This window comes from Vicia villosa, unplaced genomic scaffold, assembly GCF_029867415.1.
Source record: "Vicia villosa cultivar HV-30 ecotype Madison, WI unplaced genomic scaffold, Vvil1.0 ctg.000282F_1_1, whole genome shotgun sequence".
Taxonomy (NCBI): Eukaryota; Viridiplantae; Streptophyta; class Magnoliopsida; order Fabales; family Fabaceae; genus Vicia; species Vicia villosa.
Window position 1 is genome coordinate 455,176 of NW_026705120.1, and position 72,089 is coordinate 527,264.

At 34.7% G+C, this 72,089-nt stretch overlaps 4 protein-coding genes across 5 annotated transcripts; 1 reads left to right on the forward strand and 3 right to left on the reverse strand.

Moving 5' to 3' along the window:
* Nucleotides 1-1,684: 1,684 nt before the first annotated feature.
* Nucleotides 1,685-3,424, reverse strand: LOC131626301 (protein NETWORKED 4B-like). The gene has a single exon (XM_058897132.1). The coding sequence runs from the start codon at nucleotides 3,422-3,424 to the stop codon at nucleotides 1,739-1,741; it is 1,686 nt and encodes a 561-aa protein (XP_058753115.1). The 3' UTR covers nucleotides 1,685-1,738.
* Nucleotides 3,425-5,343: 1,919 nt separating this feature from the next.
* LOC131626323 (uncharacterized) lies at nucleotides 5,344-12,832 on the forward strand. Of its 2 annotated transcripts, XM_058897158.1 has the most exons (4): nucleotides 5,344-5,402; nucleotides 11,794-11,900; nucleotides 11,978-12,079; nucleotides 12,320-12,832. In XM_058897158.1, exons 2-4 carry the CDS (start codon nucleotides 11,826-11,828, stop codon nucleotides 12,830-12,832), a joined length of 690 nt encoding a protein of 229 aa, XP_058753141.1. In that variant the 5' UTR covers nucleotides 5,344-5,402; nucleotides 11,794-11,825. The 2 variants fall into 2 exon arrangements, with proteins under 2 accessions (XP_058753141.1, XP_058753140.1); XM_058897157.1 differs by lacking the exon at nucleotides 5,344-5,402 and having other exon boundaries at nucleotides 11,466-11,900.
* A 551-nt stretch (nucleotides 12,833-13,383) lies between these two features.
* On the reverse strand, nucleotides 13,384-14,691 carry LOC131626302 (uncharacterized). The gene is made up of 2 exons (XM_058897133.1): nucleotides 14,071-14,691; nucleotides 13,384-13,962 (listed from the first exon to the last, which is right to left on the reverse strand). The coding sequence occupies exons 1-2, from the start codon at nucleotides 14,689-14,691 to the stop codon at nucleotides 13,384-13,386; spliced, it is 1,200 nt and encodes a 399-aa protein (XP_058753116.1).
* Nucleotides 14,692-58,083: 43,392 nt separating this feature from the next.
* Nucleotides 58,084-60,517, reverse strand: LOC131626324 (uncharacterized). Its single transcript, XM_058897159.1, has 2 exons — nucleotides 60,392-60,517; nucleotides 58,084-59,829 (listed from the first exon to the last, which is right to left on the reverse strand). The coding sequence occupies exon 2, from the start codon at nucleotides 59,819-59,821 to the stop codon at nucleotides 58,172-58,174; it is 1,650 nt and encodes a 549-aa protein (XP_058753142.1). The 5' UTR covers nucleotides 59,822-59,829; nucleotides 60,392-60,517; the 3' UTR covers nucleotides 58,084-58,171.
* Nucleotides 60,518-72,089: the final 11,572 nt, after the last annotated feature.

Genomic DNA, 72,089 nt, shown 5'->3' on the forward strand with positions numbered 1-72,089 from the left:
AATATCGTACAATATACATAAATGCTAAAATGCCCTAATTTTCACATCATACAAAACATCTATAATAGAAAAGCGCACTCACAAAGACCTTTACCCACAAACTATTTTTTCCACTTGAATTATCCACTTCTATTTTCGTAGTAATGCTAAGTTAAATGTCTTTAAATTATTTATTCCCGATCTTCCTTATCTCTATATATATCTTATCCCATTTCATCCAACTATTTTTTCTACTTTCCACTCCCCCACCCCATTAAAATATTTTGAAGAGAAATTCTAGTTTAGAGGTTTGATGATCACCACCGACAAGCATGCCAAAATAATTGAATGGTAATTCACCAAACTTACAATTTAAGACCCTAGCCACCTCTTCCAACCACGAGTTATGGATGTAGATTCCTACTAAAAGACTTTTGTAAAAAGTTTTCCTTCAATCCAGAAACAATTTCGAACAACTATATTATTACTTTAATGGCCCAAATATTTTTCCAGCATTTCTCACCTACAATTTAAGTGTTGTCTGCATATTGCAAATGAGAAATCTTAACTCCACGTTCTCCAACTTGATATCCTTCAAATAACTTCAGCTGCATTGTTTTTGACATCATGACATTGAAACCTTCTGCTACCAATAAGAATAAGAAAGGCGACAACTGGTCACGTTGTCTCAGTCCCTTCCCACATTCACAAGTACTAACATTCCTGATGATCTTATACATTCCGATATCCATCCTTTCCACTTGTCATTGAATCCCATTCTCCTCATCACAAACTCTACGTATCTCCGACCCACTAAATCGCAAGCTTTCTCGAAATCTACTTTAATCTTTCAATCACGCCCTTTAGCCTATTTGCAAAAAAAATTTATAACACTTTGCACATGCTTGATGCATCCAATCAAAGTAAATGGTTGGAATTCATTTAACTTCACCGGATTTTATAAAATTATTTGCACTACATGTTATCCAGCCATTACCATGGAATTCTACAAAATTATTTTCTTTCATAAATCCAAAGTTGAATTTGTGCGGTCCGGACACTTCGAACTTTCACATTCCCAAACTGTTTTTTTTAATAATTTTTTCTTCTAAATCTAAAAACTCAACGGTGAGATTAGTATTTTCTATCTCCCTGATAGAGAGTTAAACCTCATGTTTTCCATAAGAGGCCTGCTTACTGGATGTTCCTTAAAAACAACACTAAAATGCTCATAAATCTCTTGTTTTATCTCATTATTTCTTCTCCATTTGTCCGGTGCACGATCATCCATTTTGGGCCTATTCTTCTCAAATTCAAAGTATTTTTCTTCTAACTGTCCAATTAAGCAAACAAGAAAACCAAAAACTGAACGCTAGAGCCGCAGCTTTGGTGCAACCTCAAAAAACTAGAAAAAAGCAAACTGCATGATACAATTACAATAAGACAATTTGATCAAGTTCAAAGCTGCCTCCAAAACAAAGCAAACTAGTAAACCAGCAATAGAAAAGTGATCAACTTCAGATGAAAAATAAACCTAAAAATACCACAAAGATTGGACAAACATGCCAAACCAATATTGATCTCATATAAATCAAATTTCATTATAAGTAACAAGAGGAAACGCATTATTATCCAATGTTTAGGTGCATAGCAGGAATTAATAAGAGAAATATGAAAAAACTAAAAACAACCAAAATCTACCAAACAAAAACCTAAATGTTAAAATAGAAAGCCATAACAGTGTGGGCGCCCGCAATACTTATAAACCATTCAATGCTCGGATACGTTCATTGTATCCACTCCTATAGTGCTCAAGTGAATTACACAGTTGTCTAATTGCCTCCTTCTTCTCCTTAGCCAGATCCAAAATCACCCCATTCTGTTTAGTCACCTCTTTTTCAAGTTCCTCCACTTTCAATTTCAACTTATTTTTTTCTTTCAATTTAGCACTATAGTCCGCCACCAGCTCCATTTGTGACGTGTTTATCTTGTTAGTATATTTCTTCATATATGATATTTCATCGTCGCGGGAAGATATCTTAGCCTTAAGCTTATCAATCTTGACATTGGCTTCATCTATTTCAATCATTACTTTTGCTGATTTCTTATTAGCAGCTTCTACATCATTCATTCTCTGACCAAGTTTTGTCCTCAAATTACTAATTTCTTGCAAATGTTTCAAATTTTCAGCTTCATTTCGCATAACTTTTTGTTCTAATTCCTTGTTTCTAGACTCACAATCCTCTAGTTTAGAGGTCAATTGTTTTTTCTGTTTTGACAAACTTGCAATATCAGAATTCATCTTTTCTTTCTCGCAAAAATATGTGGCCTGCAAATCAAACAGAGTCGAATGTATCTTTTTCTTTTCCTCTTTAATCTCACATTGCAACTTCTGAGTCATAGATGACTTATTACCAAGTTCTTTCCGTAAAGTTGCAATTTCGTCGGTTGAAATCTCGAGTTTCTTATGAGCCGCTTCAAGTTGTTCCATCAAATTTGTAATCTTGTAGACAGATTCTGGAATGTAAGTATCCAATTCAACCGTTTGTTTTTGCAACTCCTCCGTTTTCAGATTCAATTCATCCCACACATTATCAAGCCGATTCTCACTTTCTTTAACTTGCTTCTTCAATTTGAAAATCTCTTCTTCTGAAAGCTCCTTTTGCTCATTCAACTCCTCTTCTTTCAACTCTAATTCTGTGCGCACATTATCAAGCTGGTTCTCACTTTCTTTAATTTGATTCTTCAACTTGAAAATCTCTTCTTCTGAAAGCTTCTTTTGTTCATTCAACTCCTTCTCTTTCAACTCTAATTCTTTGCGCACATTAACAAGCTCGCGTTTTTTCAAATTCAATTCTCCGTGCGCATCAGCAAATTGATCCACACTGTTTAAATTTTGAATCTTCAACTTGGAAATCTGTTTTCCCAAAAGCTTCTTTTGTTCACACAACTCATCCTCTTTCAGCTCCAATTTTTCACACGCATCATCAATCTGAATCTCACGATTCTCAACTTGAATAGCCAACCTCATAATCTCTTGTTCGGAATGTTGAAGCTTTAAATTGGAAACTCTTAGAACTTCCTCCTTTTCAATGAACTTTTTGAGCAACTCGTCATAACTTCTATTGTCCATCTCCCACGAAAAACCATCATCATTGTTTTCCACCCTGACGAACTGGTTTTCATAGTTTCCTTCAAGGTCAACATCCTGAAGGGACTCCTCAGGCATTACATGACAACTGGTCACAGATGAGATATCAGTTTCGGGATCGGAAGCCCATGATGACATAGGCGATTCACAATCCTCCTTCATAGAAACCACAGAGCTAGCACCAACATCGGAGGTGGAAGGCAAGTGAATATTGAGAGTCTTCTGGTTTGGGATCATCGCTACACTGGCTCCATCACAATCACAACCTATATCACAATAGCTAGAATCATCCATATGTGATTCTAGAAATAAATTAAATGATTAGAACTCTATAATTATAAGAACCATGCAGACTTCTAATTCCAAAATACAACAATTTGTTCAAACAATTTGTTGAAAATATAATAATTTCTCATAACTAAAGAGATACAATATCAGCAAATAATAAGCATGTTAGAAAAATATATTTGCAAAGAATAATTTATGGTACATATATATCATATGTCTTGTATATAAAAGAATCAAAACATGCCAACCTTCTATTCCAATCATCAACCATTCAAAAGTAAACTAATGTTCAAACTTCAAACCATAATAATATATCATCGTATAAATACAATAACATAAACAATAATCTAGATTACAGTTTAACAACCAGCTATATTTCCAGATAAGTATTATATACCAGATAACTAATGCTAAACAAAGTGTTCATCGTCTTACAATAAATATGCAAAATTTCATACCAATCTTCTTCTTGTCGAAAGATCTAGAGATGGAAATAAGTAGTAGGCCGTTTAGAGAGAAGAACTCAGTTTAGTGATAGACAAGGGTTTAGGGTTTAGTAACTCTATATGTCAGTCAATATGTATGTAGATATTACCGGGCCTTTTATTGTTACAAACTTATTCTTTACGATATACACTTTTCCTCTCTCTCCTAACAGATTTTAAAAAATTACATCCTTCTCCCTTATAATAAAATCTACACTACCCTATTTTTTTTAATACTATACTCTTTAATTTTTCGTTAAACATTTTAGTCCATTTTTAGAGAAAATAAATATTGACACATTGGTAAAGAAAATAAAAATACATTTCAAATTTATATTATATTATAAAATGGTAATTATAACCATTTTTATTATTAATTATTGTTAACATTCAAATTTATAATAAAAAATTAATTTCTTAAATGTAGGCTTGTTTATCTTGTATTATTGATTTAAAATTAATTTTTTATAATACAATTTTATTTTTAATAATAGTTGATAATGTAATACAATTAATTGCTAAGAGTATTGCTAGAGGGCCATATAATATTATTGGGTCCGTAATGGGACAGTCCATGGCAAAATAGACTAAATGAAGTGCTGGAATGCAAGGCGGACGTGTACAGCGTCACTTCCGATGGGCTTGGTCATATTCTGGGTCGTCCAATTCGAACTAGGTTCCAAGTTTACTTGTTTGTGGAACATGACATAAGAGTCACTACAAGAAATGTTGTGCCCAGCGACATATATTAGCGACGTGGAACACACGTGGCTAAATATTGCCTTTTGCGACGTGACATTCACATCGCTACATATTTTTAAATTTTAAATAACATTATTGACATAAAGTAGTGAGGTGTCAGACATTGGGGTTTGTAAAAAAACTTGCGACGTGAGTTAAACGTCACTATATTAAGTTTTAAAATTAAAATAGATAAAGTTATAACATTCACGTAGGGGGGAAATTCAAATTTTTTTAAAATTGGTTGTGACGTTACATACACGTCGCTACTTTTATAGAAAAATTACAACGTTACTTTGACCTGACATGGTTTCAGCTTTGCAGACAGGAACATTAAATAATGTAACCGTTGTCATGTTGCGACGTGAGACACACGTGGCAAGGTTGCGACGTGATTCTCACGTCGCTGCTAAGCTTATTAAATCACGCATTTTGCTTCTTCCCCTTCCATTACTCATTATCAGATCTTGTTCATCTTTCATTTTCCTCTGCAAACGAAAATACCCAAACCTTCCACCAAAATCCCTAAATTTTCCATTCTCATTTCAATCCCTATTAAGGTATAATTAGGTATTTTTTATAATATTGTTTTATGTTCATACTGTTTTTTTGTTATTAATGGTTTAATTTTTTTTTTGTATAAGAAGGAGAAGAAGAAGCTGGTGAAGGAGGAGAAGAAAGTGAAGGAGAAGAAGAAGGTGAAGGAGAAGAAGAAGGTGAAGGAGAAGAAGAAGGTGAAGGAGTAGATTGAAGAAGAGGTAAGTCTTTTTATCTGTTTTCATTTTTTTTTTTTATATATGTTGTTGAAATTATGTTTAGAATATGTTGTTGTTAAAATTATGTTGTTGTTGAAATTTAATTAGGTTATTAAAAATGTTTAGAATAATGTATAAATTAATAATTTTTAGAAAGATGTTTAGAAAAACTATATATATATATATATATATATATATATATATATATATATATATATATATATATATATATATATATATATATATATATATATATGTTATGTATTTTTAAAAATTAATAGAAATACTATTATATATGTATTTTAGAATTTTAAAAATTATTAGAAAAAGAATATATGTTATGTTATTGTTATTATATTAAAAATACATATTTTTAAAAATTAAAATATATATTAAAAGTAGAATATATATTATTATATATGTATTTTTAAAATGAAATAAAATATAATATGATTATATGTTATATTTTTAAAATTGAAATATATGTTATTGTTATTAATTAGGTTATTTTTTAAAATTAATTATTATAAAACGAAAAATGTTTAGAATATGTTGTTGTTTAAATTATGTTGTTGTTGAAATTTAATTAGGTTATTAAAAAATGTTTGGAAAAATGTTTAGAATAATGTATAAATTAAAAATGTTTAGCAAAAATGTTTAGAAATATATATATTAAAAGTAGAATATATATTATATATGTATTTTTAAAATAAAATAAAATATAATATGATTATATGTTATATTTCTAAAATTGAGATATATGTTATTGTTATTAATTAGGTTATTTTTTTAAATTAATTATTATAAAACGAAAAATGTTTAGAATATGTTGTTGTTTAAATTATGTTGTTGTTGAAATTTAATTAGGTTATTAAAAAATGTTTGGAAAAATGTTTAGAATAATGTATAAATTAAAAATGTTTAGCAAAAATGTTTAGAAAAATATATATTAAAAGTAGAATATATATTATATATGTATTTTTAAAATAAAATAAAATATAATATGATTATATGTTATATTTCTAAAATTGAAATATATGTTATTGTTATTAAATTGAAAATACATTTTTTTAAATTAAAATATATATTAAAAGTACAATATATATTATATATGTATATTTAAAATAAAAATATATATATTAATACTAGTATTTTTATTAAATAATATTTTTAATATGTGTAGTTAAAAAAATAAAAACTTTATGGTTAACAAATGTTTAATATAACACGTGTATTGTTACTAAATAATATTTTTAAATAATATTGTTAAAAATATTAGTAGTATTGTTATTAAATAATATTTTTAAGAATAGTAAATATTAACTAGTATATGTCTAAGAATAATATGAAGTATTAGTAAATATTTAAATAGTAGTATTTTTATTAAATAACTCCAAATGACAATGATTGTATAAATGTGCAGTATGGAATATTATCGGTATTATCGTAGTTGGATGTACGATAGAACATTTCCAGGAAGAATGAGACTTAAACCCAATTTTATAGTAGGAGTTGAAGGGTTTATAAGTTGGGCCTTTGCTCAGGAATTATGTCGAAGCGAAGGAGGAGTTAGGTGTCCCTGTCTTAAATGTGAATGTAGACCAATAATTAGTGACCCACAGGAAATAACAGCTCATTTGCATAGAAGGGGTTTCATTGCAAATTATTGGGTTTGGACGTTTAACGGTGAAGAACTGCCTAGTAACGTACAAGAGACTAGCAACTCTCATGCTTCAAGTAGTCGGCCGCCTGTGGAATATGAGGAAAACTTTAATCTGATTGGTGACATGGTTGAGGATGCTTTTGGTGTGAACGTGACCTATGATGAGCCTGAAGATTTTGGTGGGGAAGAGTTGCCGAATGAGGAAGCGCAGAAATTTTATCAGTTGTTGAATGAGATGAATACGCCGTTGTTTGATGGATCGTCTGAGTCAAAGTTATCAATTTGTGTGAGATTGTTGGCCGCCAAGGCAAATTGGAATGTTCCTGATCAGTGTTTGGAATTCTTCGTAAAGATGATGTTGGACTCAACTGCAATGAAAGACAACTTGCCTACAACATTTTATGAAGCAAAGAAGTTGGTGTCGAAGTTGGGCTTAAGAGTAAGAAAGATTGATTGTTGCATTAATGGTTGTATGTTGTTCTACGACAATGAGTTTGGTACTCAAGATGGGTTGTTGGAGGAATGTAAGTTTTGTGAGAGTCCAAGATATAAAGTTCCCAGTAGAGCCGTTAACACTAATCAAGACCGTGTAGCAGTAAAGTCCATGTTTTATCTTCCAATAATACCAAGGTTAAAAAGAATGTTTGCTTCAATGCACAGTGCAAGTCAAATGACATGGCATCACACAAATAACACAAGTCCAGGCACTATGAGGCATCCATCTGATGGCGAGGCATGGAAGCATTTTGATCGAATGCATCCTGATTTTGCCGCAGAACCTAGAAATGTCAGGCTTGGATTATGCTCGGATGGATTTACTCCCTATGTCCAAGGGTCGGGAACCGCATATTCTTGTTGGCCAGTTATTGTAACCCCTTACAACCTCCCTCCTGAGATGTGCATGACAAAACCATACATGTTTTTGACGTGCGTCATTCCAGGACCTTCGAGTCCAAAAGCAGGAATTGATGTGTATTTACAACCTTTAATTGATGATTTGAAGAGATTGTGGATTGGAGAATGGACTTATGATATATCACGTAAAGAAAACTTTATAATGCGAGCTTCTTTGATGTGGACCATCAACGACTTTCCAGCATATGGCATGTTGTCTGGTTGGGGTACGCATGGCAAAATGGGTTGTCCGCATTGCATGGGAAACAACAAAGGGTTCACGTTGGATAAAGGTGGGAAAAGCTCGTGGTTTGACTGTCACCGAAGATTCCTACCACGAAATCACTCCTATAGAAGAAACATGACAAACTTTAAAAAAGATGTACGAGTGAAAGATTCGCCTCCGCCTCGATTGTCACCATGGGCTATATGGGAACAAGTTAGTGAGCTACCAAAATTTACAGATACTGGCAAAGAATGCCGAATTGAAGGATACGGAGTCACGCACAATTGGACAAAAAGAAGTATATTTTGGGACCTCCCGTATTGGAAGGATAACTTGTTGCGCCATAATCTAGATGTTATGCATATTGAGAAGAATTTTTTTGATAATGTATTTAACACAGTGATGGATGTGAAAGGCAAAACAAAAGATAATGAAAAGGCCAGACAAGACATGGAAAAATGGTGTAACAGAAGAGAGTTGGAGTTGAAGCCTCTACCGAATGGAAAGTTATTAAAACCCAAGGCTTGTTTCACTTTGACTTCCCAAGAAGCTAAAGCTGTTTGTCGATGGCTAAAAGATTTGAGAATGCCCGATGGGTATTCATCAAATTTATCAAGGTGTGCTGACCCTAACACTGGGAAGTTGCATGGAATGAAAAGTCACGATTGTCACATTTTCATGGAACAATTGTTACCAATTGCATTTGGCTCGCTACCCAAACATGTTCTTGATCCACTGACTGAAATTAGTCAGTTTTTTAGAGATATTTGTGCGTCAGCTTTAAAAGTGGAAGACATCATGAAGTTGGACCAAAACATTGCAATCATTCTTTGTAAGTTGGAACAAGTATTTCCGCCTGGTTTCTTCGACTCAATGGAACATTTACCTGTGCATCTTGCATATGAAGCCTTTCTTGGTGGACCAGTTCAATATAGGTGGATGTATCCGTTTGAAAGGTTCATGGGTGATTCAAAGCGATCAGTGAAGAATAAAGCAAGAGTTGAAGGTTCTATATGTGCACATTACCTGCATCGAGAAACATCACATTTTTGCAGTCATTATTTCAATCACTTGATGTTAACTCCTAGAACCATACGGAATCCGGTAAATGTCAACCAGAGGAGTCAATTCACCTTATCAGTATTCGGTCTTCCAGGTCGACCTTCTGGAAAAAAGAGTGTGCATTGGTTGACCCAGAAAGAAATGCAATCCGCACATGTCCATGTCTTGATCAACTGCGTCGAAGTTAAACAATACCTTGAGTAAGTTTACCCAATAGTTTTTTTACCTTTGTTGACAATGTCTGTATACCAAACTTATTTAACTTATGGTGTATATTTTGTAGGGAATTTAACAATGCCTATTTTCATAGTACCGGTGTACAATCAACATCCGGCGTCATTCATGCTGAATTTCCCTTATGGTTCAAGCAAAGATTGTCTACCGTGTTTCCACCAACTCCAGAAATACTCCATTTGAGAAACTTGGCAGAAGGCCCTATCCAAAGCGCAAATGAATGGCACACATACTTCGTGAACGGATATAAGTTTCACACTGAGGCATGGACCGAAGGGAAAAAAACCATAAACAGTGGTGTATTTGTAAAAGGAGTTACAGATGGTGGTGAAGATGACTTTTATGGAGTTATTAAACATATCTACGAGTTGGTATACCATTACATGGATTCAGAAAATAAAGTTGTCTTGTTTTATTGTGAATGGTATGATCCAAGTAGAGGCACAAAAATAGACAGGTCATACGGTACTGTTGAGATTCAAATGAACCGGAAATACAAAGAGTATGATCCTTTCATAATGTCAAATATTGTTAGGCAAGTTTATTATGTACCTTATCCTTCATTTGTGACACGTAAAAGAGGATGGTGTGTTGCAATAAAAACAAAACCGCAAGGTCATATTGAAAATGGCGATCAAGTAGAAGATGTTGCCTATCAAGTTGATGATGTTGATCAAATTAATGAAGTGGTTGCAGCTGAAGACATTACAAGTTTGTCTGATACAATTGTTGAGGGACATCAAGTTGATGCATCTATATTGTTGGTTGAAAATAATGTGGATGAAGAGAATGATGAAGAGTTTGAATCCGATGACAACAATGAAGAGAATGACGAAGAGAACGACGAAGATAATGATGAAGAGAATGATGAAGAGAATGATGAAGAGAATGATGTGGATAGCGAAGATGAAGAATAACTAAACATTGAATGTATATTTATATGTTAATGAATATTTATTTATGTGTTAATGAATATCTATTTATGTGTTAATGAATATCTATTTATGTGTTAGTGGATATCTATTAAATATCTATTTATGTGTTAATGAATATTTATGTGTTAATGAATATTTATGTGTTGATGAATATTTATGTGTTGATGAATAATAAAATAGGTAAAATGCCACCTAAGAGTAAAGATAGTGGTAAGAAGTCCCAACGTCCGAGGATAGTAGTATGTGAGGCGCCTCCCATGGCCGTGTCTTCCCGCCCTCAGAGTGTTGATCATATGTCTTTAGCCAGTACTCAGGCTTTTACCCCATTACTCTCCTCCCACACATTTCCGTCTGGGGTACCGCCATCCTTCCAGTACTCAGCGGTACCGCCATCCTTCCAGCATCCTGGTGTGCCCCCGTCCTTCCAGCAGGCGGGAGGACCTAGCTTTCCATTCACACATACTGGTGTGCCCCCGCCCAGCTTTCCATTCGCCCATACTGGCATGCCTTCATCCTTCCAGCATACTGGAGGATCTGGTTTCTCATATCCCATGCAGATGACTTCCTCCTTTCAGCATACGGGAGGATCCAGTAGTACACCTCCGACACAGGCTGGACGATCTCCTAGTCCACGCCCCACACAGGCTGGACGATCTCCCCGTCCACGTCCGACACAGGCTGGACGATCTCCTAGTCCACGCCCCACACAGGTTGGAGGCTCACGCACCCCACATCCCACACATGTACCAGCCCGTGAGGTTGATGAGGCAGTTGATGAGATAGACGGAGCTGATCTTCGTGGGAGGGATGATCCCGATGAGATTCATGTCGTTGACGGTAGATTTTGGATTCATCCCGAAGGAAGCAAGTAAGTTTCCTATTTAAAAACTTTAATATATGTATACATTTTCATTTTTTATATAAATTTATATCTAACATTTTCATTTTTTGTTTCAGTTTTACGCCGAGTCGGACTGCTGCTAGGATTGTTAGCTATATAATTCAGCAGATGTATAAATCAGCTTTTAAGAGCTATGGGGACGTCAAAAATAAAGATGAATGGTTTAGAATGTTTAAGGTATTGTTATTTATGTAGGTTATGCATTTAATTTATTGTTTTAGTTATAGTTATTTAAATAAAATTCTCATTATAATTACTTAACATTTTATTTTAATGTCATACAACATTATTGCAGGAGAAATGTGTGTGGGATCCTTTGAGTGAAAAAAGTGTTCAGAAAGTTTTCAATACCAGATGCTCTAAAAGAATGTCTGATATGCTGCGGCGAGTAAGGGAGAATTATGAGCTTCACGGCATCCGTCCTAGCTGGATAGGCGAGGAGGTTTTTCAGGAGCTTGTAATATATTGGAGGACTCCAGAATTCCGGGCTAAATCAGAAACCTTTAAGAAGATGAGGGCATCTGAAAAGGGCGGTTGTGTCAACACAGTTGGAAGTATTAGCACCGCCGAGCATGCCCGACGATTGGTAAAAGTTTTAAAATTTTTAAGTTACTTCTTTATTCATAATATAATTTACTAATTATTTTTAATTATATTATTTAGGCTAAGCAGTTGGGTAGAAGACCATTGATGCCTGAGCTGATTTCGAGGACCCGGACAAGGAGATCGGGAGGTGTTGTCGACGAGCGCACTAGGATGTATCTTGTAAGTGAAATTTACGTTGTTTATTTTTTTTATATTGATACAAAGTTTGTGATGTGAATTTCATGTGGCAATTGATAATTTGCCACGTGAAAATCATGTGGCAAATCATAAGTTGTGGCGTGAAAATAACGTGGCAACGTTTTAATATATTTTAATTTATAATATGTATACATTTATTTAGTATCATTAAATATGCATTTAAATATTTAACTTAATTTTTTTTATTGAATATTTGTGCAGGAAGAATATGATAGACGACTTGCCATTTTTCTGGAAAATAATCCTCAATTCATGCCAGCAGAGGGGGAGCCGCTTAACGCGGATGTTGATCACTACATTTGGTGTGACGTTATTAAAGATAAAGGGCCTAATGGTTGCTTCTTTGGGGCTGGAAATTTGGCGTCCAGCTATAGATCTGGTGACCGTAATCTGTTCCAAAGAGTTCAGGATGGAGAGGGTGGATCGCGTCAACCAAATCTGACACAGGAACAAACTGAATTAGTAAGGCAATTGGCGAGACGCGAAAGTGAGGCCCAGATCGAGATGATGCGGAAGAAGCAGTCTGATATGGAGGAGCAGCACGCGCGACAGATGGAGGGCATTATGAAGAAGCAAGCTGAGATGGAGGAGCAGATGAGACGGTTTATGCAAGGAGGAGGAAATTACAGTAATGCTCCTCCTCAAGAGCCGGAGGATGACGGGGTGGCTGATGATTTTAATCCGGATAACTATTTTCCGGATGATGCCTCTTAAAAACATTTTGTATTTTATTTGTTTTAAATTTTTTTTAATGTAAAATATTCTACATTTTAATTCATTAAAATATTAGTTTTAAATTTTTAATTTTATTTAATTGAATTTATTATATAATGTTTATTATATTAATTTATTTTATATAAATTTATTATATAAATTAGTTTTTATAGATTTTATTATATAAATTTTATTTTATAGATTTTATTATATAAATTTTATTATATATAAATTTTATTATATATATTTTATTATATATTATATTTTATTATATATTAATTAATTATATAAAATATATAAAATATATAAAATAAAACAAATCTAGCGTGAATAATTTTTTTTTAAAAAAAAAGCATTTAATGTAGCGATGTGGGAAACACGTCGCTATATTGGTCAACAAACACACTTCCCCACACCTGCCACACCTGCTGTGTGTGCAGTGGGATGTTTTCTATGTAATCCTGTTGCGACGTGGGAGTCACGTCGCTACTTTCTGACGTGGTCTCCACGTCGCTACAATGTTGCCACGCGTGCTCCTGCGACATAAATGCTCACGTCGCTACTTTTTGTTTGCCACGTGATTTTGCATGTTTCGAATTTTCAGCTTCATTTCGCATAACTTTTTGTTCTAATTCCTTGTTTCTAGACTCACAATCCTCTAGTTTAGAGGTCAATTGTTTTTTCTGTTTTGACAAACTTGCAATATCAGAATTCATCTTTTCTTTCTCGCAAAAATACGTGGCCTGCAAATCAAACAGAGTCGAATGTATCTTTTTCTTTTCCTCTTTAATCTCACATTTCAACTTCTGAGTCATAGATGACTTATTACCAAGTTCCTTCCGTAAAGTTGCAATTTCGTCGGTTGAAATCTCGAGTTTCTTATGAGCCGCTTCAAGTTGTTCCATCAAATTTGTAATCTTGTAGACAGATTCTGGAATATAAGTATCCAATTCAACCGTTTGTTTTTGCAACTCCTCCGTTTTCAGATTCAATTCATCCCACACATTATCAAGCCGATTCTCACTTTCTTTAACTTGCTTCTTCAATTTGAAAATCTCTTCTTCTGAAAGCTCCTTTTGCTCATTCAACTCCTCTTCTTTCAACTCTAATTCTGTGCGCACATTATCAAGCTGGTTCTCACTTTCTTAAATTTGATTCTTCAACTTGAAAATCTCTTCTTCTGAAAGCTTCTTTTGTTCATTCAACTCCTTCTCTTTCAACTCTAATTCTTTGCGCACATTAACAAGCTCGCGTTTTTTCAAATTCAATTCTCCGTGCGCATCAGCAAATTGATCCACACTGTTTAAATTTTGAATCTTCAACTTGGAAATCTGTTTTCCCAAAAGCTTCTTTTGTTCACACAACTCATCCTCTTTCAGCTCCAATTTTTCACACGCATCATCAATCTGAATCTCACGATTCTCAACTTGAATAGCCAACCTCATAATCTCTTGTTCGGAATGTTGAAGCTTTAAATTGGAAACTCTTAGAACTTCCTCCTTTTCAATGAACTTTTTGAGCAACTCGTCATAACTTCTATTGTCCATCTCCCACGAAAAACCATCATCATTGTTTTCCACCCTGACGAACTGGTTTTCATAGTTTCCTTCAAGGTCAACATCCTGAAGGGACTCCTCAGGCATTACATGACAACTGGTCACAGATGAGATATCAGTTTCGGGATCGGAAGCCCATGATGACATAGGCGATTCACAATCCTCCTTCATAGAAACCACAGAGCTAGCACCAACATCGGAGGTGGAAGGCAAGTGAATATTGAGAGTCTTCTGGTTTGGGATCATCGCTACACTGGCTCCATCACAATCACAACCTATATCACAATAGCTAGAATCATCCATATGTGATTCTAGAAATAAATTAAATGATTAGAACTCTATAATTATAAGAACCATGCAGACTTCTAATTCCAAAATACAACAATTTGTTCAAACAATTTGTTGAAAATATAATAATTTCTCATAACTAAAGAGATACAATATCAGCAAATAATAAGCATGTTAGAAAAATATATTTGCAAAGAATAATTTATGGTACATATATATCATATGTCTTGTATATAAAAGAATCAAAACATGCCAACCTTCTATTCCAATCATCAACCATTCAAAAGTAAACTAATGTTCAAACTTCAAACCATAATAATATATCATCGTATAAATACAATAACATAAACAATAATCTAGATTACAGTTTAACAACCAGCTATATTTCCAGATAAGTATTATATACCAGATAACTAATGCTAAACAAAGTGTTCATCGTCTTACAATAAATATGCAAAATTTCATACCAATCTTCTTCTTGTCGAAAGATCTAGAGATGGAAATAAGTAGTAGGCCGTTTAGAGAGAAGAACTCAGTTTAGTGATAGACAAGGGTTTAGGGTTTAGTAACTCTATATGTCAGTCAATATGTATGTAGATATTACCGGGCCTTTTATTGTTACAAACTTATTCTTTACGATGCCCATATAGTATTTTTTTTTATATTAAAATATACACTTTTCCTTTCTCTCCTACGAGATTTTAAAAAATTACATCCTCCTCCTTTATAATAAAATCTACACTACCCTATTTTTTTAATACTATACTCTTTAATTTTTCGTTAAACATTTTAGTCCATTTTTAGAGAAAATAAATATTGACACATTGGTAAAGAAAATAAAAATACATTTCAAATTTAATTTATATTATAAAATGGTAATTATAACCATTTTTATTATTAATTATTAATTATTAATTATTTCCTCAAAGTCCTTAAAAACGCTCTAGAAAACATATGGATCTCAAAAAGAGTGAATATATGTTTGGTAGCAAGGTACAATTTGTTGTCAACAACAAAGCTTTGGATCTCTATGTCATTGACAAAGCTTCGGCCTTTAAGATTGCCAACACATATTTCAATTACAATAGCAGAACAAATCAAGAAGAAGCTTTTGATCTTGAGATGCGATAGAAGTAGCAAATATGACCAAACTTGTAGTAATTGAAGGCATAACCATGAAGGTTATAAGGTGTAGTTGGATGTTGAGGAGTATGGTAGCAGAGTCAATGGCTTGCATTTTGGTTTTGGACATAGGAGGAGGTATGTAATTTGTTGGATCTTAACCATTCGTCTCCTTTGTGCAATACTTGCCTTTGTTCAAATAGAATTAGTTTGCATATGATTTACTTGTTATTTATTAACTGTAATTTGTCTGATTGGTGTGCTAGATTTCCCAAGCTCTTTAGCACCTCGAACCAATAGGATTGATCTCTTGAGCAGGTAAGAGATCTATATATTGGTATTCTCACATGGAATTTAAAGTGGAAGAGACCACTATTTGAATATCAACACTAACTAAGAAGATAATGGAGTACCACCATCTTAGTACAAAAACTACATTCCCTATAAATGCTTAAAGGGAGCGCATTCTCCAAGAATGCATCAATGTGGAGTTTAAAGAAGATAAGGTCAAAGCACCAAAGCTATCTGAGGACATCCTGGAGTGAACAAGTTTCAATACTATCTTTTTCACATTTGTAACGTCCATAACACATACAAATGTGTTCAGATGAAGGACATTCTTGAAGATCTGATTAGAAATGGAAGGTTTTATATGTTCTCTCACTAGAACAAAACAATATCCAAGGAGAAGAGGTCGGGGGACGATAGTCCATCGAGAAAAAGTGAGATAACACATATAGCCAAAAAGGAGAAGCATTCCAATGAAAAAACGAGAATAAATTACTAATCGCTTACACAATATTCAAAAGGAATTCAGTTAATAGAAAACTTGCCCATCTTCATGAATATTGAGGAAGTTCCTCATTATCCTAGGGAGATAATCCCATCAACGATCATACAAACCCTAGGGAAGTGAATGATAGGTTTGGCCGAATAAACCAACCGTCCCCGGACCTAGGTACACTAAATACAACAATAGTCATGTAATATCATGTATGCCGACCTCTTGGAAAAATTGCAATTCACCCGTGAGAAACTCACCCCTTTACAAGGAAGGTGATCTTCTAGAATTTAATGTATCAACAATGAGACCATACGACTATGTTAAGTTGATGGCCTCTATTGGGAAAAAAGAGACCAGAAGAACAGTAAAGACTAAATTATCAGTAATCTATTGCAAGTTGGCATACAAATTCATTATTGGAAGAACGACACTAGCCACCTTATGAGTCGTCTCTTCGATGGTAAAGTATAACACTAAAGACGGTGTTGTGGCCACTGTGGAAGCATATTTGAAGGCTTCTTGGACATGTTTTCTAGAATATTTGAAGCTCCACCGAGGAATAACTGATTTTGCAAACAATTAATCAACATTAATTAAAGGAAAGAAAGAACTTGATAAACCACACAGCAGAGAGAAGTGTAAGGGGGAGAAAGCACTGCATGCCAATCATCAAATTGAACGAGGTATGGAAAAGAATCAAGTTTGAGATAGGAGGATGATGACACGCTATCATGTAAATTTATTAAGCATTTGCATTTGTTTTTGATGATTTTTATTATATAATTTTTAAGTTTTATGATGATATAGGAAGAGAATGAAGAAGTGAAGAAACAAAGAAAAAATGAAAAAGTGAGAAAAAAACTATGAAGAGAAGAGCATTTTCAGCACAATTTACATCATGACATCTGTCCATTAATTTGATTATATCTAGAGTTTCGAAACTCCGATTGAGGTGGGACTAAAGGAATATGAAAGCTAACAAAAAGCTCTAGCAAGTGAAAAAATTATGGGCACGATAAAAATAATCATGGGCACGATGAAAAGCATCGTGGCCGCGATGAAACCCTATTTCTAACGCGTTTTAACTTCTACACAAGGAAAAAACACAGAGGAAAAATGGGTGGACATTCTTGTGATTGAATTTTGACAGCAAAACAAATTCTGAAGCTCAAGAACAAAAGTTTTCATCATTGAAAGCCAACTTCTAACTGGATTTTCATGTAATTTTTCTTTATTACTTCATTTATTATTCCTATTAGTATGTGTAGCTAAGTATTTATATATTAGGATTTGTTAGATGAACTTGTATGAATCTGTTGGATCATATGTTTCCGTTATGTACTTTTTGCACTTTTGTTTAATTTAGTATTTTTATTTAGTTACTTTTATGTTCATTGCTTTATATGTGTTGACAAATTCTTATATTGAACTTAAAACTCATATCCATTACTAACCATAATCTTACGAATCAGATCTAAAGTAATTATTCAACTTAGTAATCGACTAGGGATACGAGATTATATGTTATATCTTAGGGTTTAAAGTTCCAATTATCTTTTGTTTTAACGAGCCAGTTGAACTAAGAATTTAGGGTGCATAGTGTAGAATAGTGAATTATACACCAAGAGATTAGGTATAACGGCTAAGTGAAATTGTTGTACTCATTGAATAATCAATATATGGAAATTAGGCACCGACAACAATAATGACATACAAGGGATTAGAAATAAGGTCCAATATTTGTTATCCAATCAGTTGCATTGATAAAATTAGTACAGTCCATGCAGATACAAAATTATAAATTTTTGGGTTAAATATACGATGCCCCTACCAATAAGGCGAGTTTTGTTCCCCCCTTAAATTTTTTTGTTGGGATTCCCCCTTAACAAATGAAGATTCTTTCACCATAGACCTTGTGTGACTATTCCACCCAAAATCTTCCTACGTTGCATTGATTTTGCTGACTGTGTAATATTTTTTCTTTATTTAAATAATGATATGTCAATATTCTTTGTAAAGATGGATAAATAATCTCAAAAAATTGTTTCCTATGGGAATCAAACACAGGTTCTTTCCCTCATTTGCACACCACATTTCTGCTACATCATGGTAACTCATTTGTTATCTTTGCGCATGAAATGTATATATTATATACAAAAATTTATTTAACATCAATATCATCATCATAAATCACTCTTGGAAGAACAATTTTTTCGTTTCTGAAATTTATTTAACAACCCAGAAAAATTCATCTTCAAATTAATAAAAAATCCACCTTAGATTCTCATCCAATTCTCAATAAGAATATTACAGTAAAAACAACAACAAAGTTTTAACAACAAGCAATAACATCATCTAACAAATTAATAAAAAATAATCATCCAAAACCTCCAAACAAAATCAAGAGTTTATTCATAAAACACCATTGATTAATATAGAAACATACTCATGACACATGTTTTCAAAAGAAACATAAATCACCCAGACCCAAATCTGCAAGTCCAAGTGTAAAAAAAAAAATTAAAAGTGAGTTCATTTGAGACCATTTCCTGGCGTAGAAATTGCAAATCCAGGCCAAGAGAAACAATCACCACCAAGTAAAAACACAAAGTAAATGTCATTGTTTCAACATCCTCTCACGTCACCATCGACCGACGTCACCTCCAGCAACCATCGTACACCTCCCAACACCGGCAACAGATCTCGGGATTTTCTAATTGATTTAGGGTTTTATTCATTCGTTACTTTTTATTTTGCAAGGAAGGTTATGGCTTTCAAAATTGGAGAAGAAGATGAAGATCTGGAGATTTTCTAAGTTATTATGTTCAATTGATTTTTATATTAATTAATTTTGAGGCAATTATGTTCAACAGAAATCAAATAGCCTTGTGGGTGGGTGTTTCTCTTCTCAACCTAATGGAGCCAGGTTCGAATCTTGGATGTTACAAAAAAAAATTGTTTGTTTTTTAAGGGGAGGAATCAACATTAATCCAACTCAGCAACTCAAGCCATGCCACATTGGAAGATTCTCATGCCCAGTCAGCCAAATAGTGAAATGGGGGCTTCTGCAAATGAAATCTTTATTTTATAAGGGTGGAATCATAAAAAATATTCTTAAGGGGGTAAAAAGACTCGCCCTATTGGTAGGGGCATCGTATATTTAACCCTAAATTTTATTACTTTGATATATTTAGTACACTTGCTAAATTATCATTAGACTTTTTCACTTTGAGCTAACTATCTAATTGTTTTATCCATTTGAGGGGTTGATGTCGGAGGACGTGACAACCTTTCCCCGTCTGCTATTGTAAGTTTTGATGAATAACAATGGTCAATTGATGAGATAATGTTGTTTTGATGTTAGGAAATGATGGATCTCATAATATTTGTGCACTTTGATGTGTGATATGTTTTGGGATTGTTAGATGTCAAATATTGAGGTTTGGGTCTGATACAAGATTGAAAAACATAAGCGATTGCACAAAATTACGAAACAAATTTTCGGGTTTTCTGGGCGCTGCTACAGGCGACCATAGCAGGCCTCTAGTTTTTGTACCAGAGGCGTGCCTAAATGGGGTTTGGCCTGGGGGGTCACTATGGGATGTAGCATTCGCTACGAGCGGCCGTAACAGTTTCTTGAATTTTTGTACTAAGTGCGGCGTTTTCGTGCATAACTTGAGTTTCGTGACTCTGTTTGAGGTGCGATTCGAAGCGTTGGATAGCTAACGCATAATACTAACTTATAATAATATTTTAGAGATTAAACATGTACATGGAAATATGAATGAAATGTTTTACTTGTGAGGATCTTATGGATGATTATGGAATAAGTATATAATTATGAATTTGAGGGTTATAGGTGTTGAGTTGCGATGCTGGGTTGTTTATAGTGGTTATATGAATGTTATAATGACGAGTTTTACTGAGAAACTGTACAATTATGATGATTGTATTGAGTTATACTGGTATTGATTTGTTTCAGTGAAAACATGTGTTGTGGCCTCATTGTTGACCATTATGTTGAGTATTAGGTTCAAGAGGAACCAGTGACGAGAAATGATGATGAAAGTAAAGATGTATATTATATGTCTTGTCTTGCATTCATACATCATATAGATTAGAGGTAGGTAGGACTTCAGTTCAGTGACAAGTGGATAGTTCAGTAACATATCTCTGACTTCCAAAAACTTTGAAATCATATGTATATTGAAGTAGAGGTAACGAGTACATTGCATTCACTACAACAAATAACGCTTTTAACCTTGGACGCGAAATATATATTACCTCGGCTAAAGTAGCAAGGTAACAAAGGGCGTCATGAAAATTTTCCACTTAACACTCAGTGATTAGAAAACCAAGGGGTATAGTTATATGTACATGGGTTCAAACTCCGAAAACTGCATTTTTATTTTTTTCAAAACTAGCGCATCTTTTATCTCGGTTTATACAAAGTAACGAGGGGTATGATTTTTTTTAAGTTGTTACATTGTTTACCCATAATATTACATTATTTATCCAATATTACATTCTTTACACATAATATTAAAATTAAAATACAAGTCAAATTCCCTATAGTTCAAGATAAAATCAAATTCCCCAGGGATCTAGATAAAAATAAAATTCCTTCAAGATTTAGACTTTAGATCTTCGAATTATTGAATCTTGAGGAAGATCTTCTGTTGGATCTTACATATAATTGTTTTTGATGAAAAAAAGAGTAAGATAATTAATATCAAAAATCAAAGGGTTAATAGCTATTTACCCCCTGCCATATGGGGCCTTTATGAAAAATCCCCCTGTAAAAAAAAGAGTCACATGGATGACCCTATAATTTTGAAAAAGTCACTATTAAAACCTTCCTCACGCCAAGTCATCCAAAATGCTGATGTGTCATTGTTTTTCTGTTTTTTTTCATTTTCTTTAAATGCCACATGTGTTTATTCATTTATGTAAGGACAATTTTACCCTCAACTCTCTCACTATTCATACCTTCTTCAATTTCTCCCTCTTCTTCAACTTCAATACAAAGCTTTGAATCATTCCTCTTTGCTCGTATCTCTTCTTGAAGATGACGATTTATTCGGGATATCTCCGGTACGTCATTTGATTCGTCTTTCCTCCATTCGAAATTGATTCGTGAATAGCTCGCCTGAAACTTTGAGTGCAGAGTTCAGAATCGTCTTTCTGAGATGCGTCTCTGAGTTTGTTGCTTCAAAGGAATCGGTAATGAAGAACTTGATGAAGTTATAGTTGAGCTAATGATATGGATTGAAAATTGTGTAGATCAGTTTTAAAGCAGGTTTTTGAAGGTGAACCGATAATGATATTTTCTAGTTAAGTTTTTGTGCTTGGAAATGGTGATGAAGATATTGTAACGCCCCAGATTTTCATCCGATGCATGATTCAGAAATAATTAAAATACTTGTTTAAATGAAATAAAAGGTTATGAAATTAATCAAGCTTTGTGAAAATTCAAGTTCATAAGCGGAAAAATCACCGCATTTCTAGTTCTTTCAAAGGAAAGTAAATAAATAAATAATTTCAAATATAGAGCGATCAAGCTATAAACTACTGGAACATATTTATTTTGAAAACCCATTCTTCCCCGCAATCACGCATCAAGCAAGCATCAATCACTTTGAAACTCCACATTTGTACCTAAAATATTGTTGTAAGGGTCAATTATCCACGCCAAAAGTAAACTAAATGGGAGTTAAAAATCAGATAAATATAACTATACATATCCTATCCAAGATAAGTAAATAAAAGTACTCACGAAAATTACAACAACTAAACCGTATACTTAAAACGGAATACACATAAGCATTAATCACAATTATCAACAATCCATCTTTGTCGCACGCTCGCGAAAAAATGAACAGAGTCGCCACCAATATATTTATCCCATAAGGGAAAGGAATATCAGAAAACCTAACAAAGGAAGGAACAAGGTCTTGCGACCAGAGAATCTAGGTACGGGAGTCGGTTACGCGAGGGGAAGGTATTAGCACCCCTCACGCCCATCGTACTCGATGGTATCCACCTATGTCTGTTTCTATCTAATGGGTGTATACTATATCTATGTCTAAATGCGAAATGAATGCAAAATGTAGGGAAAATAAAGAATTGTACTCGCACGGGCCCTACCCCGCTGCCTACGTATCCTTTTCAGGAATCAGAGTTACCGTAGCTCGGCTAAAGATTTTCTGTTTGTTTTTGTGTTTTTTAATTGGGCGGAGTCAACGTTCACGTTCTTGCATAAGGGAAGACCTACGATGCGTACGAACGGAAATGACATTGCCCTTAGGTGCCAACGAGGCAAAAGAAAAAGAAATGCTTGGTTTGTGTCTTTTAGGATAGATGAGTGATGAACAGTTCCTAATACCGGGCCACTCACCACTTTCTCTACTTTGCTTTAGTCTGAACCATTGTTATGTGTTTTATGCGTTTTTTGGTTGGTGTTTTTTAGAGGAATTTACTTCACGATTCGAATCACATAAAATGTATAATGATCGAGAAGCAGATTAGGGAATGAATCCCACTCACTTCCATCCCATTATGTAATGTTTGAGAAACAGATTAGAGAATGAATCTCACTCATTTCTCTCCCATTAATTAATGTTTGAGAAACAGATTAGGGAATGAATCCCACTCGTTTCTCTCCCATTAAGTAGTGACCGAGAGACATATTAGGGAATGAATCCCACTCGCTTCTATGTCACTAAGTGATTGAGGAATAGATTAGGGAATAAATCCCACTCATTTCTCTATCACTTGCTTAATGTGATTCGCATCTTCCTTTTATTAATGTTTTAAAGAGTTGAAAAAGAAAAAGAATGCAATAGGGAACTATATCTAAATTCTAGTCTAAGTTGTCTATACAAGTCTAAATCCTAATGTTAACATGGGGTAGATTCTATAAGAAGCATACAAGTGGTATTAACAACATAGGCCTAAAATAAGGCCAAAAATACAAACAACAAAGTCACACAACAATTATACAGAAAAGTAGCATGGAAATGGTACAAAAACAATACAAGTACTAATGCAAAATTACACTAAAATACTACTATTTTTTATAAGCTTTTTATGGGGTTAAGGGAATTCTAATTCAAGTCTAAATTACACTTAAAGAACCTAAATTCTAATAAGCCTAAACTAGTATTTTCATGTCATTTTATTAACAAAATGCTACCAAAATAAACTATACGATTCATTTCTAAAATCTAACAAAATAGTATCACGATTAACTCCTAAAACCTAACAAGTTTTATTATGATTTTGTCATTTTATTACGAAAAGAAAAAAGCTAATCTAACAACAATGATTAATTTTATATGCTAAATATAAAAGAAAATAAACTAGTAACAAAACTAATTCTAATGTGAACTCAAGGGGGGTTTAAGTGTGAAAAACCATGGTGCAGGCAGAGGTAAGGGCGCAGGCCCATTGCTGATAGTCCAATATGATGTTTCCGTCACAGTTTTTAATAAAAAAATGAAACCCAGGCCAATGGGGGGTGTAGACAGCAGATAATATGGCCCAAAGAAGTGTATCGATCCAACTACACACATCATCCCATTATTCACCTCTTTGATTCAATTAACAAATAATGTCAGATTAACAGGCTCAATTAACTCAATTAAACACTCATTATCTTCAATTAATCAAACAAAATTGGAAAGGGATTAGGGTATAGAATTGTGACCATTGAGATGAACGAAGCTCTCTCTTCTCTTTGCTCTCACGACGTGTTCGGCGACGCCACCCCCTGCTCACAGCCTTCGATCAGTCTCCTCCAATCAGTCCCTTCTGTCTCCGTTCGATTCATCAATATTCCTCTGTGAAGCCAATCCCTCTCTCACTCGCCTCTCAACCGCTCTCGATGCTAAACGCGGTGGTCGGAAGACTAACGCCAGTTCTCCCCCTCCGGCGAACTCTCATCCTCTCCGCCACTCCTCTCAACTCGTATCTCTCGCAGTGACAGCCGGAGAATTCTCCTTTCATCTCGACCTCTCCGTCCCAAGCTTTCCGCTCTGATTCAATCAAAGCAACATAACAACCTCTCTCGATTATCTCTCACTGTGCTCGTTCTATTGTAGTTGATGTGAAGGTGTCATTATTGTTGCGTGGTTGCGATGATAATGATGATTGAAGCAATGGTGGTGAAGATCGATGATGATAGATTGTTGAAGGTTAATTTGCGGTGAGGATTGCCGATGATTGATGACGAAGGCGTGATGTTGTGCATTCTTGATGCAGCTTCGGTAGAGGAACAAAGAATTCAGAGATTGCAATCTCAGAGAAGGTGAAGACGATGAATCGGTAATGACTTTTCTGTAACTTTTCCGTTAGACCTTCTCTTGCGATGATCTTGTTCTTTACATTTAATTTGCAGAAATTTGAGAGCGATGATGATTGGCGATGAAGATTGTAGAAGTGGTGAAGAAGATGAATCGATGATGATGAAGAGGTTCTTGAATCTGAAGTTTGGTTACAAATTTGGTAGAGGTGAGTTTCAATTCTTGTTTTCAGTTACGATTCTTCTTCTCTTTTTCCCTTCCCTTTTCTGATTCTTTTTCGGTTGGTATATGAATGATGATGAAGAGGAAGTTCTGAGATTGAAAATGGTTGACGAGTGAAGAAGTTTGAAGAGGAGGGAGAACTGAATTTGTAGAAGTGGTGAAGATGATGAAAAATGGTGGAGAGTGGAAGCTTGAGGAAAGTGATGATGGAAGGTGTGAATCTGGAAAAATGGTGGAGAAGGTGGAAGAAGAACATTGAGGTGGTGCAGGTGTTGTTATATAGAGGTTTCTCCATGTTAGTTACTCCTCTCATCTCCCTGATTTTTCTGTTGGATTTCAGTTACGATTCAGTTAGGTCAGTTACATGAAGAAGCAAAACGGAGAGAGAGGTCCTTGGATTGAGTCCCCAGTTCTGTTATGGTGAGTCCCATTTTTGTCACCGATTCTGTTAATTGACATTATGAGGTTATGCTGAGCTAGAATTCGAGTTTTATCTTTATTCTATTTTCCTTCCCTTCCCGGTTTTTTGTCAGATGATTCTTTCCCTGTTAGCGAATTCTCTTATCCTGTTTTGTTGAATTTTGTTGGTCTAATTTAAAACTGGTTCAGCTTCGGTTTTATTCGGTTTGTCGAACCGGTTTATTTGTGTAAGATTTTTGTTGGCTCAACTGAGATTTTTGAATTGTGCAGGCTGTGCAAATTGTTTTCTATTGGAGCTGCAAGTCGATGTCGGGTATGCTGCTTTGGATTTTGAACATGATATGCAAGTTTGGAGTGGCTTCCTGAAGATGAATCGAGGCTTGGGATTTTTGAATGGTGGAATCCTTTTGTACGCTTTTTTGTAATGGACTGGACTTTTTGTAATGTTTGTAATGGACTTTTTTTTTTATTGAATAAAGACACGGGCTTTTGTATAATTTGATAATGGACTTTGATCCTTTTTTGCAAACCAATGACTCATGAAATGAATAGAACTTGAATTAAAGGTAGATATTTGCAATAACATTATGATGAACTTGAGTGTTGTAACTTTCATCAATAATCCCATGCAACTACTTAAGAACCTCACTTATTTTTGAACGCAAATCCACCTTAAATCTTAATGAATAATTCCAATCAACTTGATCTTCAATAAACCCTTTAACTCAATGTAATTTGCCAATTCAAACCAACTTGCGTATCAAGCAACAAGCGTTAGCACGAATGATACCCTGAGTACAATGCGATATTTAAGTTCATCCTCTTGCACCATGGTTCATCAATGGTCTCAGAACAAAAATTACAATGCCATGAGAAAACCGCGGATGAGAGAACCTAATTCGACAATCCTCAGTTGGAAGCTTCCTCCAGCCCAAACGCAGCAGGTGAAAACCTTACCTTTGGTCAACCATAGGGAGATAAACCCTGATCCCCCACTTTACCGCTTGAAACATGAGAAGAATCAGACTTCAGTTGCCATGAACGCCTCAAATTTAATATGAAGCTCTAGGGTTTCAAAGTCCTTGATCCCAATGCCATGTTATTTGATTAATGATGCATGATATGTAAGATAACCTAATGGAAGTATGCATATGAATGTAAAGCCTAAGCCAGTTAAAAACAAAAGGGTAGGACAAATTTGGGGTATGACAGCTGCCCCTATTTAATCGTCTTATACTCGAAGGTGAGATTGGCGCCAGCCTTTCGAACATTCGAAGTAGAAGAAGATTAAATACCGAAGACCTGAAATTTGTCCTGAGGAGATGGAGTGGTTTTTGTTCCTTTATTTGTGTCTTGATATCTGCTGGGGAAAGAGAATTTTTGTTTTTCTGATGGAAATGTTTTATGGTAAGCAATGGTTGAATGGTGATAGCTTGTAACGTAGCCAAAGTGCCAATACAAGGTTCTCAAAGGAAATGATTGTTGTCTGAAACTGTGGTTGGAAAATACGGGTTTGATGGAAAGGTAGGACCTACGATCCGTGACTCGAAACTAGGGTAAGGTTAACGGACCTACGACCCACAAGAATTGAAAAAGATGAGGATAAGGTCAACGGACCTACGATCCCCAAGAAATGAAAAAGATGAGGATAAGGTCAACGGACCTACGATCCACAAGAAACGAAAAAGATGAGGATAAGGTCAACGGACCTACGATCCACAAGAAATGAAAAAGATGAGGATAAGGTCAACGGACCTACGATCCACAAGAAATGGAAAAGATGAGGATAAGGTCAACGGACCTACGATCCACAAGAAATGAAAAAGATGAGGATAAGGTCAACGGACCTACGATCCACAAGAAATGAAAAAGATGAGGATAAGGTCAACGGACCTACGATCCACATGAAATGAGAAAGATGAGGATAAGGTCAACAGACCTACGATCCACAAGAATGAAAAAGATGAGGATAAGGTCAACGGACCTACGATCCACAAGAAATGAAAAAGATGAGGATAAGGTCAACGGACCTACGATCCACAAGAATGAAAAAGATGAGGATAAGGTCAACGGACCTACGATCCACAAGAAATGAAAAAGATGAGGATAAGGTCAACGGACCTACGATCCACAAGAATGAAAAAGATGAGGATAAGGTCAACGGACCTACGATCCACAAGAAATGAAAAAGATGAGGATAAGGTCAACGGACCTACGATCCACAAGAATTGGAAAAGATGAGGATAAGGTCAACGGACTTACGATCCACAAGAAATGAAAGAGATGAGGATAAGGTCAACGGACCTACGATCCACAAGAATTGGAAAAGGTGAGGATAAGGTCAACGGACCTACGATCCACAAGAATGAAAAAGATGAGGATAAGGTCAACAGACCTACGATCCACAAGAAATAAAAAAGATGAGGATAAGGTCAACGGACCTACGATCCACAGGAAAAAAGATGAGGATCAACAATGAGACCGGAGCAAGAGAAGATTATTAACAACACTGAGGCCAGGGATTGGGAATTGGTTTTGAAATGGTTTTCCAGGACGGGAGGCAAACGATACACAACACGGGGGTTGGACCTGAAAAGTTTTCCCATACGGGGGAAGGGAACACGGAGACTAGTGACGACTAGACTCGATCAAAAGACATAATCACGAAGATGTTGATGCTTGCGAAGCATAAGAATTACATTAGTCCCTCAGGCCAAAAGCGGGGTCTTCAAGAGTGGCAATCGTTCGAATTGCCACACACCAAGTATGGTTATTCAAACGATTGAAAAATGAGATGGGTTGAATGCCCACCCTCATTCGCACTCTAATTTGCACGCAGCACACGGGAAATAACCTCGGAGACAACGATTCTGACGAAGAAAGACATTGTGTCTGATCCATACTGGAGAGAAAAAACGAGACTTCTTCTGGGGATTGAGGACACCAGGTATTGGCACCGTGGCATAAGGAGATTTGTAATGTGGTAGCAGATATCAATCGGAGTTTGTAAGGACAACTTTTTATGTGGGGAAGTATCGTTGTCTTGAATGAATGCTGATTTGTACTATCTGGCTTATGCTTCGTATGCATGTTTGAATTTTTCTATGGCGTAATGCTCCATTTTGATGGATATGCTACGCTTTTGAGGATGCAATGTTATATGCGATGAATACTATATGCAGAGTGCCAAATAAAGGCATTAGTGATGTAAACACCAGGGAGAATCCCCTTAGTGTTAAGGACCATGTAGAGGTGCCAAAAGATATTGGACTTTGACTTGTAAGAGCACACTCTTGTTGTTGTCTTCCAGAACATAGAATGACTTTGGACTTCTCACCACGTGCCACTGCTTGGAAGATTTTCAACTTGAGGAGATTCCCTCAATTCACCATGTTGGGGATGAGAAATCCAGGTAATGAGCCTTGGTTAGGGAAGTAGGACAACTCCTAGGAGAAATAAAACTCCTATGCTTGAGGAATGGAACAAACTCTCGGGAGAAATAAACTCCATGCTTGGGGAGAGACCAAGGTTCCAGGAGAAATAAACTCCTATGATTAGGGAGAGGACAATAAAACTCAGAAGATCGTGCCCCAAGTTTCATGACCCATGAAGGAAATTGCCCCAGTGGATCCTTGGAGAGATTTGTCAAATCTCGACGTAACTGCCCCAGATTGGTTGAATTTGAGAGAGATTCCTCGACTTGAATGCCCTAGATATGCCAAATTAGAGAGGTCAAACCTCGATTCAATTGCCCCTGATTAGGCACGTCTTACTAGAATCCTCAAGCTTTCTTTGTTTTGAAGTCAAACAAATATGGAAACAATTTTACCACGCTCAACGGAGTCTTCAAACTCTTCCCCACAGAGTAATCAAAGAATGCATCAACTGTTCATGCCCAACGGATTTCTTTAGGGAACATGCCCCTTGATGGTCAACATTTGAGATGATTAGCTTTTACTCCTTGGAATTCTCAAGTCTCCTGCACTCTTACATGACCAAGTTACTCACTAATTCTCATCCTTGAAAATTTCCTTGATGTTAAGCACATATTTTGCATGCAAGAGAATGTTAATTCTAAGAATGATGATTCTAATGCAAAGTGTATGTTAGTCTTGAAGTTTTAAAACTTTTTATGAAATGAGGTTGCAACCTCTTGTGACCGAATCACTAGTTGACACAACCTCGATTTTTGCATATGGAAGAAAAAAGAAAGCATACGATACCAACATAGACATGTGTCTCGCTTCATTGAGAGTCAGTTAAACGCTATCTCATCGGATTTCTTTCAAAATAAACCCTACTTCAATTAGGACATTTAAGGGTTATAACTTGGCCGGGTTCACGGTTTTTAGAAAACAAAGGATTTTTAGGCTCAAAATTATTTGGTGCCCACCCCCTTCGTGATGTTCTCCGCTCCTAAGTTCAATTAACTCGACAGGAGTGTTCATTCCTCACAGGGAATTTGGAATGATTGAGGAATCAATGAGGTTTTTTTGGACATGGCAGTCACTCAGTTTCTTTTTTGGTGTCTGATCACACAACTTTGTTCTTTTGATGAGGATCTTTATTTTGTAATCCTTATTTTTCGCTTCTGCTTTCCCTAACTTTTGCCTGGACAAATTCTCTTGAATTTTATTTTGGAGTCCAGCGGGATGCCCTAACTTTTTGCTTAAGTCACTTGTTTTCAAGTTGTTGACTTAGCGGGCTCTTTTTTTTTATTCTATTTTTTTTTTGAACAAGTCGTGTGATATCGCGTTGCTCTCGATTTGTTTGAAAGATTGTGACTGCCTCATTCTTTGATTGATGAGGGATAACCATTGCGGTATTATCATCTCTTGATCTCTTGATGGAATAAGGATAATCATTGCGGTTTTGACATTCCTCAACCTTTTGAAGGATAACCACCGTTGTATCCTTAGATGCATACCCTTTTGGTGAGTTTTGAACACTCAATCAAGTTAAATGAACACTACCCTGCCCCAAGGTTAAAATAAGGGTTTTTATGATTAGAAAAGAAACTCCTTCTCCAAGGCTCAAAGGGGTTAACGAGGGTCTATCTCCCTTATATCTCCGGTGTTTGGGGATTTGAAATAATGCCTGTACATCCTCAGTAGGGTTTTTATTCGAAAACCCATGATTAGAGATTTTTCATTTTTATCTTTCATCATTCTCCCTCAGCTTTTTGCATAAGCAAGCAATTAGTAAAGTTGGTATCGTAATGCCAAAAACATTTTATGAGTGATAACGAAAGGATTACTTCAAGACAAACATAGACAATGTATTATGATTTTCATTCAGAAATTAACAAGTTTTTACATGCTATAAATGCTTAAACAAACAATGAAATGTTACGAATGAGAATGCAATGAAGAACTGAATGACTGCCATTGTTGAGGAGACTTGACTCCGTCTGGACTTATTGAGCTTGAATACTTTCTGCAGTTCCTTCCAAACACTTCAGATTACTTAAAAAGAGAACTCCAACAAAGTCACCCAAGAGTTGTAAACTTTTGCCTTGCTTTAGGGATTCGAGCAATGCGAATGATGCAATGCTCAAGATAAGAGTACGTCTTGCTTATCCCTCGTGCGGGAGCCCCAAGCATAGTTGCTAGAGTAGTAATCGCCATCCTAAATGGAAAGAATCTTGTATGATCATCAACTCAAGAGAGCTACTTGTGGTGAAGAAGACCCAATACTAGAAGCTTAACCAATTGTGATTCCAACAAATAAGGAAACGAATGAGTACAAGGCAATAGAATCACATCAATTTGTTTCTCATGTTCTTCTTGTCTCTGTTAACTAGCAAGGCCACTGAGGAGGAGATCCTGAGAAAAGGCAACTGATATATGAAGTAGAACCTTGAGAATGAGAAGCATTATGAAGAACACCCTTGATTACCCCACGGAAGAAGATTCTGACGAAGTCACATAGGAATTTGTAATGCTTTTAGGGATTCGAGCAATGCGAATGGCGCAATGCTCAAGATAAGAGTATGTCTTGCTTATCCCTCGTGCGGGAGCCCCAAGCAACTTCCACACATGTACAGGAGATGATTATCAATTTAGCTTCAATATCCATCATTAGGAGTGAGAGTGGATGATCCTTGCATTTCTTGATATCAGGCATTAGGCACAAACCAACAACATATGAATCAGTAGAGTCACGACTTTTATGGTTTTCAATCTTCTTTCAAAAAGGTGGAACCTTTTGTCAACTTCAATAATCGGAAACTTGAAGACTTCAATGATATGAATGCTCCTTACCAAGAATAGGAATCTCAATATTATTTCAGACATTCTGATTCATAGGACCTTCTTTTGAGGTGAGATTAACATTGCCTTTGGCCTTTGAAGAACTTGTCTCAACTCTTCTTGTCAGAGAGAAAAGGCTTGAATAACCTCCACACACTAATTCATGTTAGCTCCCATTTTTGTTCTTATCTCAGTAAAAAGCCCACAGAGTTGTTCCAATGTTAACTTTTGAGCACATAGCGGTAAGAAGCCAATTGTCTTGTTGATGTCAAAGTCTGAGTAGAAAAGGCCCCCACAAGCTTCTGATAGAACCATGAAATGCATGATAGTATGAATGCATGTTTCATTTATGAGAGATCCTAAAGTCTTTTCACACACTTTCATTTTTCTTTTTTTGGAATCAAAGCTTCTCTTTTTTTTTTGTATAGAATATCTTTTCTTTTCTTTTTTGCTTTTTCTTTTTTTTTTTTTCGGAATCAAGACTTTGTTTTATATGGAGTATCTTTTCTTTTCTTTTTCCTTTTTTCCTCCCCTTTTTTTTTGGAAATAGACTTTAGGATCTTTCATAAATGAAGTGGACAAAGCAATGATGTTATGCAATGCAAGAGCATGGGATCAACGGTCCATATAATCTTAGTAACCACTGTACAATCCTCTTAATAACTGATACAGGTCAAATGTCACAGGATCAAAGGTCCGACACCTTTTTGAATACCAGGAAAACCAATAGTCACCAACAGAACAGAATAGTCACCAACAGAACAGAATAGTCACCAACGGTACCTGTCATGTATATCCCACCCCACTCACAGGTGTAGTCTAGGTCAAGGTAGGTCAACGGCTTCCAGCGTTATCAGTTCTCCTGAAACACCATCATTATCGCAAATACATGCCAACAACGGTATCTCATTTGAACCTCGACTGGTCGTGGGTCTCATGATCGCAATCAACAGAACCTGACATTCTGTTGGCGTCATGACTATCCACTCTATCCTAGGTATCCTATGTGTCACTCTGGCCTGGGTATTGGGCCTTTTACCTCATAGAACATCCCACCCAACCTGCAAACAGTGAGAATATATGGTCCCGAAGGGGATCCCAATCCAGTCCAGATGCATGCGGAAAATAAACATGATATGCAAGCGGGAAAGTAAGCACGACATGCGAAACATAAAACAAATACATAAAATAAAAAAATGCACGTATAGACAAAACATAGCACTCCCAGTAAATAAACAAACAAACGGATAGGCTAGGATCGACTCACTAAGGATGGACCCGCAATAGGTCTAGCAACATCCCCAGCAGAGTCGCCAGCTGTCGCACGCTCGCGAAAAAATGAACAGAGTCGCCACCAATATATTTATCCCATAAGGGAAAGGAATATCAGAAAACCTAACAAAGGAAGGAACAAGGTCTTGCGACCAGAGAATCTAGGTACGGGAGTTGGTTACGCGAGGGGAAGGTATTAGCACCCCTCACGCCCATCGTACTCGATGGTATCCACCTATGTCTGTTTCTATCTAATGGGTGTATACTATGTCTATGTCTAAATGCGAAATGAATGCAAAATGTAGGGAAAATAAAGAATTGTACTCGCACGGGCCCTACCCCGCTGCCTACGTATCCTTTTCAGGAATCAGAGTTACCGTAGCTCGGCTAAAGATTTTCTGTTTGTTTTTGTGTTTTTTAATTGGGCGGAGTCAACGTTCACGTTCTTGCATAAGGGAAGACCTACGATGCGTACGAACGGAAATGACATTGCCCTTAGGTGCCAACGAGGCAAAAGAAAAAGAAATGCTTGGTTTGTGTCTTTTAGGATAGATGAGTGATGAACAGTTCCCAATACCGGGCCACTCACCACTTTCTCTACTTTGCTTTAGTCTGAACCATTGTTATGTGTTTTATGCGTTTTTTGGTTGGTGTTTTTTAGAGGAATTTACTTCACGATTCGAATCACATAAAATGTATAATGATCGAGAAGCAGATTAGGGAATGAATCCCACTCACTTCCATCCCATTATGTAATGTTTGAGAAACAGATTAGAGAATGAATCTCACTCATTTCTCTCCCATTAATTAATGTTTGAGAAACAGATTAGGGAATGAATCCCACTCGTTTCTCTCCCATTAAGTAGTGACCGAGAGACAGATTAGGGAATGAATCCCACTCGCTTCTATGTCACTAAGTGATTGAGGAATAGATTAGGGAATGAATCCCACTCATTTCTCTATCACTTGCTTAATGTGATTCGCATCTTCCTTTTATTAATGTTTTAAAGAGTTGAAAAAGAAAAAGAATGCAATAGGGAACTATATCTAAATTCTAGTCTAAGTTGTCTATACAAGTCTAAATCCTAATGTTAACATGGGGTAGATTCTATAAGAAGCATACAAGTGGTATTAACAACATAGGCCTAAAATAAGGCCAAAAATACAAACAACAAAGTCACACAACAATTATACAGAAAAGTAGCATGGAAATGGTACAAAAACAATACAAGTACTAATGCAAAATTACACTAAAATACTACTATTTTTTATAAGCTTTTTATGGCGTTAAGGGAATTCTAATTCAAGTCTAAATTACACTTAAAGAACCTAAATTCTAATAAGCCTAAACTAGTATTTTCATGTCATTTTATTAACAAAATGCTACCAAAATAAACTATACGATTCATTTCTAAAATCTAACAAAATAGTATCACGATTAACTCCTAAAACCTAACAAGTTTTATTATGATTTTGTCATTTTATTACGAAAAGAAAAAAGCTAATCTAACAACAATGATTAATTTTATATGCTAAAGATAAAAGAAAATAAACTAGTAACAAAACTAATTCTAATGTGAACTCAAGGGGGGTTTAAGTGTGAAAAACCATGGTGCAGGCAGAGGTAAGGGCGCAGGCCCATTGCTGATAGTCCAATATGATGTTTCCGTCACAGTTTTTAATAAAAAAATGAAACCCAGGCCAATGGGGGGTGTAGACAGCAGATAATATGGCCCAAAGAAGTGTATCGATCCAACTACACACATCATCCCATTATTCACCTCTTTGATTCAATTAACAAATAATGTCAGATTAACAGGCTCAATTAACTCAATTAAACACTCATTATCTTCAATTAATCAAACAAAATTGGAAAGGGATTAGGGTATAGAATTGTGACCATTGAGATGAACGAAGCTCTCTCTTCTCTTTGCTCTCACGACGTGTTCGGCGGCGCCACCCCCTGCTCACAACCTTCGATCAGTCTCCTCCAATCAGTCCCTTCTGTCTCCGTTCGATTCATCAATATTCCTCTGTGAAGCCAATCCCTCTCTCACTCGCCTCTCAACCGCTCTCGATGCTAAACGCGGTGGTCGGAAGACTAACGCCAGTTCTCCCCCTCCGGCGAACTCTCATCCTCTCCGCCACTCCTCTCGACTCGTATCTCTCGCAGTGACGGCCGGAGAATTCTCCTTTCATCTCGACCTCTCCGTCCCAAGCTTTCCGCTCTGATTCAATCAAAGCAACATAACAACCTCTCTCGATTAGCTCTCACTGTGTTCGTTCTGTTGAAGTTGATGTGAAGGTGTCATTATTGTTGCGTGGTTGCGATGATAATGATGATTGAAGCAATGGTGGTGAAGATCGATGATGATAGATTGTTGAAGGTTAATTTGCGGTGAGGATTGCCGATGATTGATGACGAAGGCGTGATGTTGTGCATTCTTGATGCAGCTTCGGTAGAGGAACAAAGAATTCAGAGATTGCAATCTCAGAGAAGGTGAAGACGATGAATCGGTAATGACTTTTCTGTAACTTTTCCGTTAGACCTTCTCTTGCGATGATCTTGTTCTTTACATTTAATTTGCAGAAATTTGAGAGCGATGATGATTGGCGATGAAGATTGTAGAAGTGGTGAAGAAGATGAATCGATGATGATGAAGAGGTTCTTGAATCTGAAGTTTGGTTACAAATTTGGTAGAGGTGAGTTTCAATTCTTGTTTTCAGTTACGATTCTTCTTCTCTTTTTCCCTTCCCTTTTCTGATTCTTTTTCGGTTGGTATATGAATGATGATGAAGAGGAAGTTCTGAGATTGAAAATGGTTGACGAGTGAAGAAGTTTGAAGAGGAGGGAGAACTGAATTTGTAGAAGTGGTGAAGATGATGAAAAATGGTGGAGAGTGGAAGCTTGAGGAAAGTGATGATGGAAGGTGTGAATCTGGAAAAATGGTGGAGAAGGTGGAAGAAGAACATTGAGGTGGTGCAGGTGTTGTTATATAGAGGTTTCTCCATGTTAGTTACTCCTCTCATCTCCCTGATTTTTCTGTTGGATTTCAGTTACGATTCAGTTAGGTCAGTTACATGAAGAAGCAAAACGGAGAGAGAGGTCCTTGGATTGAATCCCCAGTTCTGTTATGGTGAGTCCCATTTTTGTCACCGATTCTGTTAATTGACATTATGAGGTTATGCTGAGCTAGAATTCGAGTTTTATCTTTATTTTATTTTCCTTCCCTTCCCGGTTTTTTGTCAGATGATTCTTTCCCTGTTAGCGAATTCTCTTATCCTGTTTTGTTGAATTTTGTTGGTCTAATTTAGAACTGGTTCAGCTTCGGTTTTATTCGGTTTGTCGAACCGGTTTGTTTGTGTAAGATTTTTGTTGGCTCAACTGAGATTTTTGAATTGTGCAGGCTGTGCAAATTGTTTTCTATTGGAGCTGCAAGTCGGTGTCGGGTATGCTGCTTTGGATTTTGAACATGATATGCAAGTTTGGAGTGGCTTCCTGAAGATGAATCGAGGCTTGGGATTTTTGAATGGTGGAATCCTTTTGTACGCTTTTTTGTAATGGACTGGACTTTTTGTAATGTTTGTAATGGACTTTTTTTTTATTGAATAAAGACACGGGCTTTTGTATAATTTGATAATGGACTTTGATCCTTTTTTGCAAACCAATGACTCATGAAATGAATAGAACTTGAATTAAAGGTAGATATTTGCAATAACATTATGATGAACTTGAGTGTTGTAACTTTCATCAATAATCCCATGCAACTACTTAAGAACCTCACTTATTTTTGAACGCAAATCCACCTTAAATCTTAATGAATAATTCCAATCAACTTGATCTTCAATAAACCCTTTAACTCAATGTAATTTGCCAATTCAAACCAACTTGCGTATCAAGCAACAAGCGTTAGCACGAATGATACCCTGAGTACAATGCGATCTTTAAGTTCATCCTCTTGCACCATGGTTCAACAATGGTCTCAGAACAAAAATTACAATGCCATGAGAAAACCGCGGATGAGAGAACCTAATTCGACAATCCTCAGTTGGAAGCTTCCTCCAGCCCAAACGCAGCAGGTGAAAACCTTACCTTTGGTCAACCATAGGGAGATAAACCCTGATCCCCCACTTTACCGCTTGAAACATGAGAAGAATCAGATTTCAGTTGCCATGAACGCCTCAAATTTAATATGAAGCTCTAGGGTTTCAAAGTCCTTGATCCCAATGCCATGTTATTTGATTAATGATGCATGATATGTAAGATGACCTAATGGAAGTATGCATATGAATGTAAAGCCTAAGCCAGTTAAAAACAAAAGGGTAGGACAAATTTGGGGTATGACAATCTTATGTTTTTCATATGCCGAATATGCATGTCCCTAAACTATATGATCTGGATATTTCAGCCCACCACTAAGGCACCACAAAGAATTCATCTCATATGAATGAGAAAAATAACCCGCCACTAAGGCACCACACAGAAATGCATATGTCATGCCATATATGATGAAAAATATAATTATCCGCCACTAAGGCATCCACACATAAATCTCTACCCACCACTAAGGCAACGCTCTACAATAATTTAAATAAATTATCATTTTATTTATTTATTTTAAAACAAATATCATCGTGAATATGTACCTCATGTTAAAACTAATTCTCTTAGACTACATATTAATGAGCTTTAATAATTTTGTATGCTACATCTATTCTTCTGTTTAGGCCGAAGAAAATTCTAGTCATACCACAACACTATACATATACACCATTACATAGTCCATGTTTACATGGCACCTAAAATAAACAAACCATGCATTTACACTTTACACAACATAAATAGGTTTTGACATAGTAGTAAATTTTATAACTAAACTCACATATATTTGATAACACACAAGGTATAAAAACCCACATATATTAGATAAAACAAATTGTATCAGTTTTATAACTTAATAGTTACGAGATCCACATACCTACACACATTTAATTAAGATACTAATTTATTATTACATCATTTTATTTTCAATTATTTAAACCTCTAGAACATTAAAACATGCATACCACATTTAACTAATTCCTAACTCAAACTTAGTTTAAATTGCAGGCGAAAAAGCCCTTATTTTGATGTGTTTCTCTTTGAATTGAAATATTCTTAAGGCTCTCTCATTTGATTACACGAATCATACTTTCAAGAGTACTCCCAGAAATAGAACCAGAAGAAAATAGAATGGTTACTGAGTTGAAAAATGAACAGTGAGGAAAATTATTTTATGAGAAAATTTTATTTTAGTTCGTAAAGAGTTTCTACCCATCTAAAGTTCAAAATAGAAGTTAAGAAAAAAAGTGAAGGAGCGTGTAGTTCTAAAAACTAGGAGCATATTGAATTAGTCTAAGAGTTATAAGTGAAGAGAGAGAGAGAGAGAGTTGGACTAATTCTAATTTCATAATTTAATTTTTATTTTTAATTATTTGTAACTATTACCATTATTATTATTATTATTATTATTATTATTATTATTATTATTATTATTATTATTATTATTATTAAAGATTAATATCTAAAAACTACTAACAATAAGCAATTTTTCCAACCTCACATATCATCCTCTCTACTCCATTTTTTATTCGTTTTAATTATTTTTTTCTTTTTAAAACTCCACCTCACCATTTTTATTATTATTATTTAAAATATTCACATTAAAATTCTTTAATCATAAAAATAATAGAATAATAAGCATAACAATATTTATTATAAATATAATTGATATATTTATAAATATGGTATGATTTATGCTTATAGAGATTGGAATCTATGAAGGATCTTTATGCAAATGAAGATTGGATCTATGGTGACATATTTTGGAGGAAGCTCGTTTTAATTTCTGTAGAATGAAGTTGGAGTAATATGCATCACATATGAAGATTGGATATATGGTGAAGATCTATGGTGACATATGAAAATTGGGATCTATGGTTGAGGGTAAAATTGTCCTTACATAAATGAATAAACACATGTGACATTTAAAGAAAATGGAAAAAACATCAAAACAATGACACATCAGCATTTTGAATGACTTGGTGATCGTGACAAAGTGGGTATGTCTAATAATTCTGATTGCAAGTGCGCAGTCCTATCGCATAGCTTTAAAGATTATCGAATCCCAAGGGACTAAGGGTCTGTTTGGTTCAACGGAGGGGAGGGGAGGGGAGGGAATTTATTAGAGGGGAGGGGAATGGAGGGGAAGGGAGGGGAGGGAATTTAACTAAATATATGTTTGGTTCAAAGAAGGGGAGGGGACGGGAGGGGAGGGGTTTTTAACAACATGTTTGTTTGGTTCACAAGGTGAGGGGAGGGATTTTAAAATTAAATTACCTTTTTATCCTTTGTTATTTGTACTTCGTAAAAATAATTCTAAATAAAAATAGTATTGAGTAAATTTCCCCAAATAAAAACTTGTTCGTTTATAAATTATACTATAACAATAAACAACAGCACACCTTAGTTGAACTATAGATCTTCAACGCAAATCAAACATTATCTAATCTTGATGATTCATCTAACCCAATAAAATAATTTTTATAATTTAAAATACATAAAATAATATTAGAATGTTAAAAAAATTGGACGAATAATATTAAACTTAAAATCTTTATTTATAACATAAATATAATATATTTGCATATTGTTATTATTACTAATAGTATAACAAAAAAATCTTATTACTATTGTATATTATAAATAAGAACTCATATAAGGAGGTTGTTATTATTAAAAAACAACATAATATCAAAAAAGAAAATTCAACAAAATAAAAAGGAAAAAATTCACCTGAGAGCAACAAGTCACAAATAGCAACCGCACAGTAGAAAAAAATGAAACGTGAAATAACACAGAAAAATCTAGTCTTTAATGATTCAATAAGGGCAATCTTGGAATTAAAAAAATAATTAAGGATAAAATAGGGAAAATAATAAAATTTTGATTAATGAATCTTCCCTCCCCTCCAAATCCCCCCAATTTGGAGGGGAGCAAAAAGTGAGTTTAGGAGGGAATTTGCTCCCCTCCCCTCCCCTCCCCTCATAAAAAATGAACCAAACACATTTGTTTATAAATATCCCCTCCCCTCCCCTCCCCTCCATCTACTTCCAACCAAACGGACCCTAAGAGTCAAACTACGGTATTTAATCGTTACTAAGTAAATCTAAGGCTAGTGATCTGACTAATTAGGATCAGGCAGGAAAATAGGAGAATTAAACTTAGTTTGAATTATAAGGAAATACACTGGTATGTAATAGTCGGACGTCGGGAATCTAGTAAACTATCAACGAAAATCGTAATTTTAAAATATCTTTCCTTAGAAATCATTAGTTTAAAACATTCCTCTTACACTCTCGTGTTTATTGATTCCGATCTTATTATTAAACTTAAGTGAGCGCTCTCGCAGTATCAATTTAAGTCTAAAATAATTTTTGGAATCAAATGAAGGCTAATTAACCTTGAAGTACTCTCGCTATATTTAAGGTTAATGCTCAATCTCTACTGTCCAGTTAAGACCTCAAACTCTCGCTTTTATTGATTTTAACTTCCATCGCTTTTTACTCTCGTAACAAAACGGTTTAATTTAGTATTAGAAATTGTGGCCAGATAAATAATTTTTCATTAATAAATCGAGTTGTCAGCACTACTAGACTCCCTCAATTATGTGACCTTACATACCGGTATACTATATTTAGCCGGACATAACTTTAAATAGCAAACCAGAATAAGAATTGCAGGCAAATAGTATTATTCCAGGCATATTCAATAAATCAGAATAAATAATAATTGCAACTAAAAATAAAACCTGAATTAAATACTGAATTGAAACTGGAATTCTGGTAGTACCAATAGCTTGATCCGAAATAGAAATTGAATTGCAGAAATTAAATTGAATCTTAAAACTAAAACTAATTCTGAAGCTGGAAGGAAAAATCAATTACAATAGGTTCCCAATATGGAAAACTAGTGCTAACAGGGTAGGGAAATAAATCTTGAACTGGAATAAAAACAGCGTAAAATTTAATTGCAGAAAATGGCAGAAGAGAGAAGAGAGTCGTTTGGTAAAAGCCTCTGGTATTTATAGTGGTTGGCTCCAGCTAGATTTTGTAGATTTGTTGCTCTTGCTCGTTCCAGAACTGGTTTTACAGAGGAGAAATATGAGGCTTGAATGTAGGGATCTTGGAAGCACTTTGTGTGTGCGTGTAAGTGTGACTAACGTCACACTTTAGTGAAACAAACATTGACGGACGACAGTAAGGGGGGGTGACGGTCGTCACTTCCTCTTCAGAGCGTGGCTTCTTCATGGGCCTTGGTCCTTAATGGGCCTTGGTCCTTGCTATTTGTGCCCTTTTCCATTTCTTCACCTTTTTAGCTCTTATTCTCTTCATTTTGATCCTTTTTCCGATTATTTTCTTTCCAAGCCTAAAATTATCAAATACCTGAAATAAAATAAAATACCAACATAATACCGAAATAAATCAACATAATTAAATTAAAATAAGGAAATAATTCATGTAAATTAAGCCAAATATATGATACATTTGCGTGTTGTCACTTGACATTGGGAAGGTTTTAATAGTGACTTTTTCAAAATTATAGGGTCATCCATGTGACTTTTTTTTACATGGGGTTTTTTCGTAAAGGCCCCGTATGGCAGGGGGTAAATAGCTATTAACCCAAAATCAAATTATTTTCTGTTCGAATAAATATTTAAGAAAACAAACCTCAAACCCAATTTTTTTTCTACTCTTGCAATCCATCATAGATAAATATTTAAAGCGTTCTTAGGTTTCAAGCTCTTCATATGTTTCATTTAGGTATGATTTTTTATATTGAACATGCTTTTTAAAATGGATATCCCTTATATTTCACAAGGATCACTAATGACAGCATCTTGAGCGTAGATAATCATTAAATGGACGACAAAGATTTGTTAAGGTCGGTGTATATAGTATAGAAAAAAAACGCTTAATTATCACATCGGTTATGAGTCATGACAAATCACCGAGGTGAATGTGCATTTTATTTTTTAATCACATTGTTTTTAAAGAATATTAAAAATACATTGTATGCAACAAATCTTCGATGATATCAATATTTAGATGCTAGAGATCCCATGCAAGATGCTAGAGATTCCATGCAAGATACTAGAAATATGTTTCCGGAGTCAATGAGAATTTTTATTTTTTGCACTTGCAATCCATCCTAGAGATATGTTGTAGCTATGGTAAATATTTCCTCTCTTTGGGATGGCTTCATATTATTAAGAATTATGATAAAATCTGTTTGACGAGTTTTGTATAGTAAAATATGATTATTATACCCCTCGGTTTAACTATAAAACCGAGGTAAACTATCATCTCCTTTAAAACATCATCTCGGTTTTGTATCAAAACTGAGGTGGATAATTATTTTTTTTAAATATTACATTGTTTACACATAATATTAAGATAAATTGTTTATAACAAATCTTTTTAAAGTTTAAGCTCTCTTCTTTGTGTATGTTGAAACTCTCTTCTCTGTTGAAGAGAGAGGAGTACACAAGAAATGTCGTACTATTTCTTTGGTTGGAAATGTACAACAAATCTTTAAAGCAAGATTGGTTTTATGCACTTGCAATCTATCAAATGAGAAAAAATACAACAACAACAACAACATCATCAACACCATTATGTGATAAGAACATTTAAGATTTTTTCTATCTTGCAATCCATCCCAAAAAATGATGCATGCGAGTTTGGGGCAGCTTCATATTGTCATACCCCAAATTTTATCCTAAGACCCCACTTCATTTGCATTGAATTTAAAAGAGTTTGATCATCATTATCATCATTCATCTCATATAAAGATCATTCACGCATCATTACTAACCTCAAATATATAAAAAGAAATGTGTTTGCTTGTTTACTTCTTTCACAAGATAAGTGTGATTGATCAAAGAGCTCAGACAATTAGGATTTTGTGGCTCACAAACGGAATCAAGTTTCTATATGCTCAATTGATTTCTCTCATCAATATTCAAGCTTAAGTATGCTTCAATTCAAGATCATCAACTTTCAAATTCATCTAGTACACAAATTACAGTTTTGACTTAATTCATTGGAAATGTTGATTTTTGGTCAAAGCATGATCTCTTGGCTCAAAGCATGATTTAAAGACCTCAGATACTTTATTATAGCCTACTCATATCTTTTATTTGGATAGAAGAGCTTGATTAATTGGTATTTGAAAAATTGCAATTCAATTGGTAAAAAGTCAATTGTTCACGAATCACCTTTGACTTTTCAAGTTTTGGTCAACTATGGAGTTCTAAGTTCAAGGATCATGAAAATATGATTAATGAAACCATTTGATATAGTTTAATCAAGAAAATAACTCAAAATTTTCAAAAGATGAAATTATGGTTTATGAGAAATTTCTAAGTTATGGAAAAAGTCATATTCAAGTACCCAACTTTGAAGACTTATAACTTCTTCATCAAGCCACCATTTTTCATGCTCCAAAGATATGCTTGAAGATCTCATTTCATGCTGAAACTTTTCCATAGGAGATGGATTCCAAAAAATGCATGGAGTCAAAGTTATGAGGTGATCAAATTAGCATTTCAAAGTTGACAAACTTTTCCAACACTCAGAAATTTTTCTAAGTGTTAGAACTGTTAGAACAAGAAATGTTCTGATCAATATTCTTTGTTTTGATGATAACATTATGTCTGAATTTTGTATAAGACAATGTGGTACTCTAATCCTTTACATTTTCCATTTCAGGAAATATATAAAGAGTATGCACAAATCAGCGCTCAGAAGCAACTGACTCAGAAAGTTCTGGATGGCTTTCATCAGAATATGCTCTGGCAAGACATCAGAAGATGGTCATGCAGAATCAGAACATGAACTGGAAAGCATCAGAAGAATGAAAGTCAGAAGAACGAGCTCTAAAGTTCTGATGGTATCACGCTCAAGCTCTTCAAAGTCAGAAGACAGAAGATGCTCTACACCAAAGCTGATGGCACTGATATTCAAACGTTATTATCTACAAATTTGAGTCCAGAAAGAAAGTACAAGATGAAAGGATGTAACGTATAATCTCCGACTGACAAAAGGAACGTTAGAAGCTACAAAAGGCAAAGTCAGTAAAAGCAGCAAAAGCAAGGCTCGAGGTAGTTGACAAAAGTGTGAATCATTAAATGCAGCGTTGTACTATTCACGCAGAGCATTAAATGCATCCCAACGGTCATTTCCTCTCAACGCCTATAAATAGAAGTTCTGTCCAGAAGCTGAATATAACACTTGAGAAAAATATACAGAAACGCTGTCAAATTCAAAAGCTTACAAACTTCATCTTCAACCTCACAAACTCTTGTAATATTTAGTGAGTGTTAAGTTTAGAACTTAAGATAAATATCACGGTTGTGATTATAGCTTTATTAGAAGCATTCAAACTCTTGCAAACTTTATTTTACATTGATTGTAAAAGGATTCCTAGAGTGATCAAGTTGTGATCTGTATACTCTAGAAGACTTAGAGGTTATCTAAGTGGAAAACCATTGTAATCAGTTGGATTAGTGGATTAAATCCTCAGTTGAGGTAAATCACTCTAAAGGGGTGGACTGGAGTAGTTTGGTTAACAATGAACCAGGATAAAAATCATTGTGTTGATTGTTTTTATCTTTCAAGTTTTTGAGTTACACTTATTCAATCCCCCCCTTTCTAAGTGTTTTTCTATCCTTCAAGAATATGATTTTTGTCCAAGTTGGTGAGCATTTTTCACCAAGATCCCAATTGATTCAGACCAAAAACTCAACATGAACGTTAAAAAGGATGTTTTAAGCTTTCCAAAAAATCAAAGAGCATGAAATTAATACACTTGAGCAAGGAGAACCAAATTTATGAAGATGGCACCATGAAGTTGTTCATGAAGCTCATTTCCATGTTCAACCAAATTGAAAATCTCAAGTCTTTCCTTTACTAATCAATTTGCAGACCTAGATTACCCCTGAAATCTTGACATAATATGATCTTTACACCATTAATTGAGGCATTATCCAAGAGGTTAAGGTTTTGTCCATGAAAACATTTATGATCAATATTCTTTGTTTTGATGATAACATTATGTATCAACTTTGTATAAGATGATGTGGTACTCTAATCCTTTGCGTTTTCCATTTCAGGAAATATATAAAGAGTATGCACAAATCAGCACTCAGAAGCAACCGACTCAGAAAGTTCTAGATGGCTTCATCAGAACATGCTCTGGCAAGACATCAGAAGATGGTCATGCAGAATAAGAACATGAACTAGAGAGCGTCAGAAGAATGAAAGTCAGAAGAACGAGCTCTGAAGTTCTGATGGTATCACGCTCAAGCTCTTCAAAGTCAGAAGACAGGCTCTGCACCAAAGCTGATGGCTCTGATATTCAAACGTTGTTATCTACAAATCTGAGTCCAGAAAGAAAGTACAAGATGAAAGGCTGTAACGTATAATCTCTGACTGATAAAAGGAACGTTAGAAGCTACAAAAGGCATAGTCAGTCAAAGCAGCAAAATCAAGGCCCAAGGTAGTTGACAAAAGTGTGAAACATTAAATGCAGCGTTGTACTATTCACACAAAGCATTAAATGCATCCCAACAGTCATTTCCTCTCAACGCCTATAAATAGAAGTTCTGTCCAGAAGCTGAATATAACACTTGAGAAAAATATACAGAAACACTGTCAAATTCAAAAGCTTATGAACTTCATCTTCAACCTCACAAACTCTTGTAATATTTAGTGAGTGTTAAGTTTAGAACTTAAGAGAAATATCACTGTTGTGATTACAACTTTATTAGAAGCATTCAAACTCTTGTAAACTTTATTTTACATTGATTGTAAAAGGATTCCTAGAGTGATCAAGTTGTGATCTGTATACTCTAGAAGACTTAGAGGTTATATAAGTGGAAAACCATTGTAATCAATTGGATTAGTGGATTAAATCCTCAGTTGAGGTAAATCACTCTAAAGGGGTGGACTGGAGTAGTTTGGTTAAGAACGAACCAGGATAAAAATCATTGTGTTTATTGTTTTTATCTTTCAAGTTTTTGAGTTACACTTATTCAATCCCCCCTTTCTAAGTGTTTTTCTATCCTTCAAGAACATGATTTTTGTCCAAGTTGGTGAGCATTTTTCACCAAGAATCCAATTGATTCAGACCAAGAACTCAACATGAAAGTTAAAAAGGATGTTTTAAGCTTTCCAAAAAATCTAAGAGCATGAAATTAATACACTTGAGCAAGGAGAACCAAATTTATGAAGATGGCACCATGAAGTTGTTCATGAAGCTCATTTCCATGTTCAACCAAATTGCAAATCTCAAGTCCTTCCTTTACTAATCAATTTGCAGACCTAGATTACCCCTGAAATCTTGACATAATATGATATTTACACCATTAATTGAGGCATTATCCAAGAGTTTAAGGGTTTGTCTATGAAAACATTTCATTTTTGCAGTAAAGGCTTGACTTCCATTCTTTTTAAGTGACTTTAATCACCAACAACTCATGCATTGAGCTACCAAAGTGTTTTCTTTGATCACACTCCATCCTAAAGCAATAAGCAACATCCTAAAACTCAGAAGAGCCTCCCTATTTTCCATGAATCCAGCATGCTAAGTCTTGGAACCATGATTTTCAAGATAATTTCACCATTAAGCTAACTATGTCAACTAGAGCTTGGTAACTCCAAATGAACTGATTTTTTCACTCACGAGTTAGATTTTTGCTGAAGTGGTAAAGCGGCAAGCAACAAAAGATTTGGAAATATTTATCCGGGAAATTATCGTCTCCACAGGGACTAGTGCATTGAAATTCCGTTCAACAGTTTCCATAGTTATGAGTTTGGTTTTGAATGAATTTAGATATGAAAACGGAAAAGTAAATATCAACTCAAAAGAATTCATTCTTCAGAAAGAAAATACATATCAAGCATTGTATATAATCTACTTCTCACAAACTTAAACTTATCGACCATTTACACTCAACCTACAGTACTCGTCAATTTATTCCGGCATCGCTCACACCCTAAGTCATTTCTGACCCAAAGTAGAGAGGACTACTATATCATCTCGGCGACGATCTCTCAGCACACATCAATAACACAGTAGACATCCATATCAATCGTATCGATGATCTCTCAACCGACACAACTAACACGAAAGCATTAAGCTTCGACACCCATAAAGATTGTTAGCTCTAATTCTATCTCTAAAATCCAGAAACTAACAGATAATCATCCTAGATAAGGATTCAAGAAGTCTATCTCTAAAACAACCAAAATCCCTAGCACGGAGTAAAAATCTAAGATAACAATCAACAAGGATTTGTAAAGCAAGCTTTATATAACGCCACGGGCGACAAATGTACATGAGTTCAAAGTAAATATACATACAAAACCCAACTAAGAGAAATACATAGAGAGAAATAGAGATAAAACCACAAACCTTCCAATTTGTCAGCGCCGGTTGATGAGCAATCCACCTCCGAATCACCGAATGCACGACCCATAGTTGTTATCTAAGCTAATCCTAGAGAAAAATGGGTGGAATTGGCATGGGAGCACAAAAATCCCCAAAACCAACCACACTCAACCTAAAATGAACTAAAGTGAAATATATACAAAGTTCTGCTACGCGACCTTCGTCAGGAGAGCCAATTGCTCCACCTGGCGAAACCTTTATTTCTGGTCACACAGCCTCTGCCATGTCAATAAGCTAGCAAAATATCTTCTTTCACCCGGCGAACGAAATGCTTCGCCCGGCAAATCCTTATTCCTCCGCCCGGCGAACATGAGGCGGCCCAAGGCAGAAACTTGACCAAAATTTTCCACGCTCGCCCGGTGAGCCAATTGCTCCGTCGGGCGACTCACACCAGAAGCAACCTCCTTATTTATCATTTGCTTCTTTCTTTATTGATTCAAAATTGCATCTTTGAAGCCTTAATACTCAATGCTCCATACATGCTCAAATACCTACAAAATGAATGGAAAACTATTAGTCGGTACATAAATGAATAAAAAGCTCGACAGAACACAAAGTATACGTATTGTATGTAATATACACTAAAACGTGTTAAAATTGAGGAAAAAGAGAAGATAAGTGCCGCAAAACTATACACAAAATAACTACAATTTGGCACTTATCAAACTCTCCCCAACTTAAACTTGTTTGTCCCTAAACAAGAATCAACTAACTCAAGGAAACAAAAGCAAAAATCCAAAAATCACGAATCAACAAGTTTTAAAAATCGGAAACAAATGTATGACTCAAATGAAAAACGATACACACAAAGTAACATACTTACCACTAAACTACGACGATAACATTAACTTAACACAAATGCTAAATACAAAGAATATGCCAAACATTCTAAAACAACACTAGTTCAAAAATGAATCACACCTAGCACTCAATCATCGGTAGATGAAAAACACAAAAATGGGCTATTTTCACTCATCCAACAATCTTGCAAACAAAAGACTAAATTATGTCGTCATCCAAAAATAGTATTAAAGATACAAACACATGAATCACAGGGGCTTTTCAAGGTTGTAATGTGGATTGGTTTACAAGCAAGGGATAAAATCTTAAGGCTAATCGAAACAAAAACTTGCCCAAACCTAAGGGAGTGATCAACTCACAAAAGTTCAAACACAAAATTTCAATCAAACTTCTTCATAATCCCAAATTTCTCAAACCAATCACATACTTATTAACACAACATTATTTCATACTCTTTTTTTCTTTCTTTTTCAAAACTTTTTCTTTTTTTTCTTTCTTTCTTTTTCTTTTCACTTCTTTTTCAGATTTTTTTCTTTTCTCTTTTTTTTTTCACACCTCATAATCAATCAAACAAAAAGCAAGTAAACATTCTCTCCCCAACTTGAATTCAACCATATTATCAAAGTGTGAATACTCCGACTTTCTAAGGCAGGGTAAAAATTCAAACCAAAAATCATGGTTGAGGGTTCAGGAAAACAAAGAATCAATGTCCATACAAAAAGTGAACTAAACACTCATAGACAAGCATCAAATTCAAAGAATATGGACAATGACAAAAGGCTCAAAAGGGATACTAATGATCACACACTCATAAGGTGAATTGACTATTTGGTCAAGGTAGTTGTGCTCAAAATGGAACAAAAATGCCTTGATCACTTTCATGCAATTATAAAATTAACACACATAAAAGATTATGCATAATAAAATCCAGTTAAAACAAGAATTGTGGTCTCTTGCATATGTAAACAATGGAAAGCTACCTCACAAAAAGGTGGGAACTAAAGTGACTCACAAATGAACAAGTATACAAAAGAATGAATGACATAAAAATTGTAAAAAGCCTAAGTCTCATCAATATGCTAAAGTCTAGAAAGTGATAAACACATACCTTGAACGGGTACAAAACTTTAACAAAATCATTACCATACACTCGCAAGTCGAAACTATCAAACTTGGAAAATCACCTCAAACTCCTCGAGCTACTCAAAACAAGCTCAAAGGCAAACACACAACTATTAATATTAACAAACTAAATGACAAAATGAAATTGTCTAAACAAATTTAAAAGTGAAGATTTGAAATTTAAGAACTGGTCCGATCTAAATTTGTTTAGACAATTACATCATACTACCTAAACTAAACAAAAACTAAAAATAATAAACATGCTTGTTTTACGTCGTAAGCTCGACGCCTCTTATTAAAGAACGTTCCTTCAAGTTACTTCCGCCCGGCTATTCCTAACAACACACAAGCAAACATGAAAGGAAAACAAACAATAATATAACAAATTTAGAAGTATAAGTATAAATATAAAAAAAGTAAAAATATACAATATGTGCGATATATACAAAACACAAAACTAAGAGACTATTGTGATGCAAGTTCAATAAAACACCAATCCCCCGCAATGGCGCCATTTTGCTGAAGCGGTAAAGCGGCAAGAAACAAAAGATTTGGAAGTATTTATCCGGGAAATTATCGTCTTCACAGGGACTAGTGCATTGAACTGCCGTTCAATAGTTTCCATAGTTATGAGTTTGGTTTGGAATGAATTTAAATATGAAAACGGAAAAGTAAATATCAACACAAAAGAATTCATTCTTCAGAAAGAAAAGACATATCAAGCATTGTATATAATCTACTTCTCACAAACTTAAACTTATCGACCATTTACACTCAACCTACAGTACTCGTCAATGTCATCCGGCATCGCTCACACTCTAAGTCATTTCTGACCCAAAGTAGAGAGGACTACTATATCATCTTGGCGACGATCTCTCAGCACACCTCAACAACACAGTAGACATCCATATCAATCGTATCGACGATGTCTCAACCGACACAACTAACACGAAAGCATTAAGCTTCGACACCCATAAAGATTGTTAGCTCTAAATCTATCTCTAAAATCCAGAAACTAACAGATAATCATCCTAGATAAGGATTCAAGAAGTCTATCTCTAAAACAACTCAAATCCCTAGCACAGAGCAAAAATCTAAGATAACAATCAACAAGGATTTGTAAAGCAAGCTTTATATAACGCCATGGGAGACAAATATACATGAGTTCAAAGTAAATATACGTACAAAACCCAACTAAGATAAATACATAGAGAGAAATAGAGATAAAACCACAAATCTTCCGGTTTGTCAGCGCCAGTTGATGAGCAATCCACCTCCGAATCACCGAATGCTTGACCTATAGTTGTTATCTAAGCTAATCCTAGAGAAAAATTGGTGGAATTGGCATGGGAGCATAAAAATCCTCAAAACCAACCACACACAACCTAAAATGAACTAAAATGAAATATATACAAAGTTCTGCTACGCGACCTTCGCCCGGCAAGCCAATTACTCCGCCAAGAGAAACCTTTATTTCTGGCCACACAGCCTCTGCCACGTCATTAAGCTAGCAAAATATCTTCTTTCGCCCGACGAATGAAATGCTTCTCCCGGCGAATCCTTATTCTTCCGCCCGGCGAACATGAGGCGGCCCAAGGTAAAAACTTGACCAAAATTTTCCACGCTCGCCCGACGAGCCAATTTCTCCGCCAAGCAACTCACACCAGAAGCAACCTCCTTATTTCTCATTTGCTTCTTCCTTTATTGATCCAAAATTGCATCTTTGAAGCTTTATTACTCAATGCTCCATACATTCTCAAATACCTACAAAATGAATGGAAAACTATTAGTTGGTACATAAATGAATAAAAAACTCGATAGAACACAAAGTATACGTATTGTAAGTAATATACACTAAAACACGTTTAAATTGAGGAAAAAGAGAAGATAAGTGCCACAAAACTATACACAAAATAACTACAATTTGGCACTTATCAATTTTGTGCCTATAAATAGCGGTCATTGCCTCTGAAATTAAACACACACAAAATCTCCAAATCACTACCTCACTTGAAAGCTCCATTTTTCATTTTGCACAAACTTGCAAATTCTGAGTTTTTCTCAAGTTCTTTCCAAATTAATCATCCAAACACTTCATATAAACCATATAGAAGCTGTAGAAACCTTAAGTTTGCAAATGTAACTCCTCCATCATCATCCTCCATTTTCAAGTTTCATCACTTGCAACTTGAAGTGAACATAAGATATTAGGCATCCTCAAAGCCAATTGATCACTCAGCCAGCTTCAGGAGAGTCCCAGGAAGCTCTTAGGGTCATCACATTGCATCTGGAAGTAGTAGAAGAAGCATTGGACTTTCTCCAATTGGTGAGCTTCCTGAACTTTCAAATTACATCATTTGAGCATCGTTTTTAATATTTCTCAATTCTATTGTGTTTGTTATGATGCGAGGAGTAAAAGCCACCACTTATCTGCAATTTATCATTGTTGTGTGCCATTTAATTTTATTTTGAAGTTTTAGGGTTCTTAGTGTTTTATGGAAAATTAAATAGTTATAGTTCAAATAAATTAATGAAAGCTACATGGTTGAATTCGTGTTGAAATTTAGAAAATAATTCATGTTTACAATTTTTAAAATGGTTGAGAAATGAAGAGTTCGAATTTGGAAATTCATGGAAGCTTGAGGTTGAAGATGAATTTCATTTTTGAACTTTGGAACTTGTTTAAAAATATATATAATTGTTTGTTTTTCCATTAACAGATGTATCACCACCCCAATGGTTAAAATGTGTGCCTTGAGCATTTGGGTCTGGGGTTCGAATCCCCCTCCCCCCGTAATTTTGTGTTATTTTTGTTTTAATGTATTTATGCCTTGTTTTCCATATTTTATTGATTGGATGCATTCATTTATTACCATAGGCGCGTAGCCTAGTGGTATTAATTTTGATTTGCAACCTTGAGGGCCCGAGTTCAACAGCCATGACCAACAAAACCTACTTTTTTACCCGTTGTTTTCCTTCATTTCTTTTGCAATCTAATTTATTTTAAGCTTATTTTTTGTACACTCCTTAATTATTCTCTCTATTTTAAGAATATATTAAAAAATCCCCATATATATATATATATATATATATATATATATATATATATATATATATATATATATATATATATTCCACCACTTTTTATTTAACTTAAAACTAGTACCTTTTGTATATTTTTAAGGCCTTTGATAAAAATCATTTTGATTGATTCCTTTGTATAATTGATTGATTATACTTTTGTGATTGTAACATGCCTTGATTGATCTTCAATTGAAGTTGATAACATGATTAATAATGTTTTAAGTGCATGAACTTTGTTTTGCAACTAAAACCATAATGTTGATCAATGAACTATCTCTTTGCTCTTGATGCAATAACTTGTTGATACTTACTTATTCATCAATACCATGTTAGTATATTGATACCCATACTCGTTTATATGCTTTTGGTATTCAAAATTAGGTACTTAACATGTTTACACGAACAAATGTTTGTCTTCACCATATCTATACTTATTAATTGTAATCCCTTTTGAATGGTGTTTGTCCATCTTATACTTTTATATGTACTTTTTGACTTGATATCCATTGTTGATTAATCATATACACATGAGAATACCATGTATATATATACACATGAGATGGATATAGTATGGGATATATTCATTAAAATTACTTGAGATTTATTAGTCCGCGTGCGATATGCATAATGTTTGAAAGCATGAAGTTTCAAATGGTGTTATAAGGTGATCAATGCATGTTTGTATGATTTGTTTTGGGTTTTCATTGCCATGGAAACAACATATGACGCCCTTTTGTTTATGCATTTTATTTACTTTGTGAATATATATATATATATATATATATATATATATATATATATATATATATATATATATATATATATATATATTGAATATTTGGGGTTAGAAAAGGGGTGTTACAGGTCTCACCTGAAGAACAAATATGGTGGTATTTTGTTAATAGTTGTTGGGAGGGATACAAATGACTAGTATCTTTCTATTGCATTTGGGGTTGTAGAGACAGAGACTAGGGATTCTTGGATCTGGTTTGTCAAGTTACTTCTTGAAGATATTGGAAGTGATAGTAGGTGGTGTTTCATATCTTATCAGCAAAAGGTACGTGTAACATTATTTTGTCATTGCAACTTCTTTATGATCCTAGTTTAATTATGATTAATGTATGTGTACAAGGACTAGTGCAGATATTTGAGGAAGAGTATCCTGAGTTTGAACATAGATTTTGCCTAAGGCATCTCTATGCTAACTACAAGAAGAAGTTTAGAGGTGGTACCCTGTTCAGAGATCTCATGATGGCTCCAGCAAAGACAACCTACTCTGAAACACATGAAGCCAAGATGCTGCAAATCAAGGAGGTAAATGTAGATGCATTTGAATGGGTGAATGCTATACCTAAGAATAAATGATGTAAGCATGCATTCCCCTTTTATTCTAAGTGTGATGTTCTTATGAACAACCTAAGTGAATCATTCAATGCAACTATATTAATGCAAAGGGACCAGCCTATTATAACCATGCTTGAGTGGATTAGGAATTACCTAATGGGTAGGTTTGTGACACTTAGGGAAAAAGTGGAAAATTATAAAGGGGAAATAATGTCTAAACCCCTTAGGAGTTTAGATATAGAGATAGAAAAGAGTGTAAGTTGGCTTCAAACATATACAGGTAGATTAACCTTTCAAGTGTCACGTGTAATATTCACTGAAATATTTATTGTAAATTGGGACAAGCATACTTGCTCTTGTAAATTTTCAGAGTTAGTAGGGACCCCATGTAGACATGTTGTTGCAGCCATACATAGGAAAGTTGATGATCCCATCAAGTACGTGCATAAGTGTTATCATAAGGACACATATGTAACATGCTACAATGAAGTTATTACTCTTATCAATGGGCAAAACAAATGGCCCAAGACAAGTGATCTTGAAATATTACCACCCATGTTCAAGAGAGGTCCAAGTAGGCCAAAGAAACTCCACAGACGATACCTAGATGAGGCTTCACAAACTAGATGGAAAAGATCCAACACAACTCACAAGTGTAAGACATGCTTAGAATATGGCCATAACACAAGAACATGCAAGAAGACAAGACAACTTGCAATTATTCTTGGCCAAGTTGGTGCACCTTAAAATGTTGTTGCATTTGTAAATGCAACAAATGTTGTTGCACCTGAAATTGTTGCTGCATTTGAAATTGCAACAAATGTTGCTGCAACTAAAAATGAAACAAATGTTACTGCACCAACTCAGGCTAGCCAAGTTCCTTCAATAAAGAAAAGAGTAAGTGTTACTTATAATTGATATATGACTACAGATACTTATAATTGTTCAATGACATTACCATGTACTAACAAGGATGACCAAAAGGGAAGGGAGGTCCAACCAAAAAGGCTAAATCAAAACAAGCTTCTCAGACTGCTAATCCTACACAACAACCTTCTCAAACTGTTCCTCCTTCACAACAAGTTGCTATGAATTCAGATGAGGCAATGGAAAATTATTGTGGTATAGACCCTGACAAATTGGCAACTTTGTTTAATGATGATGATATCCTGGACATTGAACTAATAAGTGTTGATGTTAGTCCTTCAAAGAAGACCTCCAGCTTTATAGGAAATGGAACTAAATCATGGGATGACATTCAGAAGGGTTTGAGTCAATGATTTGCTTATGAACCAATTTTGTTTCATATTTTGTTATTTTGGCACTTGTATGGAAATGTACTACTTTGATTTGCTTATGAACTAATGTAAAACAAGCTACTGTATTTCAAGTTTTTGAACTTATCTTATTTTGGTGAAATGAAATACTATTCTGGTGTATCAAATTATGGTGTTATGAACTTATGGTGTATCAAATTATGGTGTTATGAAATTATGGTTTGGTTTGTTATCAAGTTATGAGCACTGTCATGAAATTATAGGCCAATTGTGTTAAATTATAGGCCAAACTCAACTTATGAGCATTGTCATGAAATTATAGGCAAACTCATGAAAGTATAAGCCAAACTCAAGTTATCAGCACTGTCATGAAATTATAGGTCAATTGTGTTACTTTTTCAGCTATTCTGATGTATCAAATTATAGGCCAAAATCTAGCCAATTTATGTCCAAACTGTGTTACTTTTCCTACTGTATAAAATTATAGGCCAGAATTTACCCAAATTATATTCCAAGATGTTACATTTCAACATTACCAAAACCATCAAAGTTCCAAACATATGTTATAGACTATTGCATTCCCAGCTATTAAATTCATTTCAACATAGCCAAAATCATTTCATTCTAATTAAGTGACAGAGTCATTCTTTTCATTACATTTCAACATCTGCTACAAACTAAACTTAACTATTACAATCTTTCAGAAAAAAAATATTGACAATTACAAACATGACAATACACAAAAATTTCAGATTTCTATTACGTTTCACCACTAATAATTTGCTCTTCAAAATCTTGTTCTTCTTTCTTGATTCTTCATACAACTCCTTCATGTAGCCCATAGAGCTTCGACCTCTGACTTCATCAAGCTTGCATCTTCATTTGCATATTTGGCTTCATAGTCTTCATCCCATATGAATATATCGCACATGTCAGGGGTCCTCCAGAAAGGACATCTCCAAAACAATCTTTCTTTGTTAGGCCCTTTCTTGCATTGATAGGAAACCATACGAACTTGACACCCATAAAACTTACTAATTCACGCATTAACAGATGAAGAAGACATTTGCAGACTTGAAAGTGTAACGAAATCGCGACTTACAAATGAAGGAGACGATGCTTCAATGGCTGGAAGAATTTGGGGTAGGTTTACGACGGCTACAAGAAATTAGGATTGGGGACTGATATACATAAGCTTTAACAAGCTTTAACATAAATACGTGAGAAATAAAATAGGGAATTATGTGTCCAAAAATAAAATTAAAAAAAGCAACATTTATTCCACCTAGCAGACACGTCATCAGTTGTTAGTGAGATTTAACGTGGGGGACTGATGTTGTGGATGAAAATTTTGTAGGGACCAATCTTTGAAGGAAAATTTTATAGGGACTAAAAGAGAAAATGGTCATATTTATAGGAACCAATAACATATATATATAATCCTAAAATTAGATAACATATTTTTTAATATTTTTTTAGCACCATAAAATAATAATTATAACATAAATTAATAAAAATTATCAAAATATACCAACAACTAACTAAAGTTGCATAATATAAAATCGTATTATCATTAAAATAACTAAAAAGTGAAATACCCAAAAACAGTTAAAGTCATTGTTCACTAAATTAATAAATGTTTAAGATACTAAAATTACAACAACTAAATTAATATTCATCAAAATCAATAAAATTGTAATAACAAATGTTTGATTAGTGGGTCGGTCAGTTTTTTTGGTTTGAGTCCAGTTTTACTCGAAATCCAATTTTTTAGTTTTTAAACTCATAACTCACTTTTATGGATTTTTTTTGGATGGGTTTGACCGAGATTTGTGGGTTGACCCATTCCATGTACACCCTTAGAATTGTTTATGGTACGGTACGATCAGAAAATCAAGCCGAACCAAATCAAATCATAATAAAAAGTTATTCAAATTGAACCAAACCATTTTAATTTACTTTGAACTAAACAAAATCAAAATTATTCATTAGGTATAGCTGTTCAGAATTTTGAACCGTTACCCATACATAATCATTTATTAAAGAACTGAACCGTTATACTATTTTTTAAAAAAATTTAAAAATATTTAAAACTTATTTTTAAATTTTTTATTTATTTTCAATTTTGGTTTGATTTCAATTTTGATTTTTTTTATTTGTTATATGACTCAGTTCTAAAACTATTTTATATAAAGGCTGTGTTTGACAAGACATAATTTTGAGTTTATAGTTTATAAGCTCATATGATAATTTATACTTGTTTGGTAACGGTATTTTCATTATGAGCTTATAGTTTATTTTACTAATTTATAGTTTATTTTTTTGACAAGACATAATTTTGAGTTTATAGTTTATAAGCTCATATGATAATTTATACTTGTTTGGTAACGGTATTTTCATTATGAGCTTATAGTTTATTTTACTAACTTATAGTTTATTTTTCGGACGCTATTTCAAATAGCATTTTAGCTTATAACTTATAGCTTATAACTTATAGCTTATATTTTTTCTTTTTTTTTATCCATATTACTTCATTCTCACCTAAAAGCAAGAACAACCGGTTAACATTATCTAATCAATTGCATTGCTTTTTCTTTTCCACAACCCTTGCATTTTCTTTTCTAAGCACCGGGTACCTCCACTTTCTCGAATTTTTCAACCGAATCAAATCAAATTCAAAGTATATTTCTTCAAACTTACTGTTTATGCAATCAAGAATTCCAGATATAATCTTCAACTTCAATTTATTTAGCAATCAATAAGAGGAAAGACATTGTTATCCAATGTTTAGATGCATACATAGCATGAATGAATAAAACATAAATACCAAAAAAACCAATACCAACCAAAATCTATCAAACAAAACAAAACAAAATAAAACCACAAGACAGACCTAAATGTTAAACTAGAAAGCTATAACAGTGTGAGCACCGCGATGCTTATAAACCATTCAATGCTTGAATAAGTTCACTATATCCACTCCTATAGTGCTCAAGTGAATCACATAGTTGTCTAATTGCCTCCTTCTTCTCCTCAGTCATATCTAAGATCACACCATTCTTATTAGTCACCTCTTTTTCAAGTTCTTCCACTTTCAATTTCAACTTATCTTCTTCATTCAATTTCCCTCTATAGTCCACCACCAGCTCCTTTCGTGATGTGTTCTTCATATGCGATATTTGATCGTCACAGGAACATATCTCAGCCTTAAGCTTATCAATCTTGACATTGGCTTCATCTATTTCAATCATTACTTTTTCTGATTCCTTATTTGAAGCTTCTACATCATTCATTCTCTCATCAACTCTTTTCTTCCTCAAATAACTGATTTCATCTTGTAGAAGCATTAGTTGAGTAGAATGCAGTTTTTTCTGTTTCAGATTTTCAGCTTCATATTGCTTAATTTTTTGTTCTAATTCCTTGTTTTTTGACTCACAATTCTCTAATTTAGAGGTCAATTGTTGTTTCTGTCTTGACAAACTTTCAACATCAGAATTCAAATATCTTCTCTTAGCTTGCAAATCAAACAGTATCGAAATCAATTTTCTCAACTCCTCCTGGTGGTTAATGACATTTTCCTCATTTTTTCTAACCAAAGTTTCTATCTCAGCCTTTAATATTTCCACATTTTTCTTTTCCTCTTTAATATGACATTCCACTTGAAGAATCATAGATGACTTACTACCAAGTTCCTCTTGTAAAGTTACAATTTCTTCGGTTGAAATCTTGAGTTTCTTATCAGCCGCTTCAAGTTGTTTCATCAAATTTTTATTCTTGTTGACAGATTCTGAAATACGAGTTCTCAAGATTGTATTCTTGTTGACAAATTCTGAAATACGAGTTCCCAATTCAACCGATTGTTTTTGCAACTCCTTGTTTTTCATATTCAATTCACCCCGCACATTATCAAGCCGATTCTCACTTTCTTTAACTTGCTTCTTCAATTTGAAAATCTCTTCTTCCAAAAGCTCCTTTTGCTCATTCAACTCCTTCTTTTTCAACTTCAATTCTCCGTGCACATCATCAAGCTGACCCTCTTTCACATTCAATTCTCCGCGCACATCATCAAGTTGATTCTCACATTTTAAATTTTGAATCATCAACTTGGAAATCTCATCTCCCAAAAGCTTCTTTTGTTCATACAACTCATGCTCTTTCAGCTTCAATTTTTCACTCACATCATCAACCTGAATCACGCTATTCTCAACTTGACCCGCCAACTTGATATTCTCTTGTTCCAAAAGCTGAAGTTTTAAATTCGAAACTCTTAGTTCTTCCTCCTTTTCAATGAATTTTTTGAGCAACTCATCGTAACTTTTATTGTCCATGTTTTCCACCCCAACAAAATGGCGTTGCTCTTCCCTATCAAGAATGTTTCCATCGAGGTTAATATCCTGAAGGGATTTCTCAGACATTATAGATGAGATATCAGCTTCGGGTTCAGAATCCCATGATGACATAGGTGATTCACAACCCTCCTTCATAGAGCTAACATCAACATTAGAGCTAGAAGGCAAGTCAATATTGAGAGTCTTCTGATTTGGGATCATGGCTACACTCTCTCCATCACAATTGCTAGAACCTTCCATCTGTGATTCTAAAAATAAACTCATTTATAAGAGCTATGCATTAGTGGAAAAAAACCATAAAAATGTGCAAACTTCTTATTCCAATCATCAACAATCAGAAGTCAACATGCTGTTCAAAATATAATAATATGTTATGAATAGATAGAATAACATGAAAGTAATAAACATATTTTGCAATTTGAAACCCATTTAGTAATCAATCATAATTTTTGAATTACTATTTTTCTAAGATATAAAACAAATCTAAAGTTGTATGCTAAAATAATTTTGGTTAGGTGTCGTGACATTGATTACGGTCACGGACACGTAAATGCTTTCATAATTTCATAATTTCAGTCGCTACACAATACTGATTGCTTTGTGAATTGAATTAATGGCAATTTCTTCTTTACCGTGATAACGGTAGATTACAATTTAAAAGGCAGTCATAACAAATATTACCTAATATAAAAAATTACTAATGCAAAGCCAAGTATTCATCATCTAAATAATGGTGTTCATATCAATAAAAACAAATGATAGAAATTAATATAGATTTAGAAAATAGGATAAAGTAAAGGAGAGACATACTCAGCGATCAAAGCAAGCTTTAGAGTGGAGAAGAACTCAAATAATGGTTAGAGAAGAACTCTCTTTTGTTGATATGGAAGGGTTTAGGGTTTACGATTTTTGTTAAGTATATATATTTTTGTTAGGGTTTCTACTTTTTCTTCCCTATTTATAGTTCCGTTTCGGTTTCAACAAACTAAATAAGTGGCGTGTCATTAAGGAGATCGTTTTTTTATTTCGTTTTTAAATATTTAAAAAATATAAAGTTTCAATTTCTTATAAAGTTATTTGATTTGTTCTGTTAAATATTTATATAAGAATTAAGCAAAATACTCCCTCCGACCTTATTTATAAGCAAATATTCTCTTTTTAGATTTATTGAATAATGAATGTATCTTGTCTTTTATGTAGACTAGATACATTCATTATTCAATAAATCTAAAAAGAGAATTTTTCCTTATAAATCACGGAGTAGTACTCATATCTTTTAATGTTTTTCAATGAATTTTTAGTTAGGTGACGTGTTATGTTACTTCAATTTTTAATTTTTGTTGAATAAGAGATGTTCATGTGATGTGTTGGCCATGGAATAGGGATGGGCCACTCATTATATGCAAATATTATCCGGTCTTCTTTTGGTTAGAAACCTACTCCTTAACATGCTCATTGCCTATATTCGTTCCTAAAACAAAAAATTAAAATAAATTATTATTGAATTAAATATATAATTCTTAGATTAAAATAATATTTTAAAAATTAGACCAGAAATTAAATTGGTGAGGGTACTAGGTTATTGGTTCATTGATCGAATCATCGAGTCACTAGTTGAATCACATGACTAAATCGGATAATCCAATTGAATAAGTCGGTCTTTATAACAAAACTGTATTGTTATTAAATTGGTCGAACCAGATGACTCAAACTTTAAGAAAATAAAACATCTACAAATTTTTAAAATATGATAGTTTCACAAGTTTATTATTTAAATACAAATCCAACAAATTTGTTTACCAAAGTTTAATTGCAATATAAACTGAATAACAAAATAACTGTAATGTTTAAATAAGGTTTTAACAGAGACTACTTTAAGTTTATTTAAAAAAATCAAAACGATATTGTTTTTTCGAAGAAAAAAAGCAAGCAATTAATCCACTTGTTCGTCTTTTTCTTAACAATTTATATTGGTTATGACTGGTTCCCACTGGTTCAATAACTTACTCGATTTAACAATTAGACCAGATTAATGAGCCCTCTAGTTTTTGATCCAACCGGTTCGATCAACAAGTCCGGACTGTTTTTTAAAACACATGACTAAAAGGTTAATTTTAATAGAACCTTGTTAATTGGAGTAAACATATATGAGTCTTGGTTGGTGGAGGCGATGAGGGTGTTGAACTATAAGGTTGACTTAATTCTTTTTTTTTTTGTATATGGATATACTGATTGTTGGTTACCCCGTTCGGTTGTTTTTTTGGCAGTCGTTACTTGGTCGAGTAAAAAAGAGATTATTGGGGTTGAGAGTAAAAATTTATCTATGAGTGGTCGTTTGTTTCTCCTTAAGTTTATTATTGTAACACCCTTCTAAACCCCCGCGGAATGTAAAATAAATTCAGAGTAAACATGAAACAAGGATGCCACAATTCAAAAGAAATCAAATATCGAATCGATTGTCTTGCTTTCACGAGGAACAGAATGCTATTATTCTGTAAATCATGTTCAAAACAGCTGAAATAATCTAAAAACTGAATAACATAAACCTTCCATGGTCAATACCAAATCACCAGTCCACAAACTAATTAAACATAATCCAAAAACCAATAAAAACGAGATTATAATAGTCAACTCTAAACTAGCGTTCCCCAGTGTTACAAGATCAGAGCATGACATCGATGCGAAAACTAATGGGATAGCATATAAGCTATCCTCACCAAGCTCAAATGTCGCTACTCCTCAATCTGAAAATGGTCAACAGTAAGGGTGAGACGTATCACAATTAAACTATATGATAAGTTCATAATGAAAAAACATCATAAGCACATTATTCACCCAACTGCAATATATTTATATTATAACTAGTCTTTTGCAGCACCTTGCAATGAGAATGGAAAGGCTCTGAGCTTGATGTGATTCTTTGTGATTCCTTCAGATCTCAAAGGCGTAGAACATACAACCTGGAATTCCTTCAGATGATTATGCAGATCCTCACCTTCAAGACCACTAAACCTTGGCAACAAGTGTATTAAACCATATTTTAATTCAAAATATGTTGCAACTTCAAGATACTCAATACAAAGTGCATTATAACTCACATCAGGGGCAACAAGTTGTCTTAAATTTCTTTGTTCAACCATATTATTATAATTAATCTCACAATCAGAATTAAACAAAGTATGGGAGAACACTGAATCATAATCATTATCGCTTACGGCGTGCATGCAAGGTTCTTTAAACTTCAGGATGAAAATGAAACAAGTCAGAACAACTAAACCTAGTAGCCAGAATTAATTCAACAATTTAGCAACAAATGTGAAAATATTGGCAATATCCATATTAAGGAAAAACATTTTGAAAACAGAAAAATGATTAAAAAAAACAAAAGAACGAAAATTAATCTATTTAAGTCAAATAAGAATTATCTAATTTTTTTAGAATTTTCTGAAACTATGAAAACATAAGAAGAAAAAATCACAAAAAATAGAAAAATGATGAATTTGGGGTTTCGATGGTGGTGTCCCGTAATTATGTCCCACAATATGAGAATTTGATCCCTGACGTTAGGTCACGAATTAACTAAAACAGCAAGCATACATGTCGCGAGTTATTAAGGTGTAGTAAAAGGGAAGCGACACTCGAGTCCTATCGCAAAGACTCTTGATAATTTACTCGACCGACTGAAATAGGGGGGTTTTAAGGTTCTAACTTAAATTGCGGGTAAATGAATTGAAAGCAAATATGATGAAGAAGTTAAACTATTGTTTCAGTTTCCGACTTATCATGATTCTTGTAATTCCAAAACCATAAGCAGATTCTACTCCCATTTCGATTACAACAATCAATCAACAAGTGCAATTGATATTATATGATATACGTGCCTAAATTTCGAACTAAGCAAACGGATAAAGCAGACACGAATTAAACATACATAACTTAATCAAACGCTAATTATCGAAAAAGCTACACTAACACAATTACGGTAAAGAACATACATCAATTGAAGTAGATAAATTATATTCTATAGATAGAAATCGAATTAAGCAATCAACTTCATAGGCATAATTGAAAAGAAATCGAAATTAGAATTGAAAATTATAAAAACCTCAAAGTTGTGGAATCCGAATAAAGCATATCATTCCTTTGGAAATTAGCTCTCCATATTATTCTTAAGCTCTAGTGTAATTTTGTCAAGGCTCAGAATGAATGAAATAAGCTGTGATTTTAGTTTAAGTATTATAGAATTCTGGCCGTAATGAAAACCGACCTGGAAAACATAAAAATCGGTTCAAACTAATTATTTTATTAAGTTTGGAGATAAAACGAATTATTTGACCCTTCAGCACTCCGAATTAGTTTTTGACTTCAACACAAAACTTGCAGCTTATCCACCCAGCTTTCCAACACATATTATAATGCGTCAAATGACATCCCGCAATCCATGTTATGACTTGTACAACGAGAAGATATCAAATAACTATTTAAGCTGAAAATAAAATACGAAATTAAAATAACAATAAAAAAGACTAAGCTTAGGAAACACACCAAAATAGTAGAAATAACAAAAGGCGCTCTAGAACTGTCGTGATATTATAGTAACAGAATGTCCATGAAAATGCATGGATCACATTGTATGTTTTATTCTATTATCTGACGGTTATCCTTCAATCGTTTACATGAATAACATGTTTCCAAAATCCTTGAATCTTCTTTAGATCTATAATCGACCGAATGGTGCCTTCATTTGATGTCACCGTCACTGTGATATCTTCACTTTTTATGAAACGATCTATTGGTCTTTGACATAGGCTACTACTACTGAGTATGCCTAATTCTAACTCCTTACGCCCTCCTATACGCCGCCGCACTAGACACATAACTGACAACCCTCTCAATGATGGCAACCGCCGCTGGACCGCCCCGCTGCATGATCCCTCTGTCCAATGCCTTCTGCCCAATCAACTGTATCCTCTGGCATATCAGTAGAAGATCATTGGCCTGGTCATCATCGGCCTGCTGGTTCTCCAAGAGCTCCTTATGCGCTGGCCTAGGTGGACGCCCAGGAGCATCGGGTGTCATGATAGGATGTGACACCTAGAAAAACCATGTCACGTATCCATCTACACAGTGCCAACTCTAGGTGGCCCGCATATGCCGATACTCCTCGGGGACTAAATGATGCACCCAATCCTCAAAGATAGCAGTGAGCTCTCAACGGGTAACGTTGTCGGAAGCAACCTCAAATGGCGATCTCAATATCATCTACGCGGGTAACAGTGTATGGGATTGAAGTGGAATTTTGGTGTTTGAAGAGAAAATTCCGCATTTGTAAACAATGGGGGTGGCTGTTTGCGTTTTGTGAAATAAACTCAAACTATTTCGGTATGCATATCGGAATTCACTTTTTTTTTCAAAAAAGTGTGACTTCATCATATGTGCATATGCGAAGTCACCATTTTTTTGAAAAAAAATAATTCGAATATGCATATCTGAAATAAAGGAGTATTTTAGAATTTTCACCGCAGATTTATGAGAAAGTATATGGATGCAATGAAAAATTCTCTTAGTCGGATGCATTATTGGGTCACCGAATATATCATCACCTAGAGTTATCAGACCTTAAAAATACCATCGACCCAGATGGAAACATAAACATTTATATAAAAAATAACTTTTATTTTTTATTTTAATATTATTTTCATTTATTCTATTTTAAAACATTATTAATTTATATATTTAATTTTATCATTCATATTACCTCGTGCACTACAGATCAGCACACTAATTTTATTAAAAACATAAGATTTACTTTTGAATTGTATTGTTATGAAGAGTTGGATTCCTCTTAGATTATTGGACGGTTTAATTGTGTCTTTTTTCCGCAATTGGAACCATCAAGTTACGAATAATTAAAGAGAATCGTACTCTTCTTTATGTCTTTGTTAAGGACCTTGACGTTTTTTATTTTTTTTTAGAAAAGAGAGACTATTTCTTTATTAAGGACCCTTAACATATATAACAATAATAATCGGTATTTTCCTATTAATATTGAATAGTGTAAAATGATATTTTAATTTAAACAATCAAATTATTTTCCGACGTGTACAACCGAACGACCGATTGACTAAAGTTTTTAATAAGACATTACATGAAAACAAAATTCTTGCCGTCCTGTTGAAGGACCAAACTCAAGTTTTCAAACTAAGTATTCTTAGTACAAATATCCAATTTTTAAATGAATTCTGTTAAAAACACTTATTGAATAAATGTGTCACAGAGGAACAATCTGCTTTTATTGAAGGTAGATCGATTATCAATAATGTTATGATCGCTTTTGAGGTTATCCATGCACTTAAAAGACAAACACGAGGCAATAGGGCGAACTTGGCCCTTAAAATCGACATTAGCAAGGCATATGATAAAGTGGACTGGGGTTTCCTAAGAGGTGTTCTATCCCGTTTGGGCTTTGATGAGAAATGGGTTCATTGGATGATGATGTGCGTTACTTCGGTACACTATACTGTTCTTGTTAACTCGGATCAAGCAGGACCAATTGAACCAGGAAGAGGGCTTAGACAAGGGGACCCACTGTCCCCTTATTTGTTTATTCTTGTTACGGAAGGTCTTTCCAAACTCATGAAAGCATCGGTGGCCCGTGGTGATACTCACGGGATACAAATCTGTAGAGGGGCACCTAAAGTGTCCCATCTACTTTTTGCTGACGATTGTTTTTTGTTTTGCAGGGCAAACTTAACCGAAGTAACAAACTTGATGAAGATAATTAAGACTTATGCGGAGGCTTCAGGTCAGGAAATTAATCTGACTAAATCGGAGGTGTTTTTTAGCCGCAACTTATCCAAACCAGCCCAGGAGGATCTTGCCAGTATCATGGGAGTTCGTCATGTGTTAGGAACAGGAAATTATCTTGGCTTACCCTCCATGATTGGAAGAAGTAAGAAGGCTACGTTCGCTTATTTAAAGGACCGAATCTGGAATAGGATTAACTCTTAGAAAGGAAGATCTCTCTCTAAAGCAGGCAAAGAAATTATGATCAAATCTGTTCTCCAGGCTATCCCTTCGTATATTATGAGTCTTTTTATCCTTCCAGAGGCTGTTATACAGGATATTGAAAGGATGCTGAATGCTTTTTGGTGGGGAGGTGGGAAGGATGGTGGAGGAATTCGTTGGATGGCATGGGATAGGTTAGCGTGTCCTAAGGAAGAAGGCGGTTTAGGCTTTCGAGACTTCAAAGCTTTTAACATGGCTATGGTTGCTAAACAAGGTTGGTCTTTACTTTCGAAACCAGACATCCTCGTTTCTAGAATTTTCAAAGCAAGGTACTTTCCCAATAATTCTCTTCTTGATTCTTCCCTTGGTTATAATCCGAGTTTTGTCTGGAGAAGTATCTGGAAATCCCGTGAGGTTCTAACTCTAGGATGCAGGTGGTGTATTGGTGATGGTAGTCAGATAAATATTATGCAGGAACCGTGGTTTCGTGGTAGTAGTGACGGTAAATTAAGAGGACCGCAAAAACAGGAGGTTTACCATTTGTCTGTTAATAATCTTATGCAGGTCAATGTTAAACAATGGGATGTTGATATCATTAGAGACCTTTTTGATGCGTCGGATATGGAAAAAATTCTGTCAGTTCCTTTGATCGAAGAAGTTACAAAAGACAAAATGATTTGGAAGGATGAGCAGGATGGTGTCTATAGTGTGAGAACGGGTTATAATCTGTGGCGTAACGCGGTAAGAGGAAGTGAGGTGGTGGGGGGAGCAGAGAATTGGGGAAGTATTTGGAAGATCAAAGCACCTCCTAGAGCCAAGCACCTTCTTTGGCGAATTTGTAGAGATTGCCTTCCTACTCGAGAGAGACTCAGGAAACGTTTTGTGATGTGCCCGTCAGCGTGTCAGTTCTGTGATAGTACATCTGAGGATGAATGGCATCTTTTTCTGACTTGTATAGTTACTAATCAGTGTTGGAGGACAGCAGGTTTGTCTCATCTTATCGATTCCCGATTACATTCCTTTCAAGATATTAAATCTCTTATATTTGATATCTGCTCGAAGGAAAGCCGGGAAGTTGCAGGTAGATTCGCGGTCATGTTAGAGGGTATTTGGAAAAACAGGAATGACTATGTTTGGCATAATGAGCAAGAAGAAGCGTCAGCTTTGGGTTTAAAAGCGAATTACGTATGGAATGAGTGGTTCCAAGCACAAGAGAGAATGACTAGGAATGCTAGTTCCAATCATGTTCTTGATTGGAGTCCACCTCCCGTGGGTTGGCTCAAATGTAATGTTGATGCGGCTTTTAATAATAACAACAGCACTACTAATAGGGGATGGTGTGTGCGTAATCACTTTGGCAACTTTATCTATGCAGGTATATCATGGGATCCAAGAACTCTACCCGTCTTTGAAGCTGAAGCCTTGGCTCTTAAAGAGGCCATCCTTGGGGCTATATCCTCGAATTTGGAGTTCGTAATTTTTGAAAGTGATTCCCAAATTGTTACACAAGCTGTCCACTCTAATAAAAAGGGTGACTCTGAGTTTTGTCTTATTATTGATTATATTTGTAGTTTATTGCGGTCCTTCAAAAACTTTGAGGTAAAGTTTGTCAAACGTCAAGCGAATTCGGTTGCTCATTCCCTTGCAAGGGCGGCCAATTCTTGGGCTCGACGTAGTTTATTGAGTTCGACACCTCTTTGTATTGAACATCTTTTGATTAATGAAAGTCGTTAAGTGTGTTTTATTCAAAAAAAATGAATTCTGTTATGTGAGATATTGGATCGAACTCTAGTATGGCCGAAGGGTAGCTTCTTGGTTCGACAGGGTTAAGCATGAAGTCGAAGGTTGTTCACATGCTTGTGTCGAAGATGCTAGGGTTGTTAGCATGTTAAATTAGGTTTTAGTGTTTAAACCCTAATTTGTTAAGTTAGCTTGTTTATTAAGCTGACTTGTGTAATGGGCCTTGTGGAAAAAGCCCATTAGTTAGTATGTTAGGTTTTATTATAACTAGCATACTAGTCTCTCATCATTGTAAGCTGCAAATCCTAATTTAGGGTGAGAGAGGTTATTTGTTATTCTTGTAAACTTGTAATCTTGTTCTAAGAGAAAGTGAAAGAATAGCAGTTATAACCAATTATTGTGTTCCTCTTCTTCTTATCCTCTCTAATTCCCTATTATTCATCCCTTATTTTATACTTTGTTTGTGGCATTGAATTCACAACAAATTGGTGCGGTGAGCGTGGACAAGATGCCGTCAACAAAGTATGAGATTGAAAAGTTCACCGGAGCGAATGATTTCGGTCTGTGGCGCTTGAAGATGAAAGCCCTACTGGTTCGGCAGGGTTGTTTGAAAGCATTGAAGGGAGAGGCAGCCATGAATGCAGAATTGACGGCAGCGGAGAAGACATTACCGAGTTGTAAGTTTTTCCACTGTATGCAGTTGCTAAAGCTGCATGAAGAAAGCTAGTTTGTTCCCTTGATGTTGTAGTGTTAGATCCAAGGTGGAGATTTGTGAGATATTGGATCGAACTCTAGTATGGCCGAAGGGTAGCTTCTTGGTTCGACAGGGTTAAGCATGAAGTCGAAGGTTGTTCACATGCTTGTGTCGAAGATGCTAGGGTTGTTAGCATGTTAAATTAGGTTTTAGTGTTTAAACCCTAATTTGTTAAGTTAGCTTGTTTATTAAGTTGGCTTGTGTAATGGGCCTTGTGGAAAAAGCCCATTAGTTAGTATGTTAGGTTTTATTATAACTAGCATACTAGTCTCTCATCATTGTAAGCTGCAAATCCTAATTTAGGGTGAGAGAGGTTGTTTGTTATTCTTGTAAACTTGTAATCTTGTTCTAAGAGAAAGTGAAAGAATAGCAGTTATAACCAATTATTGTGTTCCTCTTCTTCCTTGTCCTTTATTCATCCCTTATTTTATACTTTGTTTGTGGCATTGAATTCACAACATGTTAAAATATCTATCTATTTAATTTGTCTTTGGGTCTCAAATGTTTCCTTCTTTACCCCAAAAAAAAAATAAATAAATAAAACTAAGATAAGATGACAAACTTGAGGGCTTGTGTTTCATTATTTTTTAATTGCCCAGCTATTAGATAGTTTTAAATTGATGTCGTTTATGTGACTAAAGAGTAAGTTCGTTAATTTTAATTTTAGATCATATGTTTGGTGACAAAATCTTTTGGTTTGTTTGAGTTTAGGATGAAGTTTCCGTATTTGATATTTTGATTATGTTGTAATCTTTTGCGTTCTCTATAGTACCTCTTGTGCTGTAGGGGCTTTGGCTAATATGCATAAGGATTTTCCTTATGCACCATGCATAAGCCTACATAAGCCATTGGATCATGTTTTTAATCAAGTATTGAGTATTGAGTATTGAATATTGAGTGATGAGTATTGAATACTGAGTAATAACAATTGATGTTTAGAATTTGGTCCAATGATCCAAGGGTCCATAATAATCTATGCACGGTGCATAGATTTTTATCTATGCACGGTAACTGCACCCTGCTGTAGGGACGTTTTTGTTATAATCCATTTTAGTTTGGTAAAAAAATTTATTACTTTTAATTAACAGCAGAACATAAAAAAAACTTAACCACCACAATCCAGCTCGCTCGCACTTGATTGTTGATACTACTTTGTTCTTAATGTAGATTTGAATCAAATATTTGGTGTATGAAACACAGTTTGTAGCTTACAATGAAGGTAATGTCAAATCTATGAAAAAGATGAAATTTTATGTACAAAATATAGAAAACCCAAAAAATAAATTTTAGTGACAGATTATACCGTCTCTAAATTAATCACAAAATTTAAATTCTATATCTCATATGTTAGATAAGCAAAAAATAATGTTGATATTGATAGAACGGAAATGATCAATTATCAAAATTGAGGAATCAAAATAATATTTTTAAAGGATCAAATTGAATTTTTTTTTTAGTTACAAGGAGGGCCGAAGCCCGAAACGAAAAAATTAAGACACAACAGATCTCAAAAGGACACAACCATTCTTATCTCTCTCAACAATTTCATCTAGCCATTGAGGAGTCTTTTGAAAAAACTTGAAACCACCATGAATATTCTTCCCTTCCTTGGCAAGTAAATGAGCACAGACATTAATTTCTCTAAAAAAATGATTTAATTCCACCTCTTCAAACTCTCCCATCAAAGTTCTAATCTGAATTACAAGATTACAGCTTCTGCTCTGGACCATCTTATTCTTACTAACCATATCAATAGCTACTTTCGATTCAGTCTCATGTTCAACCTTCTTAAACCCTTGCTCCTTAACCATTCTTAAACCAGCATATATTCCCCAAAGTTCCGCCATTAACGGACTACACTTGCCAATAAATTTGGTAAAACCACCCCTCCAATTACCATGCTCGTCCCAGATACATCCACCGCAATGTGCTATACCATTCCCTTGAGCACCATCAATGTTGAGCTTAACAAAGGTTTGCTTCGGACACTGCCACGAGATAAAGCAATTCTCAGAATTTCTATTAAGAACTTTCTTGTTAATCATAACAACATTTTTATAATCTGTAACTCTCCCTTCTATAATCATCCCCACATCATAAGGTCTCACAAAGTTCTCTTCATGAATTTCTTTGTTCCTCCAAGACCAAATAGCATGGCATCCCATGGCCCAATAATTGCACCAATCCAAGTCATTCATACTATTGTTTGAAATATTAAGAAGAATCCAATCATGAATATCTGTACTATAAAAATCATTAGTTATATGCATTGGAGTTTTATTCTGCCACACTTGCTTCGCAAAACGACAATCACGGAGAGCATGTAACGTATTTTCGTCAGCAGCCCCACAAAGTCTACACTCAGCATTACCAAAACCTGCAACAAACATTCTATGGTTAGTAAGCAGCCTGTCATGGTTCAGAAGCCAGATAAAACTCCGCACACGCTCCGGAACCTGCAGCTTCCAGATAAGGTTCCACACCGTTCTTGTCTGGTTATCCGTCTCCTTCATCATTCCACGATACGTATGCCCTATGGCGAAAGTTCCATCTTCATCAGTCGAGTATATAAGACTATCTTCACTATCTTCGTGAGCAGGAGGAAGAATCGCCTCTATACTCAATTTAAATTTGTTTGGAATCCAATCCATGATTTGCCAATTCCAATTACCATCTTCACCAACCAGATCAATTACTATAGCATTGACTAAATGATCCGGGATAACGACACCACTATCACAAATATTCTCCCCTTTAGCAATCCAATTATCCGTCCAAGCCTGAATCGTCTTCCCATTGCCAATTCTCCAAAGCCCCACATGCAACAGGTTAGCATGTGTCTTCACAATTGAATTTTGAATCAAAGATCAAGAACCAAAAAAGGTATTAAACTTTTTTTTTTTAAATGAAGTTGTGTTAAAAAAATTACAAAAAATTTTGTTGTTTATCGTGGTCTTTTTCAATTCTAAGAGACTAATGAGAGGTTATGAGGTGTCTCATCTAATT

What these genes read in the sequence shown, in the direction of transcription:
- LOC131626323 (XM_058897157.1), top strand. Translation starts at nt 11,682, where the DNA reads ATGTCTGATATGCTGCGGCGAGTAAGGGAGAATTATGAGCTTCACGGC. An exon ending in CCGAGCATGCCCGACGATTG is followed by an intron (nt 11,901 to 11,977) that starts GTAAAAGTTTTA and finishes TATATTATTTAG; the next exon opens with GCTAAGCAGTTGGGTAGAAG. An exon ending in AGCGCACTAGGATGTATCTT is followed by an intron (nt 12,080 to 12,319) that starts GTAAGTGAAATT and finishes ATATTTGTGCAG; the next exon opens with GAAGAATATGATAGACGACT.
- LOC131626324 (XM_058897159.1), bottom strand. Translation starts at nt 59,821, where the DNA reads ATGGAAGGTTCTAGCAATTGTGATGGAGAGAGTGTAGCCATGATCCCA.
- LOC131626302 (XM_058897133.1), bottom strand. Translation starts at nt 14,691, where the DNA reads ATGGATGATTCTAGCTATTGTGATATAGGTTGTGATTGTGATGGAGCC. An exon ending in AAAAACGCGAGCTTGTTAAT is followed by an intron (nt 13,963 to 14,070) that starts GTGCGCAAAGAA and finishes AGTGAGAACCAG; the next exon opens with CTTGATAATGTGCGCACAGA.
- LOC131626301 (XM_058897132.1), bottom strand. Translation starts at nt 3,424, where the DNA reads ATGGATGATTCTAGCTATTGTGATATAGGTTGTGATTGTGATGGAGCC.